This window comes from Phyllostomus discolor, chromosome 4 (assembly GCF_004126475.2).
Source record: "Phyllostomus discolor isolate MPI-MPIP mPhyDis1 chromosome 4, mPhyDis1.pri.v3, whole genome shotgun sequence".
In the NCBI taxonomy this organism is placed as follows: domain Eukaryota; kingdom Metazoa; phylum Chordata; class Mammalia; order Chiroptera; family Phyllostomidae; genus Phyllostomus; species Phyllostomus discolor.
The window spans coordinates 38768935-38841023 of NC_040906.2; the positions used below are offsets into that span (position 1 = coordinate 38768935).

The window sequence follows — 72089 nt, forward strand, 5'->3', positions numbered from 1 at the left end:
ACATATATAATTTTTGTCAGGATAATGTATAGTTAGGTGTGTGTGTGTATATATATATATATATATATATATATATATATATATATATATATAATCCTATTTACCACCCATTACAAACCAACAAAGCAGGCATTTTTGAGTTTTTAAAGATAAGTGGACAGTAAGTTCACATGTTTGAATTGGAAAAATTCATATTCAGGAGGCTAAGGGAAATGGCATTTACCTGATTCTTTTCCTAATCTTAACTAAGCAGGTCTGGAAATGCTATTTTGCTAATATACTTATATTGAATGACTCAGGGAGATTCAAGCAAAAGAGAGTGATTTCATCAACATGAAATCTTGACCAGCCTGACCTGTGGAAGCTACCTAACTTAAAGACAGGTGTTTCATAAGTCTGGAATGAGAGCAGGAATAATCAATTACATTGTTTTAATGTATAATAACCTTATGTTTCAATATCCTAATACCTCTATTCCCATAATAGGAATAAAGGTGCCATAGAATAGAATATTTTATTGATTTTGATGGGCTTTGCCAGGCCTTGGTAAGTCTCTGTTGTTGAGATTCTTTTTCCATAGTTATATTGATACTTGCGATCTTGCTATTTTAGACATCTATGTATTGCATTATAATTTGTCCCTTAAAATCAACCTTGGTACATTTATTTCAGAGTCCTTTATGTGAGAAGTATGATATTTTCTCCTACCTATTAAGGATATAAATTCTTCCATTTACACATGCCCTCCTCAAAGACTCAGAGAGTATGAGCAGGGAGAATGGTCACAGATGTTATGTGTATCTGTGTGTGTGTATATGCTTACTGTCACTCTGCTGAGAGTGACGAATTGAGGGATCTGGTGGGAGTTGTCAAGAGCTTATTGTACAACCTGTTTATAGATCAAGTGTTAGAGACTCGGGTACTGCATCTATGATTCTTATATTCTTTATTTACTTTTGTTCTGAATTCAATTTTTTTTCTTAGCTTATGCTTAATGAATAAAGTAAATTAATGACTGGGATTCATTTTACTATTTTCTGTATTTCTGGGGGTTGGATGCCCTTTTAGCTAGCCAAGCCAAAGTTAAAATGCTGGTCCTAGAAATTTCAAAACCCGTACTGATTCACTTGATGGCAGCAAATGTGGAAATCATGAGGTCCACAGAAGACCTAATAAAAGTGTTCATAGGTTTTTACCAATTTTTAAACTATTTATATAGCCTGTAATATGACATTTTATATACAGTTGTGAATATGTGAAACAGAGTTTATAAGACTGAAGAATTAGTAAGAATGGTTGAACCTATGCCATCACCAGAGGCCTCATTCAATCAGGATTTGGGCTTCAAGGTTACGAGAATGGGGTGATCAGGTATCCATGGCAAGAGCAGTCAAAAAGACCTCTGTGGAGTGGCAGATAAAGTTTGAGTTGTCAAAGTTGTCTAAAACTGAAGGTTATTTAGTGCTTTCCTAAATTATTCCAATCAATTTGAAGCCAAAAGTGGCATTGGAGGATAATCAGAGGGATTTGATACTTAGGCAAAGAGGTAGTCGCAGATGGCACATGCACTTTTTCTTTCAACAACGCCTCTGTTAAAAGGCGCAAACTTTCAGCTACAAAATAAATGTTGTAGAGATGTACAGCATGATGATTATAGTTAATGCTGTCATATATATTTGAAAGTTGCTAAGAGGGTAGATATTAAATATTCTTGTCACAAGAAAAAATTGTAAATATGTGTGGTGATGAATGTTAACTAGGCTTATTGTGGTAATCATTTTTCAATATAAACAAATATCAAATCATTCTACTGAACACATGAAACTAATATAATGTTACAATCAGTTATACTTCAATAATAAAAGAAAGCCCACCTTTATTACTCTCCAGACAGCATCTTGGGAGAAAGAATCATCCAGAGAAACAGGCATTTTAGATTTCTGGTAGGGATCCAAGCCAATGAAATAATGATATATTTAAAAAATTTAAAAACCAATTCAGGGGAAGTGAGTGAAGAAATTACTATACATATACATTATTAAAGTGATTTTTTAAAAAAGTGCTCCCTACTCCTACTCCAAGCATTTAAGATATGCTTTAATACTAATTAATATCATACATTTTCCTTGATATAGAAACCATTGGCAGACCCCTAACTGTTTGAACACAGCTTCTACACTTTCTTCTTAGTGCTTTCTTTTTAGTATTTGTCAGTGATGCCTTTAGATGTGATGTATTACATCTATTTAGTGATGTATTTGTCAGATCTGAGTGGAATATAAAGTAAAGAAAAAGGCCATCGATGTTTAATCCCACCTGATTCTCTATCCTGTTTTAGATTCAGACATCTTCCTTATACCTGTATCAGCTCTTTGCAGATGCTTCCATCTAGTAAAGTGAAGCATTGCATTGTTTTCTGATAAAAATATAAATCCTTAATGTAAAATATAAAGGTGTACATTTTACATAACATCAAAAATGGTTAAGTAGAAAATATTTTAATAAATTTTCTCAACTCTCTAACTTCTAAAATGCCCTAGGATAGCGTGTGTGTTTATATGTTTTTGAACTTTATCCCTCGCATTTACTTCTTAGAGTAGACTATTGTCATGGCTAAGATGTCTCGGAAGAAATTTGACCGAAGAGTTTTCTCTGAAGTTTTCTTTCAACTCTGCCAATCAGTGATCAGATTTGCAGGTCACTCTGTGAAAGACAACTTTATCCATCACTCCCTTGCCTGTTTGTCCTGCTGGAATTACAAATAGGTTTAAATAGAGAAGGTGACCACTATTTTAGGCTAGTTATATCACCTTTATTTCATCATTACTTAGTACATGAATTTTTAAAAGCTTTAGGTCCTCTCATTTACTTTGAACTGCTATTCCTATGGTTCACATATATTTTTTACAACTGAACACTAATGTTGTTAAATGTCTTCATGTTTTTAAAGTGTCAATTTTTCAAATCTTTAAATAAATTTAAACATGACCAGTCAGGCAAAATGAACTGAAACACTTTTAATAGGTTATGTCCCACAAGTTGCTTTTCAGTCAAGGAAAAAAACCCAAGATACAAGATTAATAAAGATGCACCTCTATATACTACTTTCTAATTTGAAAATAAATATTTTTTTCTACATGTTATTCCTTAGTTATTGAATTAAATCTGTTTTTTAATAAATGTTCTTCCTGTGGCTTCAATAATTTTATCCTAAGATGTGGCAACCTAATAAAATAGAATGAATGCTATATTAAAATCTTACAGACCAAGATTTATTCTCCACAGTAGTTTTGAAGTGATTATTATCTTCCAAGAAAGTAGTGCTACAGAAATATTGGTAAACAAATCACAGTTCCCGTCATACAAAAACATGCTGGGGAGGGTGGGGACTGGACAAGGGAACAGGCTGTAACAACCCTCGGCAATAAGCATCGTGGGAGATGAAGGCGCAGCAGGAATAGAACATGTGGAGAAGGAACTGAGTGTAACTATTAAAGCTTTCCTAGGAGTTATTTCTAAGTTTACATCAAAGAACGATGATATTAAAGTTACTTGTAAAGTTGGTTATATATTTTCCTATTCGGGACAATATCATGTGTAAAAGCCTGGAGGCAAGAGAAAGAATTTTGGAAGCTGATTGATGAAAAAGAGTGGACGTATTTAAGATTTTTAAGGAACTAGATGACCAATCTTATGTGAGGGGTAAAGAACAGAAAGGGGTTAAGAATCATATCAGGATTTCTAGCTGGATAAGGTAAGGGATGGGCCATTCACTGAGATTTATTTCAGCGAAGAGGGAGTTTGAAAACCTAGAAAGTGAGAAGAGGATTTTTTGTGGGTGAAAGTTACCAGATTTGAGGAGTCCATGGACATTCAGGTGGAATGTCCAGTGGTCAGATGGATACATGGGTTTGGGCTTACAGGCAGAGCTCTGGTTGATCTGGACAGCATTGTTCTAAGCAGATATATCCTTCCGTTTAAAGCCATGGGAGTGAGGGACATTGTCCCAGGAAACTACGAAGAAAAGAAAGGTAAGCTTAACCTAAAAATTAATGGACTCCCAGGAAAAAATAAATTCGTGAGGCACAGGATGAAAGATGGCCAGAAGAATAGAAAGAAAAATCTAGGCCTGGCTGTGCTGCTAGCAAGTCGTGTAACCTGAGCTCTTTCCATAACTGATTCATCTCGGGTTTTGCTCCTTTAAAAACCAGAGATGTCCACATGTTACATTTTATTAATTACACAGCACTTTTTATAAACAGTAGTGCATATTATGGGCTGAATTGTGTCCCCTGCCCTCTTATTCATATGCTGAAGTCTTAATGCCCAGTACTTCAGAATGTAATCATATTTGGATATAGGATCTGTAAAGAAGTGATTAATTTAAAGGGAGGCTCTTAGGGTGGGCCCCATCTCATGCAACTGGTGTCTTAAGTAGAAGAGGAAATTTGGACACACAGAAAGAGAAACACCAGACATGTGTATCCACAGAGAGACGGCCATGTGAAAGCACAGGGAGAAAGCGAAGCCAAAGAGAAAGGTTTCAGAATGGAGTCAACCAGGCTGATACCTTGATGCTGGCTTCTAGCCTTTAGAACTGTGAGTAAGTAAATTTCTGTTGTTAACCACCCAGTCTATAGTATTTGTAAAGGAAGACCTAGCAAACTAATTCAAATTTTAGTTTTGAGAATGGGGTGCTTCTATAATAAATAAAAATGTGGACATGATTTGGAACTGGGTAATAATAGGTGGAAACTGGAAGTGTTTTTGAGGTTCACATTAGAAAAATTCTAGAATGCCTTGAAGAGATTGTTGGTAGAAAAATGAATAGTAAAATTGCTTCTGATGGACTCTCAGACAGAAATAAAGAACATGTTATTGAAAACTGGAGGAAAGGAGATCCTTGTTATAAAATGCAAAATTGCATTCTGCTGTTTTGTGGATATTTAGCTGAGGAGATTTATAAGCAAAGTATTGAAGCTCCTGCCTGATTTCTCCTTGCTGCTTATAATAAAATATGAGAGGAAAGAAATAAATTTAAGAAGAAATTGTTAAGCAAAAAAGGAACCAGAACTTAAAGATTTGGGAAATTCTTAACCCATTCATATTGCAAAAAATAAGAAAGTGTGTTCTAGAAAGAACATCAAGGGTGTGGCTGGACCATCCTTTACTAAAAGGAGATTATGGATTGATCAATCAACCACCTTGATTCTGCCAGCTTGGACTGAAGCAGAAAGAGACAGGGCAAAATGAAAGACAGCTAAGGCAGTTGAGAGGTTGGCCAGGCTGCCACTATGAACCAAGAGTATAGGTGCTGGGGCAGTGGCTGCCTGCTGCCAAGGGTCTCTGCCAAAGGCCACAGATGTGGGGCTACCACTCTGCTTGGCTTTGAGGACAGAGCATCAAGTGAAAGAGTAGTAGTCTTGAGCCTTAAAATCTAACAAAATTGGTCTAGCTAGAGATTTCAGTCCTCCTTGGGACTAGCAATGCCTTTTTTCTTTTTTATTTCTCTCTTTTGGAATGGGAATATTTATTCTATATCTGTCCAACTGTTGTATTTTGGAGGGAGATAACTATCTGGTTTCATAGATTCACAGCTGTAGAAAATTGTTGCCTTAGGATGAATCATCCACTCACATTTGATTTAGATGATATTTAGACAATATTTTGGACTTAGGAGTTGTTGATGGAGTGTGTTAAGACTTTTGGGCTATTGAAATGGGAGCAAATATATTTTTCATGTGAAAAGAAGGTACCCAGAGGGTAGTGGGACTGAGAGCATCTTCCAAAATTGGACTGAGAGCATCTTCCAAAATTTATATATTGACATTATAACCCCCTGTACCTCAAAATATAACAGTATTTAGGATTAATAAGTTTAAAAATGTGATTAAGTTAATGTGGGGTCCTTAGGTGGAACCTAACCCAATGACTGTTACCTTGGTAAGAAAGAAAATTTTGAGAGAGAGAGAGAGAGAGAGAGAGAGACCGAGACCAGTTGTGTGCACACATAGAGAAACAACCTAGTGATGACAGAGGGAGAAGACAACCATCAGCTGTTATTTGCCAGACTTTGTAAGGTAAAGAAATGATGAAACACTGAATCTAGAAAATAAATAAATAAGGTCCTCAATATAAGTGAAATACTCTGATTTTCCATATCTAGTTTCTTCAGAATTTTTTCTTTTATATTAGTGAAGGAGAGACTGAAGAAAATTAGATCAGGTTGATATTTAAGGTTTTCTAGAATAAAATGCTACCAGTCCAGCTCTTTGCTCTCTCTGGTATATTCTTTACTATCTCCTCAATTTCAATTGACAATGTTTTCAATTCACACGGAAACTCTTCCCTTAACATCTAAGACAAAGTCTGTTTCACTTTCTACCTCTTTGAACTTACTTTCTTAATAACCTTCCAAGATCTCTCCTTCTATTAAACCAGGGTGTGTCCTAAAGACTTACATAATTTTACCAAACTTTTACACATATCTCCTTCCCCTCATCACTGTGGCCATGTCAACTCAAATTTATGCCTCCCATTAAGTGTTTGTTTGGTTAAAGTAATAGTTACAGAACTATAAATCTCTGATTTGTCAAAATTTTAATAAGTTAACCTTTATAGCAAATTTTATTACCATGGTTTTTACATAGAAAAATAATTGATGATTTCTAAAAATTACTGTTTTTCTTCTTGGTAGGCTATAAACTATCCACTGTTAATTGATTCTGTATCCATCTATGCATGATAATTAAACATTTAAATATCTATCCTGCCTTCTTAAATCTATAGTTTCATTAACAAAATTCTGTTTATTTAAAAATTTAAATGTTCTTATTCACATATGAAAGTGTAAAGCACAGTCCAAACATTGCCCACGAGATTTAAAGTTTGGACATTACCCACTTAAATATGAATTTGGATTGCCTGTGCAGACCCTAAAAAAGAGTTGCTATTACCCTACTTAAGGAAATTTGTTCTATAGGAACAAATACCCCAGTGACTAGTGAGATACTGTAATAGTTTGCAAAACAAGGTCTAGACCTTGGACAAGTTATTGCAAAAATGGTTATGGTTTAGGGGTAAAAAGCACAGATTCATGGGACAAATGATTTTGGTTCATATGAACCAAACCATGTGACTTTGAGAAAGTTTCTTTAAAAAAAAGAAAGTTCCTTAACCTCTGTTGCTCATCTGAAACAGAGATAATGGTATAAATATTTCATAGAAAGTATTAGGATAACAAAGTATTAACACTACCAGTATATACCATGCACTCAGCTATCACTCCTGCTTGAGCAGTCAGCCAAGAAAAAATCCTCTCTCTATTTTTTTACTTTTTATAAATGAATAAAATAAGCAATAATTTCAGAGGCCATTTGAACCTTCTTAAATGTAATGTTTCTTTACTTATATATTTTTAATTATGAAGAATAAAATATTAAACCTAATGGAATTTTATGTATATTTAAATATGAGGATATGGATATTTAATCAAATAGCAAAAACTGCTATTGTCAGAAGGCTGTTCTACATACACACATTGACTTTTATCAAAAGCTAACATCAGGAACAGGCACTCTGGCATGCTGGAAAGAACTGACCCTTTTATAAAACCAAGGATTAAGTCGTTTTTTTTTCCTGCCATCTACTCTTTGATCTTGATTAAGTAGTAACATTTCACAAAACCTCAGTTGTTTCATCTTTAAAGTGGAGAAAGTAAAATCTCTATCAGAGTGTTATTAGAAATGAAATAACATGAAAGAAGGCTACCAAGATGAACACCAGAGACTGGGTGCTTCAGATGCAGAAATGTATTTCCTCACAGCTCCAAAAGCTAGATAACCGCAGTCAATGTGTCAGCAGGCTAAGTTTAACCCCGTGGTATTAATTACATAGGTTTTATTATTTATCATCTTTTTTGCATATTAGATTAATATGTAAAACTGATTATAAATTGAGTTTGGAGATGCATGACATATAAATGAGAATAGTATTGGAGAGAAGATAAAAGAAAAAAACCTTACATTTAATTTTGGGTGAACAACCACTCCAGTTTGCCCAGGTCTGTCCCAGCATTAGCACTGAAAGTCCTGCATCTTGAAAGATCCCTCCATCTTGGGGCAAAATTGAACAGTTAGTTATCTTAACTCTTGATCAGCAAGTTTTCAAAATTAAAGTTCATCCTCTGAAGATCTAGCTAATATGCCTTTCCTCTAAGTTGCTTTCTCTGATCTCCCTAGGCAGAACTGTGTGATTCCTCCTATATATGCTTCTGCAGGATTGCATTTGTATCTCATACATGATGTGCACACAGGCACACACATTCACATACACAATCTTGAATTAGACATTTGTATAAAATGTCTGATTCCCCATTTAGCTTGTAAGGCACATATTACGATGAACCATGTGTCATGCTGTTATTTCACCTGCAGCATCTCATACTCTGCCTGTTGCTTAAAAATATTCCATTCAGTGTGACAAATAAATGAATATATAGAAATACAGGCACACTAAAAACTCTTGCAATGACAGGCGCACTAAAAACTCTTGCAATGGAGGAGGGTCTTTTAATTAAAGAAACAAAAGCTGTTGTATGTTTGGAGCTCATCATCTTGTCACTTCACTATAGGATTTACTGTTAGGCTCCAACCATTGTCCTTACACAGTGTGAACTAAGACCCTGGGGACACCAGAGAGAATCTGTTCGTTGCTGTTGGGGAGACTAAAATAATAATGAATACTTTTGTACAAGCGTCCTTTAGCAATTTCCTCTGTCTGTTATCATGAGAATGAAGCTAAATTTATTTCTCTGCTCTAGCAGACTTCTATGTAAAGGATATTTTGCAAATAAAAATAATGTACAGAAGTAATATGTCATTTTTAATTAAGTGAGGTAATGAGTACAAAAGAAGTGAACAAAACAAACCTAGTAGAGTATTCAATGATGTCTTAAGCTTCTAGCATTTTGGTCCAGGAGACTTAAATATGGGATGGTACTTCAATTATAAACTGACATATAATCATCAAGAACTGTGACATTTGTGTGAAAAGTTGATCACAAAATAATCTTCCAAAAGAAACTGAGAGCTGTGAATTTTCATATTTTTTTCTGAAATGCATTTTGCCAATACAATTTACTTTAAATAAACTTCCCTAGTGGAGCTCAGATTATTGTTAAATATTTGAGTTTGTATAATGTTATTTCCACTGACCATCCATTAAAATTAGGCTAAATTAGTACTGAGCTCTGCCATTTAATATTTAACAGTTATTTGCTAAACCTTCTTGTTTTTTCTCATTCCCAAAAGAGACCATGAATGAGAGATGAGCTTTACTACTCAGTCTTTCTTGTAGCATTAGAACATACCAACATCTTATTTCTCAGGCAAGGTCTTAAATGTTCATAGTTATAGGAAATTTTTACTGATGTCTTGTCTAGTAGTACAATATTTTAAAGCCTGTTCTAACTCCTGGATAGAAATTAATTCCAAAAATATATAAATTGTTTGTTTGTATATCAGGCAAAATAGTTATAATATGTTAATAATTTTCCCCATTGTCAGAAAGATTCCTACAATATGATGAACCATATTTAGTAAGATTTTTAAAATTTTATTCATCAATGTACTGAAATCTGAAGGCCTAGAAGACTCCACTGCACTGTCACCTGAGCTATTAAAGTAGGCCAGCACTACTCAAACTCCACTTCCTAGGTTAATAAAAAATAGCTTTCATTCTTAATGTCAATGGCTTCACAATTAAAGAATTCATAGCACACAGGGGAACTTATGTGGCCCATGGATGAGATGAGCATATGATTTTTCATCCAATTCTACCCATAACTAACTCATTCAAGAGGATTTAGGATATAAAAAGCTTCTTAGCAGAAGAGAAATATTTTGAAATAAAATGTTTTGTAAAATATTTTATACTTTCCTCTGCATTGTGAGTACATCTACAATGGAAAAGGTAGCTTATTTTTTGTATTTGCTTTGCTGCAAGGGAATGAATAAAAAGTGTCAAACTCATTTCTGTCATTAGGAGATAGTCATTTTGACTTAGGAACTTAGAAAAGAATGAAACTGTTGTACTATTTCCAGAAGATTTCTGTTTTAGAAAAAAATAGATCCTGGTCATGATAGGACAGAGACCCCACACTGGTTTGAAGGAAGTGTGGAGGGTAAGGGGTGAGCTTTGATCAACTTCTCTTCCTGTGGCAGAGGCACTTGCTCCAAGTCTTAGATGACAGACCCTCTGACTGGATGGCAGGAGAAGGGAGGTGTTTGTGAACACACAGAGGGGGTTGTGTAGGCCAGACCCTGAATGCACCGAGAGCATAGTAAGGCATCTTTGTGCTCAAGTTTGCCATCAGAGCAACAGAAACATACAACTTCAAGAAGTCACATGGGCTTTGACAAGTGTTGTTCAATATTAAGCCAAGATGACATCTTCTAGATCACCTAAAACCTAAGAGGAAACCCCATAAAATATGATTTGACTGCATTTACCAATAAAGTGAACAGTGGCATTGAGTAGATGTGATTTAGAGACATCAAGAGTCTAATGAATGTTATGCTTGCTACACACTCCTTATAAAAATATAAGAAGATTTTATAAGGCTCTGACTTATTTTGATTATTCACATTTATTAAATTGGTTCGTGTCTACATTGCTCAGTTTGAGGTTTTCTGTTTTCATTGTAAAATCAATTTCAATATCCAATATTGATGGCTCACCATAAATGGATGATCAGGTCCTACACTATTATTTTTCCCTATTCTCAGAGAATAATCTACTGACCTTGGTTTAAATGGATTTGGCCTTGGAAGACATCATGATACCCTAGGATTTTGGAATATTGATAGTACAACTAGCATACTACAGGCAAAATCACAGCTGTTGGAGCTGCTTCTGATGCCAGGGATTACTTATCTCCAAGTACCAGGGAACAAATAGAACAGATGGTTTAATGTATCTCCAACAAAAACTTTCAGAAGCACTGCTAAATTTTGCTTATGGTCATCAGAAATAAGATACCTAGGTTAAGGTTAAAAACACTTTTATTTCATCCTCAGCATTTAAACAGAAAGAAAACTGTTTTACATGCAAGCTTTTGAAAGGCTTGTGCCATGTTTATGTAATCCTAAAACAATTACCAGGTGCAATTGTCCTTGATGAGAATGTTATTATCAAACATTAACTTTTGACCAAAACAGTAAAAAATGAAATCATGCCAATTTTCAGTAGCTAAAAATGCTCAGACCCTGAATTTCTATGCTTCAGAACTTTTACAGCTGCTCTTTTTTTGGAGTTCCATGATGGTGATGGGCAGTGTATGTGGGTTCTGGCCATCTCTCAGGAGCATTTTCTCCCTATACTTATGGTACACCTCACTAACTTTATTGTGCCATACGATCTTCCAGTCTTTAAAACCTTGAATTCTTGAAAAGAATAATATGAACACAAGTTTCCTAAAGTGTTAAGAAAAAAAGAGGAGTGCTTCCAATCTGGGCCAGTGTTTGTTTACTCCTTTAGCAATTTTAAGAAATTTTTTGGATCCTTACTGTCTGTCACTGAAATAGAAACTTCAGTTTGGGTGTGTGTATCTGTGTGCTTTTCATGACTTTTATTGATGGCCATACAATATACAGGTGTTAATATTAGTCTATTAATTAATTTTTGGCAGTTTAAATTAGAAATATGATTATTATGATAGAAATAGAATGCTGAAAGGGGCTAAACAGAAATTTTGACAACATATCATGGATGTATGTCTGCACTTATTTTTTTCTATGATATCTTTATTGGATATCTATTGTTTCTAGCTGCCTCTGTCTGTCTGTCTATCTATCTGTCTACTCATTTACTTATCATTCCACCTTTTGAAAACAGCTCCTATTTTTCTTAGAAAATCTCTCCCTAGACATGCTAAGCTGATGTGTATTGATGGGGGTGGATATGTGACTATCAAACCATCCCATCACTTTGGCTGCAGATTGAATATGTCAGTCAAGCCTAGTCTTACAGTCAAGAGGGTTGGGTTGGCCAGAAGAATAAGTGTAAGTCTAGATTCCTGGCATCTATCTAGGTTCCATGAAGGAAGATATACCTGGAAATAGAGTCAGTAGAAAAAAAAACTGACCTGAAAAAAGAAGAAAATAAAAGCATATTTCAATGACATCATTTGAATATCCTAATTTGGCCAAGTCTGAAGACTTTTCCACACTGGACTTATTTGTTACTATGATCCAATATGTTAAGATTCAATTTATATAAGGTTTAAGATCCATGTGTCACAATATGAGTTTGTGTTATAGACTGTGTCATTAAATGGTTGTACAATGTTCACTAAATACTATGCCTCAGTCCAGCATCTATAAAATAGAAATATTAGCTACCTAGCATAAATCTAACTCTCATTTCCCCTTTGTAAGTTGTTCATTTTGAAAACCTCTATTTCAGTAAGTGATGATAACTTTAGAAAGTGAAACCTCTATTTCAATAAAGTAAGCCTTTTAGCTGTTGTAGAAAAAACTCAGAGTTAAAGTGCTTTAACTCATATTTGAGTCTTCTTTTTCTCTTCTTCACATGCAATTCACCAAAAAAGTCTGCCCATCTTTGTTTATTGATATATGTATATGTTTATGCATATGTATATGGTCCATGGATATGTGTGTGTGTGTGTATATATATATATATATATATATATATATATATATAACACAGTTACTTCTCAGTTCTTTTATTTCTAAAGGTCTGATCCAAGACATCTTTATTTTCACTTGTGTCACTGCAGTAGACCTAGAACTGGTCTTTTTGGCTCCTTCTTCTCTTTCGATTCTCCCCAGAGTAGTCACAGAAATTATTTTAAGATCTATCAGGTCAGACTAAAATACACATGGTCCTCTTCAAGAGCCTAGACCTTTGGCATTGCTTTCTAAAAGGAATTCTGGAAGAGTATTGGTATTTTACTATCACAGTGAGGGGGAATAGAGGTTTTCCACTTGCTTCTACTGAGCCAGATTTAAGGATCCTTGAAGTCCTGCATCATGTGGAGTATTCCTGAATAGCCCTGTTCCTTCTTCTGTTTTGAAAGGGAATAGCAATTTCATAAAAACTAAAAGCCTATTTGTATTTTTGAGGTTAGAAACTAGTTCTATTTGACATATAACAAAATTGTTTTCTAACTATTTTAATATACTAAATTTTTCAGGAATACCATTATCAAGCTGTTTGATAACTAATAATGTTCAAAACTTTAACATTTCACACCTTGGTAGTATTTCAGTTGCCAGTGCAATTCTATTTGTATCTGTAGCTATTATAAAGAGAGAGGTTCTGAATCTGAGAGGGATGAGGTGTGCTGCCTTACACGATTTCAATCTCTTCCAAGCTTCACCTCCTGTTATCACCTTAGCATAAATTTCTGCTTCCCTCTCCCTCATTCACTCTGTGTAGTTCCAGCTGAACAATCTTCCTTAAAAATGGCAGACACAGTCCTTTTGCCAAGCATGCTGTTCCCTTATTAGCCAATGTCTTACTCCCTCATCTCCTTCAGGTCTTTACTTACATATCACCTCCTCACTGATCACCCTTATAAAATCACACTGCCCATCCCATTTCAGAATTCCATATTCTTTGCCAGCATTAATTTTCTCTGCAGCACATTTAAACATCTGATCTGCCATGTATTTATTTGTCTTTTGACCAGTTTCATTACATAAAATGTAAACTTAATGAAGGTACAAAATTGTTGTCTATTTTGTTCACCTCTATATTTCAAGCACATGAAATTACACAATCTTCCCTCCAAATGTTAGACTTTAACAGATATGTATTGAGTGAATAAGTAAATTGGTGATTTGTATGGCATGGAAAACAATTAGAGCAGTACCTAGCACATAGTAAGGTCTAAAATGATAAATCATTGTTAACACCAAATTCTATTTGTTTAAGGTCAGATTGTATCAAGTATTGACACTGCTATTGACATAGTCCTAATCCATAAAAAAGCCCAAAAGACAATATACCTAATTAAAAATTAATAATCTTATGACAACAGAGGAACCATTAAGAAAACGAATTCAGAGTGCTAGAGAATTGTGGGCTTCATTAAGTGTGTAACTTAAATGTATACAAAAATCTGGGATACTACCTGTTATTAAAAATATTCTTAATAAGAATCAACATAGAACTCAGATGTTCTAATCAATAGATGAGTTGTATGATATTGTTTCACAATTGGTAGTATATGAATGGGCTATGAAACAACAGAAACAGTCATTCAGGAGTAAAAACATTTTATTTTTCTTATGATGAAGAGTTATTGCAGGGATCTATCTCTGTACCTACCCATTGTTTTATATTTTGAAAGAAAGCATAGTAAAAAAGAATGAAAGATGTTCAAGGAGAAAGCAATTTCAGTACATCAGATGACGCAGTTAGGAGTGTAGCAAAATAATTTCAGGTCAAAAACTGTAGCAAAATAATTAGCAGGTCAAAAACTTAGAAAAACTTCAAATGTGTTGGGGACTGCTCTGTGTGGTTTCAGACTGTAGCCTCATCACAGCAGCCTGTGAAAGGGGCTAGTAAGTCTCCCTGGAGAACCAGGTAATGCAGGTGATAGGCATGCCCTTACTCCAATACCTGGGGTTTCTGTGGGAGTCAGACCTGAAATGTACATTTTATCCTTTGAAGCTTGCTTTGCTTAGCAATAGCCCTGTTGATATAAATCAGATGTTTAAGTTCAAGGCATTAGGAGTAAAGTCCTTATCTCATGAAACATGTCTTAAAGACCATCTGGTGTCAGCATGACTAACAGACTCTGACCTATGACAAATCTCTGTGTTCCTTCACTTGTTATCTATAGATAATACCTGTTTTTGTATTACTACAACCTTTTGACATTGATTGATGAGCTATGCATGTATGCTGTATACCCCCTACATATAACACTAACAATAGAAGTTGTTTGGGAGAAGGGGTTGGGACATTCCACACTAGAGGGAATAACTACCCTATTTCCTGCCAGAACAACAAGACTGTGTCTGGGATGACTTATTTTTCATCCACAGTGCCTGGGAGAGCTCTGTGGGATGGAGTTCATTCCACACAAATAAATGTGAAATGTTGTGCAAGGAAGAAGGGAAGTGTTCCATAAAAAGTCAAAGCAATATATTAAAGACCTACAAAAAATACATTAGAATGGGTCATTCATTCTTAGATCAGGTATAGTATGATAAAAGAATGATCATAGAAAAAAAATTACAATTATGTAGCTTGCAAGAAAAAAGAAAAAGCAAGAATATTTATAAATGACAGAAATGATCATGATACATTTGAGGTATTGGATTTGAGGAAAAAGTGTCTTGTATGTCCATCATATGTCAATAAAGTTGTTTAAAAAAGAACTATACATAGCCTTGGCTGGTGTAGCTCAGTGGATTGAGCATGGGCTGCAAACCAAAGGGTTGCTGGTTCAACTCCCAGTCAGGGCACATGCCTGGGTTGCAGGCCAGGTCCCCAGTGGGGTCCAAATGAGAAGCAACCACACATTGATGTTTCTCCCCCCCTCTTTCTCCCTCCCTTCCCCTCTCTCTAAAACTAAATAAATGAAATCTTTAAAAAAAAAGAAATATACATAAGCTCCAACTGCGTGCATCAAATTAAATATTCCATAAATTTACTGTATTGTAGATTTGAATATTGGAACTATACCAAATATTGGATAAATTAATCCATAACACACATGCTTGCTTAGCAAAATTTAATGAGTAACTTAATTATTAGGAATGCAATTTGCAAAGAAACTTAAAACTTAGAAAAACATTTAGGAAGTTCTAAATAAATAAAAAATATTTATTAGTTGGGAAAAAATATATCAAAGATAAAAATCTTCTTAAATTCATGCATAGATCCAATGCAATTATTATCAAAATTTTACAGGATTTTTCATGGATACTTAGAAGTAGTTCCTTAAACGTACAAGATGAGCCAACATTCTGGAAAAGGAAGAACTGATGAGAAGATGGTTCCTCTCAGACAAATAAACACTTTTAAGTTGGGAAAAATATATGGTTGTCCATATCAGCCTTGTTTTAATACAAAGAAAAATAATTGATATCCAGTTTCCAGGTCCCACTTCCTTAGTAGTCACATCGATGAGTGCCTCTGTTTGAGGATGTTTGGCAACTTTAGTACTCCCGCAAATTCCTGATAATCAAGTATCAGTTTAACTATTACAGATAAAAGGGCTTCTGGAGTGTCATATTAACTTTTGTTGTTGTTGTGTGTGTGTGTATGTGTGTGTGTGTGTGTGTGTTCATAATTTGAATTACATAATTGTGCTTCTCTTGACATCCTCCCCTCATGGGATGAAACTATCTATTTTTTGTTATGTCCCCATGCATATTTTTATCATTTGGCATCTATAATACTTTGTCACTAAGTATTTGGAATTATTTAGAGGCATTGTGAGTATGTTTAGCTCTTGCTATGTTTTCAAATAGCAAACTGTATTGCATCAAGGTCTATCTTGGTGGGTTAAATGTGGAACTGAGTTAATTATGTTATGGAATGTCACATGAATGACAGCCCAGATTTTCAGGGACTGATGTGTTGAATAAGAGTAAAAGGTGAAGATAGAAACTATAGTGTAATTTTCAGGGACCTGTGATGGAGATTAGGGTATTTTTTCACTTTGATCATCACTGTGAGGAATTTGATACCTTCAACAACTGAACCAGGTAGCTCAGGAGTAGGGACAAGGTCAAATGTGACAAATACACCAAGGCAGTTCTTAGTGCAGTAGATTTTATAAAATGCTCATTTTGATAGGCATTCCCCATTGTAGGAGACCGTTCTGTCTGGTGTGGGTCCAGCTCCCACTTGGAGATACACAGGACCCAGGTCCATGAATAGGTTCTCCCATGGGGAATCAGGCCTGCAACGTGCCTAGGCTGCTTTGAGTCTTGCTTTTTGCTAAAAAAACTTCCTCACCCTGAATTGAGGACATTTACTGCAAAGCAGCTTCCTAAAATCCATGCTAAACCTTCCAAGGATAAGTGTAAATGGTTCAACTACTTTTGCAATTTCATTTGCAAATATCCCTCTTCTGTGATGTGATTAGCCACATTGGCTCCTTTGTTTTCTGTAAAATGTAACCACCTAAAGTAAACCTGTGAATACTAAATGAGGACCATCACGCAATGTGCTGAGAAACCCAATAAAGGCCTGTCATGGCAGAGGCTGCGGCTTTTGCTCCCCTTGAGAGAAAAGCCATGCTGTCCCTTTTCCTCCACTGGACTCTGTAATCTGTGTGAATGTCTCATTTCATCCATAATGACTCGGACACTGCAGGCTGGTGTCTGCATCACCCCATAATTAATGATAAATAGAGTGACTCCTGGGAAAAGAAACATAATAGATAGCAAATGCAAGAAACTGCATGATTTCTTGATGTCCATTAAAAAGAGTACAAAATTTTAAACATTGGAGCCCATAACTTGTAAATATTTAAACAGCATGCTAAAGTGCCTTGTTGGAGATTTACTCTTCTAACTTGAGTACACTTAAGGACAATGGAAACAAAGATTGTTTCTCGTCTCCCAGTGGCCACAGGAAAACAACTTTGAAATTCAGAAATGGCATCATAAAATGACATTGAAAAAGGGATGGCAATAGAAACATGACAATATTTAGAAATATGGCTAAGATGGGGAAAAATAAAAACTATCTGATAGTAATGTGAAAAATTGTCTACTAAAGAAACATTTAAGTCCAATGATGTCAACTTCTAGATATCCTCTAGCAATGGAGGGTAACTTATCCAAACATGGTAGACATTTTTATATTTTGGGGAGGAGAGGCAGGATAACCACCTAAAATTCTCAGTTGCATCAGGATCTTGCGTGTGCATAGTTCTGTTTTCATGAACATATGAGCAACAGTTTATTTAATCCATTTGATAATAACTTATGTCCAAGTATTATTGTATTATCCTCTCAATATTATAAAATCATATTATAGCTAAATATGTATGCTAATTTATCTGTGAATATTCCAAGTAATTACAGATTTTAAATTACTTAGAGGAATTTTCATTTCTTGCATTTTTAATTTTATTTATTTATTCTGAAGTTCACCTCAGTTCTAGAAAATGGGCTTTCTTTAGGAATTAATTTAGTATTTATTATAGTGAATGAATAACAATAATTGTTTAAGCCAGGTGCTGTAGAAAGATACTGGAAATTAATCCAACAAAGAGGTCTACCAAGATCTATATACTCCTTAGGGTTCAATTTCAGACAGTTTCGATTTCATCCCAGCTTTCTGTCCACTAGTGTCTAAAATTTGTGCCAAGTTCTCAAAGGCAAGCTCTTAACTGTGATCATTTTAATATGAAGTAAGAAGCAAGATCATTTTAATTCCTCCTTTAAGACAATAAACAATCTTCATATTATTTTAACAAAGTTCTCATTATGGAATATTTTGGACTTTTCTATTTTGGTTTCTTTCAACTTATAACTATTATTACTTTTTATAGTTTACATGATAGAAAACATTGAAAACTAATGATGGCACTGATCTATTATGTACTAATTACTACTTGTCAAGAATGGGACATTTGTCAAATTATTTTAAATACTGGGTCACACTATTGTTTTTTCAACATTTTATTGCCATTTATGTGACTTCACACTAATTAGTATTTTTTTTTTAAAAAATTGAGATGCATGCATTAGCTCTGAGGCTGTCTCTCATAAAGTTATTGCAATGTGAACATTGTTTCTAAGCAACTGAAAACTTTGTGTATCCTTGGTGATAAAATTACCTGCTCTTTTTTATAAAGACATTAATAAGTATTTGGAATTTTAACAGGAACTATGTCAGGTTTTAATTATTTAGACCTTTTAAATTAACTTTATGTGGTTTCCCTAATTATTTTCCATTGACTTATTAAAATATTTCTTGAGATTCCAGTATGTATTAACACATTTCAACACAATTAGCTACAATAGTTTCTGTTATGACTTGTTTCTTCTGTCTTTTGACAAAGATTCTCTCCTTTAACAAAATATGAGTCAGGCTCCTCTGAGTCTTCTTTCTGACTAGTCCCTGACCTTTGGTTCTGTTCTTGTTCCATTTGCTCCAGTTTTAGCAAGAATCCTGCTGGACCCATTTACTGAAAATCCTTCACCCTTGATAGTTTATCTCCCTGGCCTGCCTTCATCAGGAACCTTGTTAGGCCTGATGTTGTCTCTTGATGAACCCCCCTAGCCTTGATGTTTCCTCTTAGTGATTTTTCACCCACTGACCCCCACCCTGCTTCTTCCTTAGAAATCTCTTATACTTGTATTTGTAGTGCAGCCCAATCCCTCTCGTCTACTACAAAACTCATTGTAGTTCTCTTAAATGAAGTCTGCCTTAATGACTTTAACAAATGTCATGTACAATTTTTAACATTTTCCAAGGGACTCTTTTGGAATTATAATTTGAGTATTTGTTTAATGCACAATACCAACAATTATTATCTAGATTTATTTCCTACCTCAATTTTCATCTACTTCACTTCATCAACCTCATATGAATCCAAACACAAACTTCATTACTTCAAAGTGCTGTTTAAGAAGGGCACTAAAATCATGTGGTGCCCCACCAATTCACAGTCTCAGCTGTGCTGTGTCCACGTCTCTCTCTACTAGCAATCTTTCCAGTTGACTTACTGAGATCATACTTCTATTCTATTAGGAATTATTCTAAGCTTCTACCTTTTCTTCAGGCTGAAAATTCTATAAGCTCTCCTCTCTTATCTCACATAAACATTATTTTGTTCTTGAGTCACAGAACTAACAAGGGTCATCAAGGGAAAATTCCTTCAGTATCTGCATACCCTGGAATAAATATTAATTGGCATCTGCTATTCCTCCTCTGTAACTGTGGATTTCCACCCATTTGATGACAATACTTTCTCCAGTGTTCTCAATATCACCCCTCCTAACACATCTCATATTTCAAGACCTTTAACTTTTTCATTCTGGCTTTACTGACTAAACCCAGAAACTTTAGACTAATGATTCTCTTCTGGGAGTATTACATGAGGCAAATGTTAAAATTATACATACTTTTTCTGTAACTGAATAAAAATCTTTTTACTATTTATTGTGTTTTCCTTAGCAATATAATACTTTCTTAGGTGTGGTGTTTCAGTTAAGCTTCATTTAAAAAGTAACTTACAAGTGACTCTGCTTATGACCAACACATTTCGGTCTAGGGTCATAGCTTCAAAATTATCTACTGAGTTAGAACTTGTATTTTAATAGCTCCCCCCTGGGATTCATATGTACTTTAAGCTCAAGAACTACTGATCCAGGACATTGGTTCTCAATGCTGGCTATACATTTGAATGTCTTAAAAATTTCTTTAAAATTAGTACCAATTCCTAGAATATTTTTGAACCTACTTAGATCAGAATCTTGGAAAATGGTAAGACCCACATTTCTTGCTCTCCTTTTTCTCTCTTTCTCCCTCTTTTCATTATTTCTTTCCTCCCTCTCTCTCACTCCCTCCCTTCTTTCCTTCCTCCCATCCTTTCTTCATTCCTTCCTTCCTTTTCTTATTTCTTTCCTTCTTATCTCTTCCTCCTTTCATCCTGTACCCATTCATTCTTATTCTCCCTTCCAAAGCTTCTCAGGTGGAATTCTAATATGCCTCCAGAGTAGAAAACAATCAGACTATTAATGATGGAACTATACAGTGTTTCTATTCTGCTATTTATTACCTATGCCACCTACACAAATTAGTTAATTTTTTCTGTTTTTTTTACTGTATCATCTGTTAAACTATAATGATAATATCTACCTCAAATAGTTGTTCTATAAGCACAGTGCTTAAGACAGTGTCTCATAGAAATGACTTCCACAAAGTGGTAGCTATAATTGTGATTGGTGAAAGTGGAGTTCTTATGATATTGTGAGGAAAATAATTTCCTGAGACCTACACAAGAAGATGGAGTTCTGTGGCAAATTTTATTGATGATACATAAAATTAAGGAGTTTCCCACCTGACTTCCCAACGTCTCACTTCCATTTATCTCACCATAGAAAAGGTACAACCTTGTCTTCAGTAGAGCCAACTAAAAGCCACTAGCCAGAGACCCTGTATCATGTTAGAGGTCAGTCCAGTCCGGCATCCAGCTTGCCTAGCATGTGTTTCCAGCTGTAGTCCATTGTTGGTACTTCGGTATCCAAGCTTCTTTCTGGGTCCTGTGTGTGGGGTCCATTTGACCATGGGCTACATGGCTGCTAAGGCCACATGACTATAGAGAGAGGACATGCATTGCATGTCCAGAGAGAGACACAGAGATAGAGAGAGATCTTTGTTGCACTGGATTATATTAACTTGGACTTGTAAAAGACCAGCAGCTTTTTCAAAAGAACCAATTTCTCAGGCTTCTGTGAACTTTGGATGGCGTATACCCTCTAGTTAGACTGACAAGCCTGTATGGCCCAGCACCCTCTGTGCCCCCAAACAATCCAGTACCAGAGGGAGGTAGGGAAGAGTGTTAATCCCCTTGGCAGAGCACAATGCTGTGGTCCCCTGAGGTGTGAAAAGCTGTAGCTTCCTGGTAAAGCAAACAGGCTCACACTCCCGAGTTTATTAAGCTCAATGTCTAGTACCTTTTGTTCCTCTTTCTTCTATTAATAATTAAATACTTAAAGTAATACAATTATTGAAATTATATCATGTTTATTTATTACATAAATTTGGTTTATTAAATAAAAAGACTTCTGGTTTTTCTTAAACTTCAAGACTTTCCATCAATTTAATCTGATTCTAAGACTTTAAGACTTGACAAAACAGTGGTACTTATTCTTATAGACTTAAAGATCCATCTCACAGCCTACTATATTGCTGCAGTATGTGATTTTTTTTTAGGTCAAAGAGCATAATAACATGTTCTCTGGTAATCTCAGGAAAAGGCCATCTCTTGCCATTTAAAGGCTTGTCAACAACTCCTGCTCACTTTTATGAGCCTTATTTGTCTCTCTATTTCCATTTTGGTGAAATAATTAGAGCTGTGTATTTCATATCTTTGGCAGATACAGGGACAAAGTAGATTTTATGATTATTTTTGAGGAAGAAACCGATTTTAACATCCTGAAAAGGGAAAAAGAGCTTTCCTGCAATAGGAATAATACAAGCACATTATAAAACCACCATGTAAAATTAGTTAATCTCAGTAAATCTCTGTAAGCTGGATCCATTATTAATTTGTTCCAGATAATAAATTATTCTAAGAAATAGTTTGAAGGATTATTGAGAATATAAGTAACCTAGTCTTCGAAAGTCATACTGACTGACCAACATGTATCATTTTGGTTTTGCCTCTTATCTTGGAATAAAGGTGGAAAAAGAAAAAAACATGAAAATAAACTTATGTAGCTTAAAGATTGAGGAGGATGAGCAACAAATGACAAGCAAATGCAGAGGAATTAAGGATGCAAGAATGCTGATGGAGCATGTTGGGAGATGAAATGGACCTAGAGGCCTGCATCCCAAATTCCGTTATAAAGGACCTGCCATAGGGGTGGGAACTCACATCCCCACAGTAAAACCCCAGCAGCTCTGAACTCAGAAGCAGTGAGTAAGATGGGAGTGGCAAGTGAGTTCTAAACAGGAGAATAACTGAGGGGTGGGGGGGCTGTGTAAAGCTCTCCTTTATTAGTCAGTGTTCCCTTCCATTCCTAACCACAGAGTGTCAGCAATTAACACTTGAGATGGGGGAAGGTTAGACAGAAACAAGTCTTTCCTCAAAAACAGAAGTTAAACCATATAGGATCTTAGTTAGAAGGCCAGTTTCCATACCTTGGGCTGCTTTGTTCCTTACTGCAAAGATGTAACAATGAAAATGCCTCTTCAGAGAGAGAGAAGTTGTGAAACAAAACTTAATACAACAGAAGAAGCCTATAAGAGTTATACAGTTCTTCTTTTTGAAATTTTTACCAGACCATCAAAAATCACTAGATGTATTTACAGATCCATAGTATAAAAGGCAATGGCAACCCAATAAAAAATAATCAAGCTCATAGAAGCAGAGGATGGAATAGTTTTGGAAGGAGGGAAAATGAAGAGATGTGTATCAAAGGGAACAGAGTTTTAACTATGCAAGAGGAATGTGTTCCAGAAGGCAAATGATTAGCATGGTGATCATAGTTAAGGTAGTATAGTACACTTGAAACTTGCTAAAAGAACAGATCTTAAGTTAAATCTTCTCAACAGACACATACACCACATTGGTAACTACACAGAGGTGATGGATGTGTTATATAGCTTGATTTTTATGGTCTTTCACTATATATAAACATCAAGTGTTATAACTTAAATTTGTACAATTTTTATATGTCAAAGATATCTCAGTAAAAATAGTTCAACTGAATAAAGAAAAGATAAAAAAAATGGACTCCCAATCTAACTGGTTATTGAGAAAACAGATAATTTTTTTTAAAAAGGACAATGATTATCCTTCAAGAAAGGTGGGGATGTTGTTTATACACAGTGTGAAACTATAGTAACTAGAAAAAGGACTAAAAAAAAATAACAGCGAGTTTATATTTAAAAATAAGAGTATTGATATTGAAAATAAAAATCAAAGGGATAGAAAGTAAGTTAAGTGGACATCTCAGAATTCAAATAGATGAACAAAGAAAGGTTACATATGAGTTTATTTATTAATGGCAGAAAATTACATATCCAGGAATCACAGAAAAAAGAGAACTGAGGTAATAGAGGTTAGAAAATTATCAAGAGATAATATAATTTCCCACTTACAGAGAAATGACTTTTCACATGAAAAAGCCCAGCTGAACATCCAGCTCAATGAATGAAAAGTCATCTATCTCCAAATGAGTACATTATCCTGAAATGTAGAATACTAAGGACAAAGAGACAAACTTAAAAACTTCCAGAGGGGAGAAAAGGAAAATATGACTTTCAAAAGAACAAGAACTAAAATATTCTTAGGCATCTTCTCATTGAGACTAGGTGTTAGAAGATAATTTCTATTTCTGAGGAAAGTTGGATTAAAACTTAGAATTTTTACCCAATCAATAAGTATGAAAGCAAAATAAAAATGATTTCAAGCATGAATATTTTAAATGAAGGAGCTACTGAGCTCCAGGAAACAGTAGCTCAAAGAGGGCAGGAAAGGGAAAACTGGTTTGAGTCACTGGGAGTGACCCATTCAGATCAGAGCAGCAGGCCACTGGGAAAAAGTAGAAAAATCGGTAAAATAGATAATGTAGGAAAAATGGCTAAAACCTAAGGGGCATGGTAAAGGCCACGGAACATCAGAAAAGAAATAAACCAGAAACTTAAAGAGGATCAAAGAAAGCTCTTTTCATCAGAGAGTCATAGTTCAAATATGAAGCATAGTGAGATGTGGTATGGTTTTAAGCAATTGACTGAGTGAAAGAGAAAAGATTACTGAACCTTAATGTTGGAAATACTCAGTTTTAGGTACCATCATGTTGTGTGTTACATTAGCTTCATGGGGAAGAAAATGTGTTCCTAAAACAGTCATATTTATATAATAGTGTATTATAAATGTCAACTATTGGTTTTTAACTTACAAATTATTGTTAAAGCATAGATATAATTGGACAGAATGTAGAATAGGAAACAGAGGGTGGGGTAGAGAAGAAGAGATGATGCTATTCTTCTACTACAATATGTGACATCGAGCAAACAACAGAAGTCTGAAAAGAGAATACAACATTCAAAAATAATAAATACACATCTAAAATATAAAATAACTGTATAGTGGGACTAGGTGGTAGGAGAGGTCCCATGTATGGGAGCTAAGTCTTCGCACAAGGACAAGTCATGTATCTACAAATCAACAAAGTAGAACAATATTAGTATATTATTTAAAGTTTTAGATAGAACTACAAAAATAATGACAAATGTTAAAAGAAAATGTGTTTACAAAGTGGGAATAAGATTGATGACAAATGAGGTTTCTTGTTCTATATCCTAAGACCCTGTGTACTGTTTGATTGGTTGCTCTATGCATGAATTTATTCTGATAATGAAACATTTTTTAAATATTAATGTGAGTATTTTAATAAGAATTTCTTTGTTGTATAAATGACTTCTTGCTAAACCCTTTATTTTTGGCAGTCATTCTTTCCCTAGTTTGTTCCTATATCTTCTTACCTTTCTAACCATATTCATCCATTTAACATTCTGCCCCATATTGCTACTCATTTGCACTCTTGTTTTCCTTATTGTATGTATTTATTACAGGCTAAAAGTGGCACTTTAATCCATCAGTCAGTACCCTATAAAATGAATAATCATTAAACTAAGCAGTTTCTTATGAAGTTTATTATGTTCTAAAACTATAAAAAATTAGAACGGCAACCCTACCATGCATTATTTGAATTTTAGTTTCAACTCAAATGAGCAAAATTTTAATATAAAATAACTGCATCTTTAATAAGACTTTAGATTTATTTTAGGTACCTTTTTAAATCATCTGTGGCAAGAAATTATAAATAGTATTTAATAATCTGATTTACTCTGTATTTTGAAAATCAATAGAAGAAAAATGATAATTAGACCTGTCATCTTAGCACTAGTGCCATTAATTAAAATTCTTTGCCTTATAATACATCTTCATATTGATCTTTTATGTTAATGTTATATATTAATCATCAATGTGGAAAGGTTTTCCTAGAAAAACGTTATTTAGTGAAGTCTATAAATTGAATCGTGAAAATGAAAAGTGGGAGAACATTAAGTTTAGTTATAAGTGTTTGGCATTTGACCTATCAGCTGCACTTATCTACCTCCTTTTAGGTTAATGTTTCTGCCAACAAGAAGATATGGAGGACACTCTTGGCTGCCCAAGCTGCAATAGACCTCCTCTTCTTTGCCTTCTTAACAGAATTTTGTTTTTATTTTATTTTTTCTTTCCACATATCCACCTTCACACCCACTCTGTAGAGTCATCCTGATTAATAAATAATCCAAGACCTTGTATTTTCCTGGTGACCAGGATATTATGTCCCAAATTAAGGAAATTGCAGGAAGGACTGAAAGTTCACTGCTGTAGACAAAATTTTCTCTCCTGCTGAAATGGACAGCAGAGCATGGAGGCTCCACTGTCACTGGTGGCACCTGCAACAGTAGTAAACTACTCTGAGCATGAAGCTGAGTGCACTGATGGAAGGATAGAAAGGACTGATTGACAGGGAGACACATAGCAAGGCTGGGATAAGAGTAAAGCCTGTGAGGATGCTGGTGCACAAAATTTAAGGAGATATTCCATACTTGTGTGACCCTCATACAGGCCCTGACCCAAGACCCCAAATAACAATGCTCACAAATCTACACTTTTATTGCAGGAAAAGATACAATACAGCAACAGCATTAAAGTAAGGATCTGTATCACAGCCAAAGCTTCTTCACAGCAAGAGGTCAAAAGAGGCTAGATTCAAACTCAAATTCTCTTCCCTCTGTAAAGGCCATACTGAAATACTTTCTCTCTTGGATTGGAACCATCTGACATGTGCATGGAACCTCTCAGAAGCACAGTGCCCAAATAATCTCCAGCCTGGGTTACTTATACTCTCTTGATCACCAAAACATGTCTTTGCTACATAAGCAGCCCAGAGGAAGAACCTTCCAGGAATCTCTGGGCACATTGTCAGTTTCAAGCCAAGTGTGCAACATCAATCTCACTGCTATCTATAAAGAATACTGACAAGCTGGTACAAACCACCTGAAAGTCCCCAGACTCATGATTACAAAGCTACGTACTCTCTTAGTCAATGTGTTTCATGCCTTGACCAGAGTTTGGTGCTGTGCAGGTACAATTCTTACTTCAGTAAAACAACTCTGGTCAACACCAGGCTATGTCCCACTGGGTATAGGCAGACAGACACCTGATTCTGGGATGACATCACTAAGATGCTAACAAACTATTTCTGGAGGAGCTTCTCTTTCTGATTTTCTTATTAAATGAGACAATAGATTTCTTTACTGTTTAAACTGGTTGATTTGAAATTTCTATTTCTGTAGCTGAAAGAATCCCAACTTATAAAAAAGATAAAACACTCTTTGGTTTACCATTATTTGGGGGGGAAATGGAGAAGAAAGGCAAAATATTAACCAAGAGAAAGGCTATATTTGAGAAATCACTGACTCAAGTTCTATCAAAGACTTCTTGTCACTCTTTTACCCAGGAGAAAAACCTTTCTTTTAGAGGCAGAGGGATGTGCTCCAGAAACAATCCTACCATATATAAAATGTGTTAGTATAGTAAAGTATTTAGCTTCATGAGTGGGTCTCGAGGAAGGATAAACTTTAATTCTGATGATCTTAAATCTTTTATTTCTACTTATTTTACTTTTTCATACATCTATTATTATACTATTCTACTTGGTTTACATTTACTAATTTTATAATTGCCTAGTCAAATTTAGATTTTCCTATGCAAACTGATAACTAAACAATAGTTTAAATAGTACTCTGCATTCAACAGAGTCTACACATAGGCATCCATGTCTTTAAGTAACAGTTTGGTTGAAGATATACATACATACTTATGACCTCCTCTGAAATCAAACTGTCCTTTGATTTTAGCTTTTAGTCAATCAAACCAGTTTAAAAATTAAATTTTTTGCCTATTTCGCTATAACTGAAATTTTTACACATTACATATGTGAACTATTTTAAATGTTATAGTAAATAAGAAGAAACCAAGAAATAGCTTAAAAAGTGAAACCAACTCCTCAAATTCTAAAAAGAAACATTTCATCAGAAGGCAATTTGGTCAGCTATGACCGAATTTAGAACTGAGCTGCTGATGGACAGAACCTGTGTGTACTTGGAAAGCAGAGAGGTTTGTAACGATTCCATTGCCAGGGAATTTTAATTTCTCTTGTGACAGTGTTTTTGGCTAAGAAGAGGTTCTGTCAAATTCCATTTAATGGCTCCAGAGTAGAAGATGGTATATGGAGATGCAAAAAATGTTGGCACTAAAATGTATGATATACAGGTTATACTGCCTCATGAATTTTGCACTTCATAACTTGCCTGAAAATTTTGGTCCCCCCAAAAATCATGAATTAAGTTTTACTTGGAGTTGTTTATTATCAATCTGATCTGATGCCACTGTTATAAAAGAACCAAATGTTTCTCTTCAAACACCGAGTGCTAATAAAACAAACATATTTGAAAAAATAGTGATAGAATGTTAATGTATACCAGTAATACATAGGAAAATATATTATTAAAGTGTTCAAATTATAGCAACAATTGAGGTAAAATTTCAAGATAGGTAAATATCCTACATATTCTCTACTTCTTATTCAAGTATTAAAACTAGAATTTGATTATCTTTAACGGTGCTGTTTATGTATGATCTATGAAACTCTTAAAACTTCTCTACTTCGTTCTAAAAACTTTGAAACATAATAAGGTGTGGGTTCATTTTAAGTAGGGAAATAAAAAACTGAAGATTCTCAAATCAGGCTGAAAACTAAAATGGATGAAGATTTACTTGGAAAGCATAATGGCATCATAAAATGTACCAAATTACACCTCAAAGACCTGGCTTTTAGCCTAGCTTTTCCAGTGGCCAGGTGACCTTTGGTAAATTATATTACTTCCCTTGAATTCATGTTTCTCATATTTTCCAAAGATGAATTGGACCACATGTCTAAATGGTCCAATTCAAGAAACCAAATCTCTTTCAGCTTTCTTTTTATCTTAGCTTTTATTATCTGTAAATAGCCAAGGTAATAGATTTTGCCAGGGCTTCTACCATCAAATGATCCTCATGAATGTAATCACTTTATAAGTACCAATTTCTCAGTTCTCCTTTTAGATGCATATCAAATGCTATAGAATTATCCTGATCTTGGGAGCCTAATGCCTTTACCCATGCTCCAGCTGCCACAGCAGAGGCTGCCCCTACTACTCTTGCTAATGCTGCTTCAACACTGATACTGTGATTTCTGCAAATATTTGAGTCTATTCTGATGTCCTCGTCTCATTAGATTAATTTTAAATTTTAATTTTAATTAATTTCTGTGGTAGGAGATGCATGGTGGTAGTGCACTTTTTGCCAAACCCCATGCACTGTGGTGAAAGAAAAATTCCCCATAGAGCTCTTGGAAAAGGGGTCAAATATGAGGTGTCCAAAACCCGATTAACATTTCCTCAAGAACAGACCCCATTATGTTGAAAGAGAAGGCCCTGTGATGTTAATATAGACGCATAGATTTTTGCTGTGTATTTTGTGAAGATTAAATATGAAAGTAGATTTGAATTTCACACTTATTTTCTAAATGCATCCCCTAGCATTACAAACGTCTAACATGTGACTCCGCCACAGTGCAGCAGCTCCCGAGGCAATGAGGAAGACAGGCACAGAAAAGGAAACCACAAAATTCTGTAAGAGCACAGAAGTGATGACTGCTGCTTTGGCAAGTCTGGGAAGTTGTCCCAGAGAAAGCGACACTGGAGTTGGGATTTTGATGAAATTGAGCAGTTCAACAGAAAGACTAGCATTGGGTAGAACATTTAACAGGCGGTGGGAATAGCATGAGCGGAGACTGGGAAATTTGACATTGCTTGGTGAGCTTCAGAAAAAGGAAATCCAGAGTGTGCAGAAGCTCCAAAAGGTACAATGGTCAGAAAGAGTGCTTGGGAGTTAAAACGGGACTGGGCTGTAGTTTGGCTTTTTATGCTACACTGAGGGATCTGCACTTCATCTTTTAAGGCATGAATGTCACTGAAGCATTTTTAAATGAAAGAAATCATAATTTGATTTTAATTTCCTTAAGAGTATACAAGTGTATACCAATGAAATTCTTCATAATGCTCAGACCATTCTTTAACCCTTACACAAAATAAATGAAAGTGAAGTTGTGGATACCTTGTTGACATAAATGATATCAATATTAAGAGGCATACAATTTAATCAGCAGGATTTGGTTCATTTAGTTATATGGTTGATTGTTATATTCACAGTGGTTACACTTTATAAACTTGCTGGGAACGTGGAATTAGTGAACACAGACATGCTGCTCCTAGGGGAAATGCAGAGTTAGGCCTCCTGCAAGCCGTTGGTTCCAATATTTTTGTCAACCAGTCAGTTCATTACTTTGCTTTATATGTGTTTCTGTCTGAAGACACCTTATTTGATATATATTGTTGATTCAGTAACATTGAACTCATGGCCTACAGCATTATAACTCATATCTGAACAAGGCTTATCTAACCCACATATCTTGCCTGTAAGTCACAGCAAAGCCTGTCAAGTTTAGGAACACTAGACAGCACTATGCTTGAGGGGCATTTTCAGTAGTGAAATCATCAACGAAAAGCACAAAAATGTAGAAAACACAGCACTTGTTTACTGTTTGGGAGTTTAAAAAAAATCCACAGAGATTTGTCTTGCTTGACCTCAGCTGTGAAGGTGCGTATTGCTGCTGCGCACATACCTGTATTGGAAATACTGCAAAACTGTGGTGTATTGCTGCTGCGCACATACCTGTATTGGAAATACTGCAAAACTGTGGTAATTATTGATTTTTGTATCATAATACCTTTTAGCAAGTAGACAACTCTCAAATACAGAATCTTCAAATAATGGGGATATACTGTATATTTACAATGGCTAATATTAAGTAGACTCAATTTAAGAAAAGTATCTTTAAACTCAATAGTCAGGCTATTAAAGGACAGTAATAGAGCACTTGCTAGGCAAAAATTACTAAGTCTGCTTTCTTCCAAAATAATGTAGAAAATATTGTGTTTGTATGGTATTCATTCAGAGGGAAAGGTATTTCTGATATGAATAATCTTTTGAAAGAAATGAAAGATGAGCTTTCACTTTCAAATGCTATATAATAGAATTTTGGTCTAGAAAATAAAATTATTCTCAAAATTTTGTTACATGTGATATTTAAATAGACATAAGGGAATTATCACAGCATTATCATATTTCTGAACTTGACAAAAAAGAAGAAACAATTAGCTAAAGTTTTGACTAAATGATTACTATATGCCACAATAAATTGATTAAACCAATTCTCAGAAGAAGGTTCGATTAAAATTAAGCAATGGGTTTTGTTAATTATATTCTAGCCCTTTTTTGTGCTTGCAGTACCCAGATTTGAGAACTAAGATAATAGGTAATATTCAGGGATATAGGCTAGGCAGAGGCTTTCATAGTTTGGGGGGACAAAAATCCCATTTATCCATGAAATAAGGTTTGGGTTCAAAGTTGGGAGTCAGCAGATAAATGAGCATCACCAGAGTTCACGATGGCTAGTTAAGCACTGCAGTTTTTTGTCTTTGCTGGTGCCTGTGAGTGCCTGTCTGTCTGCACTGAGCTAGATCAGCAGCAGTGGTTACCAAAAAGGAACCGTAGCCTGTCACAGGCCATGATGGAAAGCAAGCCTATTTTCCCTTTCTCTTGTTTCTCCTCCAGCATCAGGAGACAAGGCTAAATGAACAGGAAATAAGACAGCAGACCCAGCTGTCCTCGTCTCTACCCAATGCACACTAGTCACCAGACTAGCTTTCTCTGAGTAGGAGACACTTAAGATTAGTTGCACCTTAAAATGAACAGAATTAATATTTAACTGAAAAAAGACTTTCCCCAGAAAATGACTGTAAAGTTTTAGAATTGGACAGAATTTTTAAAGGAACCAGATATCTGGTTAAACAGAGCACATTTGGTAGCAATCACTATAAAAACAAAATGTTCATATTACTCTTAAAATGAGATGAAATTCCTAACTAAAGTGGTCAGAGAAATAATAAAATGTAAAAATTCTCTTTTGTCTTGTCTTCTCTTTTTCTTCTCTAGTGGTTGCAGAGGTGTGATACTCACTTGATATACTTCTGCACTGAGATGAAGGGAATGAAAAAGCAAATTTTCTCAGAGCTCCTACACTCAAAACGTTTAGGGAGAAAAGAGGCTCTTTATGTTCCTATGCAATGCAGCAGATATATGAAAAGAGCATTTCTGGGGCAGTGTGCCTCTTCCTAGGGACTTAAAGCAAGTTGGCTTATAACTGAATGCACTATGGATAGGAATCCTGTAGGAAGCTCATTTCCCATCTGATCACAACTAGCACAATGCAATTTATAAGATGTTATTTTGAATACTAATGTCCTAGATCTAAATTATACCTCTATGTATTACTTTGTCTTTCTATAATTAGAACAAGGTCATTTTGGAAAATCACCAACAATACTATGCAATTACCTAAGAGCTATAAATTCTTTTTTCGTTCACGTTAGACTTAAATTCCTTCTCTGACATAATTTTAGATTGTCTCTTCTATTTCTAGCAAGATTTCTTCAGCCTGTGCCTGAACTGACCTTCTCTGAATCAAATACCAGATTAACTTCAAAGTAAGTTGAATTGCTGACACGATTACTATGTCACAGCATTGAACATTTACTTGGAATTGGAAACAGGATGCAATGCAGTCTGCTTTCAGTAATTTAACTCTGTGTAGAGTCGAAATTGAAGCAAACAGCCTGTGCAGTTTAAATCTCTCTCATTGGAAATAAGGGACTGTTTATCATAACTACATCAACTAATAAGAAATAGACAAGAACATCATGGAAATTGTAATGATAATTTTTTAATTTCACAGCTTTTAATTATTTGGAGTCACTAACATTGAGTGAGCAGAAAATATATGTTGCTTTTATTAGGGTAGTTCAATCACAAGTGACACTATGACTAACTTGAAGAAATGAGTCACCCATACTGCAAAAGAACCGATTTCCATTTGCTAATGTGTTGTCAGGAGAGTCCACTGCCCAGCCTGAGTGCTGTCATACTTAGAGCCAGTTGTCAGGATGAATTAGCACAACCATTTTTCTTTCCTGGTATGAACTGTTTATAGCTCACCAGAAGGAAGAACAGCATTTAGCTGTATTGTCTTTTAATGGAAAGAGTAAAGGTCACGGAACCAGAAGTTTTGAATATGTAGGACTTTTCCCTTTTTTATACTGAAACATAAAAATGATGTGTATTATAAAAATAATATAGGTGTTATGATAAAAATAATAAACATACCCATGTAAGAGTAATATATGTATAAACATGAGCACATGTATACAAAGCCTATCCAGAAGGTATCCAGCCACATAATACAACAAATAGAGACATTTATTGAAGAAGATACAAGATACAAGAAATATACATAGGACAATGACACTTTAGTCCCCTTCAAAGTAAGCACCCATAATTCATCTCTGGTGATGACCTTTTTGAGGAAATCTGGTTCATTGGTGGCAGTTTGACTCAAGTCATTAGCAACTGCTGCACAATGTTTCTTCTGCTCTGGTAGCAGGGTCTGCAGAACGAATTTTGCCAGGACAGATTTCATGCCAAGATCCTGCATCAAAATCTCAGACAAAGTAGTTTTTGGAATCCTCAGATTAGTTTGTAGTTTTCACACTGTCAGTTGCTCATCTTTGTTGGTTGCAGCCTGTACAGTTTCAACATTCGCAGATGTTCTGTTTGTTGCAGACCTTCCAGAATGTGGATCACTTTCAACAGATTCTCGACCATCTTTGAAGCATTTGTGCCACACTTTTATTTGCTCTGCACTCATTTCATCATCCCTGAAAGCCCTCTAAATCATCCGAATAGTTTCAAGGGAGGAATGTTCCAGCTTAATGCAAAATGTGATGTAGATTTGTTGCTCTACTCACTCAGTCAGTTTCAATGTGATGGCCACACAGTACACATACTCATCAGCATCTGCTGCCCTGACTGACTAGTACAGTGAAGTTGTCATTGTTCATACATGCACATTCCAGTCCATTCTCCTTGGCTGGCAGGTTACATCAATGTCACACAAACTGTTTTTATTCTGTTAATAATGGCTGGACTTTTTCAGGACAGACCTCATAAGTTCCTCTTTTCTGGTAATTTCCAGGTTGGCCCAACACTGTTCCTAGAAATAATTAATGTTATCAACATATTGCATTATATTCCTGTCATTTTTTGTGTCCATTTTCATTTTAACATTTGTATAGTCCTTCATTCTATTAATGTTGTATAGCAATTTACTTACCCCATCCCTCACAATCATTTAAGTTATTTTTAGTTTCCACCATCCTTGCTCCTACCCCTATTAGAAAATGCTACAAAGAATATGTTACTGATGTAGAATAATTGTTGGTTATGCAATTCCCTTGTTATGTGACTTTGGGTAAGTTATTTAGTCTTTCAAAGTCTCAATTTTCTTACTTGCAGGTATATAGAAGACAATACTAATCAATATTGGGGTAAGAACTAAAAGAGATGATATAACTACAATAACTCAGCTTGATATGAGTGTTAATATTACTATGTAAAAGTGCACACATACAAATAAAACCTTCAGCCCTATATTCACATTTTTGACTTTCTAAAAATAATGGAAACATACATTTTATGAAGAACAAAAAATAATAGCATCAACTTCACAGAAGAGGAGAATGATGAACACAAGTTACAACATGCATTGATAACTTTTTTACCATTTTGCAAATGGATTTTTGATATGAATATTAAAGTATCTGAGCAGGGAGAGATAGATGGCTATCCTCACGTATTTCTGACAGAATGCAATAGTCATGTTGTTATTTCGAAATGTATGAAGAGACAAGTTTGAAAAAAAAAGACAAAAACAGTTTCCAAAATTAAGCTTCATAGTGGGACACCACAGAAAAATATACTCTGCAGTGTCAGTTTTCAGCTGACAGAGATGGAAGACACTTCAGAGAAAATACATGTAATCATCAGAATATTATTTATAAAGCATATTTCTCACACTTTGAAAATGAAAATAACTTAAACATACCTACTATAAAATGCATATATAATATCTGATTTTAATTTTTATAACATATAACCATTATACATATATAATATATACATAAAATATAACATAATATGAATAGTATAATATATAGTAACATAATATTTTAATTTTAGTCGAAATAATGGTAAATAAATGAAATGCTTGTCAAATTCACAGATTCGTAGTAATATATTATACTGAAAAATAGTTATAGTGGTGATTTGAGAAACATGGAGAATATTATTTTGTGTGTTCATTAGGCTGAACTATATGTAGTAATTATTTATATGAAATATTCTGAAAATTTACATTTTAGGGTTACTGCTACTGTATGTGACAAAATTCAATTTCAGGAATGAGCCTTTGATTAAAATCTTGCGGTAAAACATTATTTGCATAGAAGGCAAATGATTATTATGCAGACACAATTGTCCTTTTCTATAATACAATAACCAAAATATCTTCTTAAGAAGAACTTGGACTCTGATTGCAAGAGGTGCGAATGATGTCCGCCCTCTCTTAGATGGAGAAACAATGAGTTGCACGGTGTGTTCACTCCCTCACTCCTTGGTGGCACTCAGCACACCTTTCTGATGCATGTAGCATTTTTGCTTCTCTTGCTCTTCTGCTGAATATCTTGCCCCTTTTCCATAGGATCTCACTCAGAACTTCATTTCTCTTCCTCACATCATTTTTCCAAGAGATTTTTGGTTTCCTCTCCTCATAGTGAGCCAAGCTTTTTGTAATTTTGACCAGGAAGCAGTTTGGACACGTGTGCATGTTTGAGACAGAAATATAAGATGAAGGAAGTTGATGTATCCCTAGAAAAGACTTCCAATTGATTTATTTCAAAAGTCTTACACATCTCCTGGTTATCTCCTAAGACACTTAGCTTGTGTTAGTGTTTTATCTGAGAAAATCATTTATCATCAGGACTTCAACACATTTAGAGGGCAAGAAGGTGCCTGAACACATGGAACACTGGGGGAGTGAGTGTAAACCAGGACTGTCTGAGAAAACTAGGATGTATGTTCACACTATTTTTAACCTTACATCTGCTTTTGAACATATACATAAAGGAATAACTTTCAAGTTCATAGGAAATAATTACAGTTAGTGGTTAAGTTATTCTGTGTAACATCAGTTTGCCTTACTAGAAAATAAAACCTCGTAATTATTCAATTTCCTATAAAAGAGACCAAATCATCTCTCTATTAACATCAATAATGCAAAAGACATATTAGTAAGTTAGTATCTTAGGGAAATCGTAAGTAATGTCAAAGCATTAAGAGGCAAATTATAATGCATTTCTTGATTTTGATTTAAATAAAATTAAACTAAATGTAATTTCTTATGGTGCATTATTTTAAAGTCAAAATCTGTGGGGCTACTGTCATAATTAATGTCTTAGCTTCTGCATATGTATTAAAAATTCCATGTTTTGACATCACCATATTTTGCTATATCCTTTTGTGGATACCAGAATATTTTAGTCAACTAAAGGAGAAATAAGAAAGTGTTTAATAATAAGTTGTGTACAAACATTGCACTTTTGTTTGAAATACACAGTAAAATATGATTATTTCTAAAGTTAATCTTCAAAATAAGATTATGTTTGCCAGCTTGTTACGTTGATTATTTTTCTTTCTTTACATTTTTATTTTTTAAATGTTTAATGACTAGTTTAATTTGGAACCAAACATACCATTTTGTGACCCAAGAATGAGTACTTAAAAATAATTCTTGTTCATTCTGGAGATGTTCATTGCCATAATTAGGCCACTCTACAACCCTAACTGCATATAGCGTAATGGCATCAGGAGACCATGCAGATGGTCTTGGATCTAGCCCTAACCTTTCTATGTCTCTCCTCTAAGACGTCTGATCACCTATTCACCACAGAAATGGTATACTTGTGGTGCTCTGTATTCTGAAACAACCTCTTACTCTGTGATCTCTACCAAATCCTTCTATAATACCCTTCAAAACCACTGTTCAATGATCGGCCAACTTCCTTCTATATTCAACTTACACATATTTCATATTTCATATTTCATTCCCCATGTAACTCAAGATCTGGAAATATGATTTGTATCTTCTAGCTCCCCTCCTACAGAAGGGCTGTTGTTCTTCCTATCTCTGAGGATAATGTCTCTTCCTCTTTCAGGCTAAGATCATGCTCATGACTGTTTCCACTCATTATTAAAGTCTATTGAACTCTCAACTAGTATGGTGGTTATATAATGTTATCACATGCTGGATTCAAAATGCATGCCCCCAAATCTTAACAAAGTACTATTTTATGTGCATAGTGGCAATATGTACACATTCTCTTGTGAAGTGTTTGTGCATATTATTTACCCATCTTTAGTTGGTTGGTTTGTCTTTTTATTATTGATTGGGGAGTTCCTATGATCATGAACTCACTTTCTTCTTAAATCTATGTATTACATGTACTTTCTTCCTTAATGTACTCCCTCCATGTACTTTTTTCTTAATGATGTCTTTTGAGGAGCAGATGATTTTAATTTTAGTGAAGTCTAATGTAGATTTTTGTGTGAGTATTACTTTCTGGGATCCACATCATCAAAACAGTTTATTATGTTTTCTTCTAAAACCTTTATATTTTTAACAGTGATATTTAAATCTATGATCTTTCCTAATTTTGTTTGTATTGTGCAAGATATGGGGAAAGATTTTTCTATGTTGATATATAATATAATTTGTTGAATAGGATTTTATGTTCTCATTGGAATATTTTGGGCACTTTTTTGACAATCAATAACTGTAGAAGTCTGTTTCTGGTTTCTCTGTTCCATCCCACTGATCTATCTTTTGATCATTATACCATACCATGTTGTTTAGACTACTGTAGTTTTATGTGGTCTCCTAGTCAGGTAGTGTTAAGTCTTGTTCTATCTTATTAAGGCTAATTTAGATATTTTAGGCTTTTTTTTGTATTTACACATAGTTTTAGAATCAAGTTCTCAAATTTTATTTTTTAAAAAAGTACCTGGGACTTTGGGCTTATAGTCAATCTACAGACCAATTTATAGAGAATTTTTATTTTAAAAACAATTTTTTTCTTACACATGAACAAAAGACATCCCTCCATTTATTTTGATTGTCTTGAGCTTCTCATTGCTTTCTTGACATCAAATAGATGTTTTATTTATTTTGCTGATCTTTACAAAAACCAAATATTTTCACTGTTAATCACTTTTATGTTTTATCTGTTATATAATTCATTGATATGTGATTTTTATTATTCTGTCCTTTCTTTTTTCAGCTTCTTTTGGTGGTCATTGATTTTAGATCCTTGTTTTTCCTAATTTTTTCCCTAAAGAAAAAATCATTTCCCTTAGCTGCATCTAACAACTGAAGATGTTGAGAGATTTTTGAAGCCTATAACATGCTCAGTGATGTTTTCAAGGTGGAGAGACATACAAAGTTGGTAAGTAGGTGGTTGTATTTGAAGAAATAATAGAGCCCTGTGGAATCCATATCAGTGGATGTGTTCAATTAAAATTATTCTGTTCATTTCTGGAGACATATTATCCATATATACTTTCAATGCTCTTTGTCTCTTAAAATGGTGGCAACATATAAAAAGTATTTACTAGTAAATAACAAATATTTTGACACATTTTTTTAAAAGACCATCTTTGAGAAAATGTAGATAACATGATAAAAATCAAAGTGGGATAATAAAGAATTAGAATAAATTATATTAAACCTCACAGGTATTGTTTGGTTTAGAGACATATAGGTTCATTACTGATTAGGTATTATTTTGTGTAAATTTTAAAAATGTTCCAAGTTGACATAATGGCTAGGTTTTAGTATTTCTTAATTGGTTTCCTTTTCTTTTAATCAGATAATTAAAATTTTTACCCTGTTATAAAACCTTTAAAGTTGATTTGGAAATTTTATCATTGGGTCAATGAATTAGTTCAGAGCAAGTGACCTTGTTAATTGTCAATCCTTGGAATTCTTTAGATCAGTGAATTTCAAGGCTCATTTTGCTTGGAATGAGTTTGGTATGTAATTAGAGTGCAATTAAGATGCATGTGGTTTCCCTTTCTTGTGTCACTGCTGTAAAAACGAATTGGTTTTTGCACTCCTATTGCCTAATGAGATGTAATTCAGGAACAAATTGGAGGAAGAGTAGCTCCTGAACAATTTGGGGGTGGCGTTGATGCTCCCTGGTTCCTGAGATAACGAAAGGGTGCGAAGCCTACCTAAACAATAATCATACTCCTTAAGAAGAAGCCACGAAGTTCTACTAAGGATTGCTTCTTCAGATGCCAGAAAGTTGACAAAATCTTCCAAACCAATAGGCACATATGAAGCCCATAATCCTCCCTCTAGATATTCTTTGAGATTATTTGAACTACAGACTTGCAGACTAGCAAACAGAGAAGCCCTGTGGTCTAGTACCTTCCTACCAGAAGAGACAGGGAAGGGAGTGCCCAGACCTTGCACAAATGCCTAAAGGTGTTTTTAGAGTGCTAAAAAAACATCAGACGTGCCATGAGAAAGCTATGTCGATTAACTAAAATGGTCATTAAAGTTCCAGATAATCTAGAAAGTATAGACTTAAAATCATCATCAGAAATCCACTTTAAGCTTTAAAAAGTTCAGTAAATTTTTTGGTAGAGGGTAGTAAAAATAATATTGTAGGAATACAATCATCAAAATAAAGAAAGTAGATGCCCTGATTTCAAAGTCAACTAAATTGCATAATTTACTGGCTTTTTCTCATACAAACACTATTCTCATTTTTTTCTCAGGTTTTTTTTTTTCTCTGAAGCTAGTCTGGATAAGTTCTGTGGGCATAGACTAATGCTTTCCCTAACTCACCAAAATTCATCTGCTTGTACTAACTTTTCTCTGTGCTACTATCTGGTACCAAGATCACACAAGATAACACCAGTTAAGGCAGCTGGGCTTCACCCAATTTTTCTTTTTTAGGCAACAAGTGTTTTATATAGAGAAAATCAGCTATTAAATATCCAAGAAGTGATCTGTATATAAATGTATGTTTTTTATTAGCAAATGTTTTTAAATCATAAAATAATATTGCTGAAATTCATATATTGATAGAAATACATTACAAAGTACTTTCTCATTCTATAATTTGTTCTGAACAACAATAACAACAACAACAAAACCCCATAAATTAGCCCATTTACATGATGGCAAACACTTTTATTCTGAAAACTCAAGGTAGTTAAAAGTTTGACCTATATTGTGGAAGGAACTTACACTGGAGTTGGAATAAAAACCAAGAATACTGGATTTCATAGTTGATATACTTGTTTTCTAGCAGTCCAACTTTTAATTCTCTTCCTAATATCTCCTTGTCCTCATCTCAGGGGTCACATTTCCTGTTATTACAGAGTTGAACTGGCCAGTTCTCCCTCCTGGAGGCTGCTTTTTTCAATGTTGGAAGTATCACAGACCATTACGGTGGTAGTGGAGGCAAAGTGGTCAGGCTACGTACCTAGGTTATGTGAGTATATGAGTGTGTGAGTGTTTCCAAGTTTCCTGCTCCATAATCCTATGGAGGTTCCCTGGGATTCCTCCATTCTTCTAACTAGTTCTTCAGATTTCTTATTGGTTATGTAAACTGTCTCATACTTCACTTCTCTATATGCTCTAGTAAATTTCTTTCTACTTAACATAACAAAAAGTGCTTCTAACTGCCATATTCAAGAACTGGACTTACAATGAAAGAAATTACAGTAAGAATGACAATGAAGTAGACCGACATGAAAGATGGATGATGTAATTCTTGTGAGTCACACTACACATCTGAGGTAGTAATAACACTGGTGCTGAGAGAATTAGCTCTGTAATCTATATGCAAATCAAATGCTAGGTGAGAAACTGTATCACTAAATGCATAAAGTCTGTCCCTAATAATTTAAATTGTGTTTCTTTTGGCTAGTACTTATAAAAGTATTAGGTTAGGGTGAAGGAAAATAGTTAAAACATTTTAATGGAATTTGATTCTCACTCTAAAATGTTAGTTAAGCTGTCTTGCTATCAATATGTGAGTGAAATCTTATACTGAAACAGAAATTTATAGCTTGGCTAAGAACACACAATATATATTCATTTTTAGATTAAAGTAAAAATTATCATAGAATAGCTAAAAACACTACTCAAATGCAAAAAGGAAGGCTATTCTTTTTCTGTGTTTTTCTATTTTAATCTTTGATAACCCTAAAAGGCAGTGCCCAAAATATGGTAGTCATTAAGCAGAACAACTCATCACTTTGGTGATGAGAAAACTGTGACTCACTCCCTGTGTCTTTCACGGTGTTGTGCAGACATTCTGAAGACCTCCCATTTCTATAACTGTCTGAATTATATCCTTAGAGAAGAGTCTATCTCTTTTTTTGGTGTTGTTTATGTACATTCTTAACTCTTCAGAACTATTAAGAACTTTATAAAAGAATCTTTGTACAATATTCTAAAGCACCTTTATATTATATAAAGCACCTTGAGTTTGGGCCACTTCTCAATAATATCTATAATTAATTATTTAATAAACTTGCAACTTCTCTCTAAAGACTTTAAGAAATCCCAGGACTGTTATCTCAGTTATGATAACTTACATATGTTATGTTAAATTATACCAAGAAGATAGATCCATCTTAAGGTAACCTGAATAGGAAGTAACAATATTTTCATCAAAATATCACTCATGGGTGACATCTACTGCATTTAACTTCCTTGATTGTTTTAGAAAAAAATCAATTTGTCACAATAATCTCAAAGAAATAGTATTAAAGTGTCTCAGAATTCCCTCAAAATATAGAAAATAAATCATATACACCCTTCTCACTGATCAAATCAGGCCCATTATTTTTCCTCATTGATTGAGAACTCATATAATTTATTTTTAATGCAGAGACATTTTAGATTGTGTCAAAGTATTAATTATTCCTGATATGAATCCTGCTTACCTAAGTAACTAAAAGCATTATAAACATTGTCTTGCTTGTTCTGATCTAAGGAAATCACACTTATAAAAAAGAATCTGATTTTAATTAATAGTTGTTGCTTTACAAAGACTAAGTATTCAATTCTGAAATCGTGCCAGATAGAAAATGAGGCCCAGTTTCCCAGTTACTTCACGACAGGGCCGGTACATCAGGGGGACAGGCTCACTACCCTTTCCATCACACTACGACGTCTCTGTTCCCATCACACAACTGGTGGTGTCCATGGAGGGCGGTTGCCTGGAAAAGTATTATGAAATTGTGTTATGGCATAGTTGAAATTTGTTAAATGTCTCTGTCACTCACAAAAAATGGCTAACACGCTGAAAAGATGACTCTTTTCTGTGTGTGCATGAAAAGTTGGCTGGTTAGTGGTTTGAATTACTTTTTCTTCAATTTCAATCAATTTTTATTTAAATTTTAAGATGGAGAGTGTCCAAAGGACACAATTATATTATTTAATTGAACTGTTCCAAGATTATTTCGCTTTCAAAATAATCCAAGAATATTTGGTTACTAGAGGTTTAAATTAGCCTTTAAGCTTTAAATTAAGCTATGCGGATATTCCCAGAATATACTATTATAATATAGTAATATTACTAATAGTTTGCTGTTAGTAATAGAATATATTTGGAATGAATGTATTTAAGTCAAAATAAAAGAAGATTTTAGTATAAGGGTCTTTCTTTTTTCTTTTGCTTTCTTCTTGTTTGGCTGAAATTTGGAGCAAAATCAAGTAAAACTTCCTAAGTGATGGAAAATTGACTTGACAAATAAGAATACTGATGTTCATTTCAGTTTTTCACTATTTCAGATGCATGAATGAGGTTGTATAATTCAAAGTGTCATTGGTAATGTTACTGGGGAGACCCGAGTCAGGGGGCTGCCTCTCCTTGTCTTGCTCATAAGAGAAGAATTCAGGCAAGAGACAACATGTACAGTAGAAATGAGATAGCAGGTTTATTGACGAAATACATAAAAACACGAAGCTGCAAGCAGGCACCCAGCTAGTCTGAATGCCCCACATATGGTGGAAATAAAGTTGTCAGTAAGTTTGTTTGTTTTACACACTTGAGCACCTGGCTACAAGTGTGCACTCAGCTAATCTGAGTGTCACAATTATTGGGATTCTGGGGTTATATACCTTAGTCAGCTTTTAGGTTCCTCCCCCTTCTCCCCTTTCAGACCTTGGGATCAATACACAGTTTTAGTTTTCTTTCCCAGCTAGTGGAAATGATAAAGCAGAATTTCAAGGGCTTTCCTTCTCCTGTGCCAGCATAGTTTTGGCTATCATAGTTTTGCTTGTGATGTCCGTAACACCTGGCAATCTTAATGGACTGGGCTCAAGATCGCTGACTCAATGGGTGAGACAGGTCTCCCTTTTGTTTCTGGCCTCCTGTTTTAAGTTTTATATTAGACATAATGATGGAGACCCTGTGTTATTTCCCCTCCCAGCTGCTCATTCCTAGCTACTACCTAACAGTTACATTAGGTATACAAATGTAAACAGGACATGATCCCTGGAATCACAATATTAGAAGTCAAGTAGGTAAAATAGATATATACAATGAGAAGTATCATAAAAGATAATTTGTTAGAAGTATGAGTATTATATAATAGCTATAAAACAAAAGTGATATGTCTTAAGAAAGAGAAAAGGCAAGTGAAGGAAAAAATGTACAAAATGGTAAAAAAATTGTAACAGTAAGTATATTCAATGGAGAAGAAAGATACTATTAGATAACATCAAAGTATCAGGCTCCTAGAGCTTATAGAGACCTTTGTTATTTAAGCCACATTCTTACTCAACACAGTGACCCAGCCACCCAAATTTTTCAAAAAGCGGTGAAGCAGGGATGAATGGTGATAGGAGACTAGACTTTGGGTGGTGGGCACACAATACAATACACAGATGATGTACTTTAGCATTATACTTGAAATCCAGATAAATAACCAATGTAACATCAATATGTTCAATACAAATATATAAAAATAAAATCTTTAAACAGATGCTTGAAAAAACTCTACCATGAGTAGTCCAGTTATCTCAAGTCACTTTCTCAAGATTATGGATTCTGCCTTAACTGTTTTCTTTACCACTCTCTCCAACACATAGCCAATTCTACTTATAATTTGTATCTGTTTCTGTTAAAAAGTATTTGGGAATAAACTATATTGTTCAATTGTCAGTTTCAGTAATTCTTCTAATCCATTCTATGGATTGTTTCTAGATTAATTATTTGAAAGTAAGAGTCAAGCTTAAGTTTAAACTTTTTCACCAGAAGGTTTAGATATATGTAAATTTATCTGAATGATTCCATAACAAATTATGAAAATGACTAAGGGGCGATAGCCTTGGCCCAGCATGTTGTCTTGTACCTTAATTGGTTCCTTCCAGCCTTCTCATTTTCAAGGTTAGTTTCAGTATTGAGATGGCCTTAACAGTTTATGTAAACCACAGGAGTATCTGCATTAAAATTTGTGTCAGAACTTGGTGCATAGTACTCATTAATCTTGTACTTTGTTTCACATTTACCTTATTAACTTAAACAGCTAATAAGCAAGACATAAAAATGTAATTCTTTTAAAAATATTAAACATTAATTACAAGCCTATTTAAATGCATCTTAGTAATTTAAATAACAACTATATATTTATATGACTGACTCATTTAAACACTTCACGCATAAAATAAAACAAATAGAATAAATATATATTAAAATCCTATTAGAATTTGTACAATTGGTTTATTTTATTTACTATAGACTCATTTTATACTTTCTAAGAGCTACAATAATTCTTATTTTGATCAATGAGTAATTTTATTCGACTGCAAATAAAGTAGAATATTGTCATGATTAACATAAATGGAAAGGTATCAGGGATGTCAAACTCATTTTCACTGGGGGGCCACATCAGGCTCACAGTTGCCTTCAAAGGGCCAAGTGTAATTTTAGGACTGTATAAGTGTAACTGCTTCTTAACTAGGGGCAAGGAGCTCGGTGCTGCCACTGGGTAGAAACAAAGTGCCAGGCCGGATAAAACAAGGTGGAGGGCCAGATTTGGCCCTCCGGCCTTGTGTTTGCCACCTGTGGTAGATATTTGACCAATTACTTTTTGGTAATAGTATTATAATTAGTGGTATTTTATGGTATGATTCAAACTTGAGCCTTTGAGCACTAGGCTAATCTCATTTTTGTTGGCAAGAGTAATTGTTATATCTATGGAGGTTGGTATAGTAGCCAGGTGAGTAAAGAGAAGAACTTCAGAAGTCAAGGGGTCAAAACTATATGGCAGATTTCTAACAAAGAAATGATACAATCCTGTCTCTGTTTTTATAGATTCATTTTAGCTACTGGGTGCAGAAGGAGAACAAATGAGAATCACTTAACTTTGAAAAGAATAAAATTAGCAGTGGAATAAAAGGAGTTGTAGGCTGAAACCAAATGAGCCCACATAGACTGGAGTGGAAAAAGATTTTTTAAGTTTTTAGAAAAAGTAAAGAAAGATGTAAGGGTAAGGAAAATTGAGAATAATTTGGAAGAAAAATATAGTAATCTATAACAGAATTTCACTGTAATTATGACCATTCATATCACCTTTTAGTGTTCTTTGAGAATTTTCTACAAAGATTTAAACTGCTTTTAAAATACTTTTGCATTTTGAAAGGTATTTGTTATAGTGACTTCATACCAATTCAAGTTACATGCATTTTTAAACCTTTGTTACTTGGTGGTAATTGGCATAGACTGAAATATATCTTTCCTAAATAAATATTTTGGAAGACTATTTTTAAATCTCTAGTGCATATAAGTTCTGCTTTCACTTTAATGTAGAAATAAAATTCTTAATGTTGAACTACCATATCATTTTCTATGACTTCATTGTTTATGACTAGACTAGATAGTGATTATTAGACATTTTTGCTACTGAAATAGCTTATAATAAATATTTGAAAAATATATTTATTTCAAGTTTCATTATAAATTTTATTGTGACAGTGTCAACTGGTAAGAAAAAAAAGCATAAAATCCAGTCAGCATTAAGCTGGTTGACTAAAGAATGTTTTCAAAGGAAATGACAGCATAAAAGCTGTGGAAGTCAAAATAAGTCAGAATAACTTAAAGTATATAGCATGCATACTATTAAACTGTTTTGTGAATGTATTGTCATTGTTTAAAAAGAAACTTCTAGTACATGAACACATGAGAAAAACCTTTCTATTTTGTTGCTGCCTTTTTACATATCCCTCATTCAGATCCATTCACCAGTGATAACCTCTGTCAACAATTTACTATGACTGTTTTTGTCCTTTTTTGTATATATTTTTATAGAAATGTATGTTCATGTATCTATATTTTACATAAATTATGCTACAGTGTGTAGTGGTCTGTGATGAGCTGTTTTACATTCATAGGTCTTTCAGGTTTTTCCATACCAGCTAGTGAAAACACATATGGCCAGAAAAGAATATATACACAGACAGATGAGTATCTGTCTCTCTGTCTGTCTAGAGAAAGCATTAACCCTGGCCAAGAAATTTCTGAACTCCATTAATTGTTTTTATCTTTATCCTCTGGTTGATTTTCTTAGAGTTTCTAGGAAAACAATAACTTGAAAAAAATGGCCGTTCAATCTCTTACCATTATTTATCTAATTCAGTTTTTAATAATCACATGATATTGCCTAGAATTTATATTATCACTGTGATTACAGGCTATTTCAATAGCCATCCTCAATATTGTGTGATTTTATAATGATTTGTTTGTTATTTTTTTACTAAGAATAATGTATATGTTAAGTTTTTATAGACACATCAAGTTAAGGATGTTGTTTTCATCACATCTCATATATGTAGATGTAAATATGTACATAGAATCCTTCTTTGCCTCTTTATTGCTGGGTGGACGACAGTCTCTGGTGTTTCTTGGCTTGCAGCAGCTGCACTCTGTGTACCTGCCTCTGCTGTCACATGGTGCTCTCCCATCATGTGTCTGTGTCTTCATGTGGCATCTCCCCTTGTGTTTTATTCCTCATCTTTCAAGTACACGAGACACACTGGATGAAGGGCCTGGTCTACCACCGTATGAACTCATCCGCACTATTGCATCTGCAAAGATCCAATTTCCAAGGCAGGTTACATTCATAGGTACTGGAGCTCAGGAATTTAAGATATTTTGGGAGCACAAAATTCAATCCATAATACCTGTTATTAATTTTCTTATTTTTAGCAGTTTTTCATTTAATGCATTTAATATTTTGCTGTTGGGGGGAGAGTAATTGGGGAAAATGAGGACAATTGTATCTGAACAACAATATAAAATAAAATAAAATAAAATAGTTTTGCTGTAAACAACAAAATTTTCTGCATAAAGTATTGCATCTCCTTTCTGTATTTCTTCTCAACTCATTAATATGGCTGGCACTGTAAAAACTTTATTTTAATGGTGACAGTTTCTATTTGTAATTTAACTTTATAATTCTTTCTTAATTGTTAAAATATAAAAATTGAGATAGATTTGCAGAAGCAAAGAAAAATATCAATGCTTGTTGAATGCACATGATGTACAGTATTGTCCGCTTTTGTTCAGATCCACACATTCCCACTTACTAATGGATCACTTCATCATGTAACTTTTACTACAAAGGGATAATTATAGCTTAGGAAAAAATGAAGTGTCTTGCCCAAAAGAGACTCAGTGACAAAATGTTGAAGTTTGAATTTAAACTCAGGCACTAACTATTATACTATTATGAAGGAGCACTTCAGTATTTTATTAATATTACATGCATGTAAATTTTGTATAATTCAAAAATATAGTTTGTATCTCTGTAGAAGAAGAAATTAAAACTTGAGAAGCCCCAAAGCTTGGCATGGCTTCCAGTCTTTGGGAAGTAGCACCCATGAGTAGTACTATGTTTTGTTTTGTTTTTTACAATTTAACATAGTTCTATTTACTTAGTTGTTCCTATGTCTTCTCCTTAACTTTCCTCAAATATATAAATTATTATGGTTGAAGGAAAAAAATAAGCTGAAGAATGAGCTTGTATATTTTTTCCTGGAAAATTTTCAGAGGTTTATTTTTCATTTCAATGTGTCACCAAACCAAAGCAGTTTTTGACTGCCTACCTCCACCGCCTAGAGGCAGAGACTGGTGACAATGGAAAGATGTTTTTATTCCAATGCTCCACAGTCTTGGAGATTGGCAGACTCTTGTCTCAAAGTGTGTGTTCTCTGGGAATCTTGGATAAAACTGAGGTGTCATCAGCCAGACCTAAATGAAAGGCAGAGATCCTTCTCCCACTTCAAGTAGCATCCTGTGGGATCTTCAGGCAGCTGCTGAGTGGTCATCCAGGCAGCTCAGCTTTTCTCTTGGCCACTGTCAGGCCTCGGGCTCCCTCCTGGAACCCATGCGTGGGGGTGGCACCACTGGCCTTGTGGCTTCCAGAGACAGACGTCCCCACGAATACACTAACCAGTACCTTAGCAAGGTGAGTAAGAGCATGTCCCTTCTTTCCCTCAGGTTTACATTGGTTTCAGGTGTGGTATGAACCAGGTGCTTTCTCGAAATGCGCAAATAATTTCCTAAGCTTCCACACACTCCAGGAGGGTCTGTCCCTCAACCAATCCTTTCTTTTCCCCAGGCTAGACTCACAGGCCTCTTTGGTTCCGCATTTCCCCCAGCTGCCATTCTGACCACTGTGGGGCATTTGCCTTCCTTCTCCTGTCCCCACCCCCAGTCAGGCACCAGAAGGGGGAAGGAGAGCTTTTCCCTCATCTAATTATCTTGCTAGCCTTGTGCACGCTCAGTGCAATACTTCCTCCCTCCACCAACTTGCCCAGGGGTAGGGGATCTGTCAAAAGGAGCAGGGCATTCTGCATGCGGGACAGAGTATTTGTAAGACACAAGCTCAATTGCCCAGACACCACAGCCCCACCTGTTGCATCTGTGTGTCTCTTCAGTTCCCTGTCCTCTGCCTGCTCCCAGCAGCCTGGCCAGGCTATTGGTATCAGATGGGGGCACTAAGATGAGTGCAGCTTCCTGTTTCATTAACAAATGTTTCCTAATTAGATTTAAAAAATACTCTAAGAAATATTATTTATTAGGTGAGGGGGGAGAATTAGCTATTCCAAAGCAATATAAGAAAAGACAACATGTGTTTTTGAATGCACATGAAAAACAATAAATGCAATTTATCTAATTAGGAAACTCTTCTGTAATGGCATGTTGTTTCATAATCTCTCCTCTGTGCTAAATGGTCTGAGGTGAATAATTTTAGGATATTTTTAAATAGAGATCTATTTGGCATTTATTTGTTTTTTCTATGTAAACATTATTACTGATTGCAGCTATTGTAGGGATACTCTATTAATGCTACTTAGTTGTCTGTATTTTAAATTGTATTAATTCACACATTAGTTTTCTATGGTTGATATAACAAATCACCACAAACGTGGTAGTTTACAACAGAAATTTACTCTTTCATAGGTCTGCAGACTCTAATTCCAAAATCAAGGTGTCCACAGGGCCACACCCTCTCTGATAGCTCTAAGGGAGGATGCTTTCTTGTCCCTTCCTGCTTCTGGTGGGACTAGGTTTCCTTGGTTTGTGGCCATGTAACTCTAATCTCTATCCTCTCTTCCCTGTGCCGTCCTCACCTGTGCATCTCTGCATCCATTTCCATATCTTACAAAGATAGTCTCACTGGATTTATGGCCATCCTTAATCCCATTAGATTTAATGACAGCCTTCAATTATATTTGCAAAGGCCCTACTTCCTAATGAGAGTCACATTCTAAGGTTCTGAATGGGCGTGGAATTTCAAATGGGACCATGGGTGACATGGTTGTAGGAAAAGACTATTCAAGCCATGAGAGCTGGGGAGAATGAACATCGTAGTACCATTACAGATAACTTTTATTCCTATTTTCAAAATTAATATTTCTGAAAGAAAAAAGAAATGCTAGTGGTAATGCCATTACCAAAATTTACTCCTTCTTCAATCTTAAAATACAAATATAAAACATCCAGCCCATTACCTCATATGTGGTGTTCCAGAAAGTTAGATTTTGTTCCCTTACTACCTTACTTCCAGGTAGTACTACTTACTTCCTTTTGTACTACCTTACTTCCAGTGTTATCTGTTCCCTTTTGTGGGTTGCGACTTGTCTTACATTTGAGTTTCTGACATTTTTTAATTTGTTGATTGATTTGAGAGAAAGAGAAAGGAAGGGGAGAGAAAGAGAGAGTGAGAAAGAGAGAAATTGGTCAATTGTCTTGTACGTACCCTGACTGGGGATCAAACCTGCAACCTTTGCATATAGGGACGATGTTCTCACCAACTGAGCTACCCAGACAGGCTGCTGCTGATCTTCTAAAAAACTTTAAAAGTGAAGTTTTCTGAGAATAACTCTGTTATCTCGAGTCACTGAACTTCTAAGAACCCTGGTTTTCCATTTTAGAATAAAGCAACATTATCTCAAAGGATAATTTTGATTATCTGATGAGATAAAATATATGATTATTAATTATATCAAAAGAATTCTAAAAGATTTCAGCACACTTATCAGTAAATAAAATATAATGTCAGAAGTAACTCTTAATATTAAGAGGTAATAATTTTATCTTTCTTTTGTTAGCATGACGACAGATTTTCCATGTCCTTCTTTCATTTAGCAAATCAGTAATGTCATTTATATTCAACTTAGACATTTAGAATGATTAATTTGCATAGAATTGTAATGAGTAAAAAAAAGAATAGATTTGTCCCTATTGTCCCTAATTAATTTATTGCTCAAAACTAATTTTTGTTCTTGCTAATTTTTTCTTTGCTCTTATGATTACCATTACTTTTACATTGTCCCCATTTTACACACAAGAGGGTTGATGAAACTCTCCATCTGCGATACATGATAATAATACAAACATGCTGTTCATCAAATTGAAGTTCTCAAGAGACACTGGAAAAATTGATGATTTCATAGCCAAGTTTGTGACACCCTGAAGCACACATAGTACAAAAGGAGACACAGTTGGAATTTCACATAAGAGGTATTTGAATCAGTTCACTTGGGAAACCAATATCCCTCCTTAATTAACTGGGTGAGACCTGAAAGGCTGTTAAGTAACATGTTCAGGGAGGGAAGAGACAGAGAGCCTGGGGGAATTGAGTAGGTATACAGGAAAAAGAAAAAAAAGTGTGAGACCATGTTAGGTTTAACCACCAAAAAAGAGTAGTAGATCATGTTAGCATGTTTTTTTTTTTAAACTACCAAGAAAGGATTAGACCATGTTAGCATTAATGGTTTAAAGAAAATACTGGTTATAGGTAGCTTGGTATGTGTACCTATATGAGGTATATTCTCTCTCTCTGCATACACACGTTTATTTCTATGTAGGTCCAGAATAACTATCTTGGCTACACATGCTCTCTCCATGGGATTAGTTTGTTTTATTGAGAACAAAATCTCTGGGCTACTAAAGTATTTGTGTAAAAAAACTGAGGCATGACCAGGGCAAAATGTAAATGTAGAATGCATTTCCCCTCCACTAATCAAAAGGGCAAACTACTCTTTTTATGCAAACAATTTCTTGGAGCATGTCTTAGTTGGGGTTCTCCAGAGAAATGGAACGACAGGGTGAATGGATATAGAGAGAACACAGGTATGTACTTCAGATCTAGGCCTTGTCAGCCTGCATAATTACATGAAAGAGATCTTTTATAAGGCACTGGCTCATGCAGTTATGGAGGCTAAGAAGTGCCAAGACCTTCAGTAGGTAAGCTGAAGACCAAATTGCTGATGGTGTAGTTCTAGTTCAAAACCCAGCAGGCTTGAGACCCCCGCAATTCACAATGTTTCAGTCTGAGTCCAGAGGCAGGAAAAGAATGACATCCCAGCCCAAGGCATTCAGGAAGGAGAAGCTTCCAGTTACTCGTGGGAGGGTTGAGGGGAAGGCTTTTTTTTCTTATTCAGAGTTTCAACTGATTGAAGGAGGTCAGCTCACATTAGGTAGTACAATTTGCTTTACACAAATACCAATTTGAATGTATACCTGTATTTAACCAGTGATGTATTTTGTAAAGGCTTGGTACAAGTGTACACACATCTGTCCCTCAAAATCTCTTTCAAGGCAGGTCATAAAGGAGAGAAATAAAACATGTTTTATAAGTTTTTTTAGAATTTGTGTTTATATGTAGTATTTGATGTTGTTTACAATTGATATCTTTTGGACCTAAAACCATTAAATAGCAAAACCTCAGCAAAGCCTCCCCTAACTGAAAATGGATACGCTTCCACTGGTAGCTCAGATGGATGATATTTGAAAATGGAAGGTTAGGTCAGCTAAGTAGCAGAGACTGTTAAGTGATGTGGAGAGTTTTATGGCAACAGACAGATATAGGTATTACTTTTCCACATCAAAGCCTGAACGGTCTTTAAATTCCCATTTCCCCAAACGGAAGCAATAGGAGACATTTTGTAGTAAGTATTTCACTGGCAGTGTGCACAGGCTTTGGCAAGGAACAAACCAAGTAGGATGTCTAATCATTCTGTCCCTGTACAGAGTGCACAGTGCCCTCTGTGTGCATAGGACAGACACACCAATACCATCAGTTAAACACTTCAGTCAAAAAGTTCAGAAAGCCCGTGAACTTTTAAGGCTTATGTGAGAATTACTGAAGATAAAGATACTACAAATTCTCTGCATTAGCAGATCAAGACTAAAGCAAAGAGACAACAAGGACACATGGATTAGCATGGATACGGTAAAGAAGAATAATGAAACTATGGTGGCAAAATAAAATAAAAATTAGTGCAAGGGCATAAGCATTATTAAAGCCAGTTTTCATGATATAATATTTACAGTAGTCCTCTTAATAAATTCTTCTTTTACATAATAGTATATAGATGACTGTTTAGAAGAGTTTTAATTTTTCTTCACCTTTTGATAGATTTTTTACAAAATTTTTGAGCTGGATAGCCCACCTTAAGTTTCGGTAAAGAGAAGTAATTCTATTTAGTCATAAAAGTTAGTAACTATACCAGGAGGATACAGCTTACTTTATAGTCACCATTTCGATTCTCAGCATTTTCAGAATGGTAGGCACTTTTCCTTAGAGATTCATATGCATTCAGGGAGTTTTGATGTTCAGTTGAGTTTGCCCTTAACCCCATTAATGTAAAACATTACATTACATTACATTAATGTAAAACAATGTAAAACATTCCTAGAATTTATAGCCCTTCTTACCTCAGTTACCCTGAGATTTAAATTAATTAATGACACTTTGTTTAAAAATTTTTTTTGAAGATTTTATTTATTTGTTTTTAGAGAGAGAGAAAGAGAGGGAGAGAAACATCACTGTGTGGTTGCCTCTCAGTCGCCCCCTACTGGGGACCTAGCCTGCAACTCAGGCATGTGCCCTGACTGAGAATCAAACCAACCACCCTTTGGTTGACAATACAGTGCTCAATCCACTGAACCACACCAACCAGGGCATAATGACACTTTTTCTTGATCCTTAGATTATTTTTAAAATTTCTTTAGTATAAGTCCTTTCAAAAAGAGAGCACCTACTTAATGTTTCATCATTCAGTGGGATTTTTCAGTTGTTGCATACATTTTCTTATTTAACATAATGATATTCTGAAGTGCTTCAAAAACTGAGATTTATGAACTGGAGGAAATTCTCAAGTGTTTTTTCCAGGGGTCTACATATTTTGAATGTTAAGAAACACAGATCGTACTGCATGTGCTAAAAATTTGAAAAGTTGATCATACTTCCATTGAATAACCTATTAAATATCCTCATTGTATTCATTTTAATGGAATCTTAAGTTGAGATGGTATGCTACACAACAGTAACAAAAAATAACAGATTTTTAAAAAAGAAATGTTGATTACTGAATCTATTATTCTTTTTTTGTAGCTCTGTCTCCCTGACACAGGTTTTGAAATGCCACAATAATTTCATAAAGATAATGTGGAATGAGAGAATATAATTGTTAGGGAAAATGAGTACATAGGATTTGCTTAATCATGTGAGAATATGCGGTATTGTTTCTTGAAATTACAAATGGATTTAAAGAAGAAAACAGATGAAGCTTAGAATATATCCTTAATGCAGTATTTTTTTTATACACAGGTACAGAAAAATGTCTTATTATTTGATGTGTTATTCATTTACCAGGTATATATCAGCTCACCACAAATGTTCTGACTGGCTGGCCAAGCTGTAAATCATTAACACTAATCCTGATGAATCACGATGTTTTCATTTGTGCGTGTTTATAAGGCAAACAAATGACAGTGGTGGATAACCGTGTAGAAGTTGAAGAGTCACACATTTTGGCTCCAGTGCGCACAAGGTGCTGGTGAGGGAACACTTCTCTAATGACAACTGTCTCGAAGTAGGACAAAAACTTGAGCATGCAAAAAGTTATCCGGAGGAGCTGAGTTGCTTAAACACTAAAAGATCATTAAAAAAGTAACATTCACAATTCAGAGAAAAGCAAGAAAACTTCAAATTGGACTGAGAAAAAATTTCTTCAGTTAAATAGTGCTTAAAAAAAAAAAACTACAGTTATTTAGAGCAGAGCTATTAAGCTGGTGGCCAGAAGCTAAGTTTAAGTAACACACATGTTTATTTTTTAGAAGAGTATTAAACAGAAGAGTATTAAAATCTAAAAACAAAACAAAATTTAAAAGTCTCATGGTAGAATGAACAAATGGTTGCAGAATTTGAAATTATTTCCATCAAAAGTTGTAATCTACTTGCTTTAGGCAATGGGACATTAGCAAACATTAGGCTACTTATGGAAGGAGCTTAATGTGAAGAAGCTAAGATTAGCCTAATGTTTAGTGTGGAGACTTGACCTGTGTTTGCCATAGTGAGCAGCTGTATATGTATGTGTATGGTCATCTGGGAACAATTAGTTCCCAGCTACCTTCCAGGAGACAACAGCTACATGTGTGAGCCTAGAACATGCCAACAGAAGAACCACCCAGCTGAGCATGGTCAAACTGATGTCTGACAGACTCATTATTTATTAAAGTAATGGTGGTTTAACCTACTACGTTTGGGGGCAGTTTGTGATATAGAAATAGATGTGACATGCCCTCTTTAAGTTGACACTAGTTCTTGTATCCCATTTTTGTATTATAATACATTACATGGATTCATGCATTTATACTATCTACCTGCCTCCCAAAACATTTCACTTCTGTCTTTCTGAAAATCTATTCTTCAAAGAAAGAAGTACTAAATATCTATTATATGTTTACAAATATAATGAGACTCTTGGAGTGCAAATATGAACAAGACTTAGCAACCTTCCTCAAGTAAGGACTAATTATCTAAAGATAATTATGTATGCAAGTAGCATGGGCCAGGCACATGATACATAAGAGTATAAAGCTAATCACTTCAGATTACAAATTTCAGATCCCATTTGTGATTTCAGTAGGTTATTCAGTCTTTTTCTATAGTTCACTATTTTTCATATCCCCCAAATTCCACATACATGTATTCACAAAACTTTTTTGGAGTTTTTGGCTTTTTTTGTTTATAGGGATTTACATTTCGGTGCTGGGTGCCATCTCCAATGGCGTCAGCACTAGAAAGAGTGCTTCCTATCCATAGCCACCATTAATGAATCCTGAAATCGGCAGTCCCCGTCAGTGCCTGAACTATCTCGACAATGACCAGTGCGGTCTCTCCCAAATGCAAGAGAGTGCGCTGCTTGTGTGCCATCCTGTGTTGTGAAGTGGGGGAAAATTCCAGAAGAAGTTAGCTCTTCTGGAATTTGTAGTGCAGAAGTTGTAGTGCAAAGCAGCATTCTTCTTTGTTACTGTGGCTGACGAGGCCCAAAGCCCTGAAGTCCAATGAAGTGAAGGTGGAATCAAACCATCTGCATGTGCTGAGGGCAGTGAGGAGTGGGAGCTTTGTGGCCTTGGCTGATGCTGGTGTGAGGGTCATGACAGGCAGGCAGGTAAAAGCTGCATACTTCTCTTGCCAGATGTCACTCTTAGCTGTGTTGAACCACAGACCAAGTGATTCCTTGTGTTTTCTGCTTGATTAACTATTGCTATAATTACTTCTGTGTAACTCTTTTCAATTTTTTGAGATCATGATGGCTTCTTGTGAGTAAATTGAGATATTTTTTTCTCTTTGAGTGTTTAACATTTAAATGGCCCAGTATGTCCAATTGTTACAGTTCATTTAAATCAATCTGCCTTTTTCTCAATCTATCTCTTATACGTACATGTACACACACACACACATTACTCCCTCATATATGTACAAAATATCCAAGAAAAGTTTTTCTTAATTTAACACATTAATGTTATAATTTTCTTTTTATTGAAAGAATGGCTGGGTGAACATTAACTTTCTATTCTCCTCTATGATTCAGAATTAAGATATCTTTTAATTCTTAGCTCTTCATTCAATGAACTAATATATACCCCTTCTACCTTTTGCTTACATGCACAAACTTTATTATCTATGCCTTTAATCTTTCCACTTGGTAGAACATAGACAAGCCTGCTATGTTCAATGCTATCTAAGCCTTGTATTTGAAAGAGAAAACTAACAGCATATATTGACTAACACACATTTTTGCATAGTGAAATTATATTGGTTAAGTATGACTTAACTGTGTCCAAAAAAGCAATATTTTATTAACTTATAATTATGCGATCCTTTAGACAATAGTATTAAAATATAAGGAAAAATGTTAAATGATTGTTACTGAATTTAATTTTTATTTAGCTGATACTCCATAGAGAAAATTCTCTATTATAGTCCTTAAATTTTGCTCTAGGATTATTCCATTAATATTTTCAAAGAATTAGTTATATGGACTTTGAGCCTTGCAGTTTCCTTAGACAATGCATACATGTACAAATAATGTGCATTAAGGATGAACATAAGTCTTTTAAAAAAATAAACTGTTATTCCACCACATTTCTTTAGCCTAAGAATAAACTATAAAATCTTGTTGTGAGGCGGCTTTGCTATTTGTACCCATGGCTTTGTAGCTCTCTTGAAAGTGATATTTTCTCTTCCTTTGACAGAAGTGCTGAAAGTTTGACATTTCATTGTAATGCCTCACAGCCAAGCCTAGCAGTAATTATTCAAAGGAGTTAAGGGTTAGTCATTTCATATCTGTAAGCTTTGAAATGAGCATTACTGAGTAATGAAACTGCTCAAAACTCAGGGAGTGGATGCAAATCAGCAATTTCAATGTAGATATAAGTTCCATATTTATTAATTATTTTAATTAGATAGCAACAGAAAGCTGTCTTTTAAACATGTTAAGATTTTGAGTAAGAAAAAAGCCTCAATAAAATATTCAGTTTGCTTCTTAGAGAATGAAGAGATAGAAAAAATATAGTTAAAATCAAGACTGACAAACACAGCTCACAAATCTACAGGGCCAGTAAGCAAGCAGGAGAAGCAGTGTATAAGAAAAAAACAAGAAAGCTTACAAAATTACAGATGCTATGCCTTCTTTTCTATGGTTTTCTGAAAAATGATCACTATGCAGTTTACCAGCCCCACTGACATCCACTGATAGAGAGTTCTGAGAATCAGGATTTGTCACAGCTCTCTGGGAATCAGGGTTTCTGTGCTCTTTAGCTTATTCTTTCAGTCAGACTTAGCCTGGTCATGAGAGTTTGGTGTTAGCATAAACTACTTGCTTATTTAACAACTTATCATGTAAAAAACTTGCTGCATAAATATGTATAGAATGACATGTATCTAGTTTTTGAGAGGGTACTATCATTGTATTGTACTAGTGAATGTCTGAAAGCTAATATCATTGAAGACAAAGTCTGAGCTTGACCTCCAAGTCACATAAATTCTTATATAAATTCTTATGGCTAGTAATTATAAATGTGGGAAGTCATCTGATTGTCAAAGTTCATGAACTCTTAAGGGAGTAGGGTTTTGTTCTTCCTTCTGTGACGCTACTTAATTTTCATTGCACATCTCTCATACAAGGAGGCCTTTTCTTAATATAACATTAAAAAATAAAAAGGCTAACTTTTCATTACAACTTCTCTCAATTTGAAGGGCTTTCCTCTGATCTACAAAGAAAAGACAAGCTCCTTCAAAGCATCTCTTCTTGTTAGTGATCAAAGAGAATGCTTCTAAAAGAAAACGTAGAGGGATGAAATGAAACTTATTGGTAGACTTCTGCCCCAGTCTTTTAACATCCTAGAATCACTATTCTTTTCATGGTAATTTCTAAAGCTTGACTCTCTTCAAAAATGAAAGAGACTATTTTTTAAAGTAGAGTCTAGAGATGACAGACAGAATGCTGTGTAAGGAACTCCAGCTCTGGGGAAGTTTGAATCACGTTGGTGGATGTGACACATATCTGTGTTCTCTGCCTTTCACCAGACCAGGAGTTATGGAATCTTTAGACCAAAAGCAAGGAACACTGGACTTATGGAAGACCAGAAAAGAAAAAAATATCATCCCAGATATGTTAAGATGGGTTTTTGAGGATAGTCTGCCTATCTTCTCAAGATGTTAGCACACAAAGAAATCATTTTTCCACTTACCCACCCTTGCCTCACAAGGTTGGTTTTCCTTGCAACAGGCAGCTGAACCCGGGTTTGGTTGCACCATGAGTGTTCTGGGCAGGAGTGAGGTGACATCCCCATAACCTAAACTTACCACACTCCACATACCCATACATCTCAGCTTTTCTCTATGACCCAATGCAAGGGTCATAGAAATAATATTGGTTTTAACAATGGAAGGAAAATTTTTATTTTACACTGTTCATCTAAGACCTCTACAAGACACACAGACAACAATGAATTACAAATATTTGTGTTAAACATTCATATTGTGAAATGGAGGTACCAAAGTTAATTAACAAAATGAAATCCTTAAGAAACAGAATTAGGAGGAGGAAGTAATATAATTTAATGTAATAATTAGTTATTGTAGAATAAAAAAGATGTGTATTTTAGAAAATGCGAGTTACAGAAATAACATTCAAAATTATTGATGTGTGAGGTGGACCCAGAAAAATCTGGAATTTATTTATAAAAATTATATATTTATTCTTACCTTTAAACTTCAGTCACTTCAAAGTACTCCCCATTTCATGCCATACAGCTACTAAGACATTTTTCCACTCCTTAAAACAGTGTTTGAACTGGTTAGTTTTGATGCCTTTTAGTGCTTTTGATGTTTTTTTTTTTTCACCTTTTCTGCATGGGTAAAATGTTTCCCTTTGAGGATGTTTTTCATCTGGGGAAACAAAAAAAGTTGCTCATGCTGAGATCAGGTGCATAGAGAAGGTGCAGCATGGAGGTCAGGCCATTAATGGTCCAAAACTGCAGAACATTCAGCGTGGTGTGGGCAGATGTGCTCATAAACCACCCATCATGAAATGGGCAAACGGGTTGAAAGAGCCTTCAAAAAAAATCACTGAAGCCAAACACAGCCTCTCACAACAACACCAGCTAGTACACTGATACAGATGGGCCCTAAAATACTCACCTAGTGGGGGGAAGCCTATACTACAAGGACCTGCCCTCTAAAAGATAATTCTGGGTTTTTTGGGGTCCCTCTTCATACAAAGTCTATCCAGAATGTATCCAGTCATGTAATATGAAAAATGGAGACATTTTTTGAAGAAGATACAGTTACAAGAAACAGTGTACCCAGGACCATGATGTCTCAGTTCCCTCCAAACTAGGCACCCTGAGACCTCACACAGTTCTCCCAATCACCATCAGCTACCCCATTATATTTTCTAGGTTCTCATTGTCAGTCTGAAATCTCATCTCTTTCAAAGGTGATTTTAGTTTTGGGAAAAGCCAGAAGTTGCAAGGCACGAAATCTGGGCTGTAAGGGAGTTGAGTTACCTGGGCAATTTGAAGTTTCACCAAAAACTCTGCATGAGATGTGATGCATGAGTGGGCACATTGTCATAATGAAGGTGCCAATCATCAGATGTCCATAGCTGGGGCCTTCTGAGTCATCAAATAGTTTTTACAAAAGAATGTTCAAGCTTAATGCAAAATTTGATGCAGATTTGTTGTTCTACTTGCTCAGTCATTTCAAATGTGATGGCCACACAGTACACATATTCACTCAATGGTGTCTACCACCCCCACTGACTATGACAATGAAGTGTTCATTGTTCATGCATGTGCATTCCAGTCCACTCTCCTTGGCTGCTAGGCTACATCTATGTCATGTTCTGTAAACTGTTCTCATTGTATTAACAATGACTTGGCTTTTTCCAGACACATACTATTATGTAGGTGTGCTAAAAACTAAATAAACACAGTTAAAGGTAGCACATTAAAGATTGATAAAGGAAGATATCCAGAAATTAGAGGAAAAAATAAATAAAAGTGAGAGTATATAATGGTATATATATTATATCTATCTATTTATCTATCTATCTGTCTCCCTAGAAAAAATATTCCAGAACTACTCATAGCCATTAACTTCTAATAGGTGTCCTAGATTCCAAACAGAAAGAAACAGAGAGCATTATGCCAAGTGAAATAAGCCAGGCAATACCATATGATCTCACCATTAACAGGAACCTAATGAACAAAACAAACAAGCAAAGTCTAGCCAAAGACATTGAAATTGAGAACAGGCTGGCAGTGATCAGAAGGGAGTGGGGGGATAATGAGGGGAAAGGGTGGGGGGGTTACAGGAACAATTGTAAAGAACATATGGACAACAACAAGGGGGGGTGGAAATGGGAGGGAGGCAGGGATGGCTGGGGTGGTGGGGAGGGGTGGGGGGGAAAGCAGAAAACTGTACTTGAACAACAATTAAAAAATAAAAAATAATAAAATGTACTTTTTAAAAAGAAAAAGACAGAGAAATGAGTGGAATAAGTAAACACTCAAATAGATGAGTCTAAAGTTTGAAATAAATAGCAAAGACCTGAACTAGATAAATGAAAAGACTAAAAACCATATGTAACTTTTAAGGACTGCATAAATGAAAACAATTGTTGCTATTTTCAGAAAGCAAATTGTATTACATGCAAAGAAAAGAATCAAATGAACATCAAGTGTCAGCTTCACCAAAGAAATACTTAAAGGTAATCACGAAAAGACTCCAAAGTTCTGAGGGAAAAGTGATGTTATATCTAGAATTTTGTCACTATCAAGGAACATTCTAATATGAAAGAAAAATAAATTTATTTTGGATATGCAACGGCTCAAAATCTGTGGGGATTTTCTAACTTGAAAGGTAGAGAATAAGAAAAGAGGAAAGTAATGGTAATTAACTGAGTTTAAAAACTGATTAATTTAAGAGAATTCAAGAAATGAATAAAACAAAAAACAAGAATGAAATAAAGGACATCAAAATGGTAGAAATCAATAATCATTAGGATAATGCATGAATTAGTGACCTATATAAAGAGATTTTTAGACATTTTATTGTTGGAACATGTATGAAATGATTTCAAGAAATTCAAATAATTTTAGAAATGTTTTCAAATAAGGGAGAGACACATACACTTGAGAGATACTGTTCAAAAGAAAGCAAATGAGGCAATATCACTATCAGTAAAAGAAGAAATTATAATAAATTAAAGTAAAATATGTAATTGACAAAGAAGACTAAAAAATGATAAAGGAATTAATCATTGAAACAGATAAACAGAATTTATTAGGTAGCCAAGAACATCATTTTGAAGCAAATAGAAAAACAATGGTTTAAGATTTTCAAAGAAATTTTGACAAATCTAAAACCATTTGTGGAGATTTCAATATCATTTTCTTAAAAATAAACAAATTGAATTATTTGAAAAAAGGGATCCAAGATTTAAAGGATGTGAATAATTATGTATCTATCCATCCATTTATATGCATACTTATATAGACACAATTGTGTGTATGTTTTATATGTGTAAATATATGCACATTTATGTGTATATATATAAATGTAAATTTTTACCCAGAAACAAAATATTTAAGTTGTTTTTGTTGAAATTGACATGAAATACTTTAAATATTGATTCTATTTGAGGGGTTCAGAAAATTCTCAAAATTTCCAAAGTAAAAATTCAAAAGCCATATTATTTGTCCCAAGGTAGAAATAAATTTAGTAATTAACAAGAAAAATAGCTAAAATTAAGTGTTACTTCACATTTTGCTATATTGTAGAAAGGTAATAATCAGCAGTTAATGGCAATGACCCATTCACTGGACATGGGTCTGTTCTCAGACTTACTTGGGAACCAGGCAGTGTAATCTCTAAATCCCTTATAATTTAGGACAAAAGTTTGAATATACTAGGAGATGCTCTTTTTGTCCTTCCTACCAATGGTTTTGGTAAAAACAAATGAGAGATAGATCATTTCTTTAGATAGATTTTCATATGACTCTTCTAATACCAGTGAGACCGAATTTCACTACATAAAACAACAGAACATTCATTTGAGTCCAATTTAATAGTCACTTCTAATTGTTATCATCCCTCACCTTACTTTCTAAGAGTCACATCTTTATCTCTCATAGAAATATTAAATTACAAGCAAGAATAATTTCTGAGCCAAAGAGGGCTTCTCTGAGGGTTCTTATACATGATATTCTCTCCTTGTTGCAAAAAACACAAACACACTTACACACACATTCCTAGCAAGGCTTCGTGGTCAAAAGTCATGTTTCTCATTCATAAGGATATAACAATGGCAAATACTCATTGGCAAATAATGGTAAGTTTAAATAAATGAAACATGCAGACTTTTGACTGCCAGTTTATATTTTTTTAGAAACCCTGAAAACAAAGGAAGGAGAACAGCAGTGTCATAAAAAGAAAGGCATTGGGAGGGATGGGGTGGGTGGGAGACAAAAAAAGAAAAAGAAAAGAAAAGAAACATGGAACCTTGACCAACAAAGCAAAAAAAATTGAGATTTATAAGAAAAACATCATCAAGAAAAACAGATTTCTTTGATTTCTGGCTGTTTGGGGGACATACAATTTCATGGTTAGCTAGTTAATAAGCAAAGACATCACTTGGGCCTCTGCCATGTTCAAGACAGTACGTCTGATAACTTGGAAGGTGTGATTAAGAAAAAAAAAACATTCAACAAAGGAGGGGCAAGTATATGAAACTAGAATAACATAAGCCATATGTTGAAAATAAAAAAAAAATCAGGAAGTATATGTCTCCCTTTAAAAGGTGTCAGCAATAATAACATAAAAATTAAGAAACAACATATTTAAATGTCTAATTGTCAATTTTAGTGCAATGCAGGAAATTGTTATTGCCTCAGTATATTTACAATAGTTTGTGGTTTACAATGTTTATCTACTGAAGTACTTAGGTGCAAATGAAAGTACATGTTCAGGTTGCATTTTGCTATGCTTTTTTCTTCATGGTTTTCACCTCTTCTAAGTTTCCTGAATATACATGATCCATGAAAATAAGAACCTCCTTATACTTGTCTAAACCCAGTCTATGTCTCTTCTACATGTACAAATACTAAACGTATCTGTGTGGATTTGGGGTTTATGAAACATATTTTAATATATGTGTAAAGTCAAAATACATGGCCTGGTTTAGAAGAAAATAATCACTGATACTTTTTACCTGCTATTAATTACTTATGATTATGTAAACTCTTAGCCAATACATTACTGTTGACCCTTGAACTACACAAGTTTGAACTCTACAGGCCCACTTATAAATGATTTTTAAATAATTACTGTAAACATATTTTCTCTTGTTACGATTTTCTTAATTTTTAACAGTTTTCTCTTTTCTAGCTTACTTCATTACAAGATACAGTGCATATAATGTACAGATGTGTTAACTGACTGTTTTTGTTAGGCTTCCAGTCAACAGCAGGCTACAGCAGTTATATTTGGGGGAGTCAAAATCACATGTGAACTTCCACTGCACTGGAGTTGGCATCCCTAACCCCATGGAGTTCAAGATTTATTTTTACTTTTCATTTTTTTAAGTGTCTAACTGGAATTTTTATTTGACAGTGAAGTTTCAATGAAGTATATCATTTATTTCATGTTTTAAAAAATTTAAAAATAATTAGATACATGTATAGTAAAAGTATAAAAATGTACACAGCAATGACAAATACTTAATTCTGAGTAGCTAACTCTGGTGAAAGAAGGAAAAAAGTGAGGGACTTAGAGAAGCTCAAAAGTACTCCAACTAATATTTTATTGCTTTTAAAATAATATATTAAATAAATATAATAAAATGATTAAATAAGCAAAGCTAAGTTACATGTAGCTGTGTTAATTCTATTATTCTTTATCTGTATGTTTCAAATATTTCACTAAAGAATAAGATATTCCTTGCTTAGCAGCATATCCATTAAAAAATTCTGATTTTACTTACAAAGAATGCAAAAGATATTTATAGAGAAATTTTATAATTGTATTGAATGACATAATAAAGGTCTGAATAAGAAGAAAAAATAACAAATTTTTGGATAACATATTTTTAAGTATATTGATTCTCCCCAATGTAGCTATAAAATTAACCCATTTCCCAAATAAATCTAATCATGTGACAAAAATCTAATCACAATACTATGAAAATTAAATATATAATAAAGCTGTTAAGGACAAATCATTCAGAAAATTATGATAAGGGAAACGGCTCATCTAACAGAGAAATATAAACTGAAATCCTTTCATAAATTTATATACAAACAAATTCTAAATGAAGCCTTGATTTACCTCATCTATGAATGACAAAACATGTAATAATAGAAAGTTTCCGCACCTCTGTGGGGAAGCACACTCTCGCTCTGCTGGCTGGAGAGTAAGCTGTTACTGCCATACCTGAATTTAATCTGATAACGTTGTTGAAGTGTTGATGTGCCTCCTGGCCCAGCAGACACACTCTTGAGTACACACCTCTTCTGCCATGTAGGTCACTATGGAAACATGGTGATTTAGCTGTTTCTATCAATGCGAATGACTGAATGTTTAATTTAGCTGTTCCTATTTCCATGTGAATGAAAATGTAATATATAGGGATTCATACAATGGAAGTTGCTTTAACACTCAGAAGCAATCAGTGAACTAATTGCTGTTCTATACTGCAACATTGATTTATCCTAAACATAGTGTTGAAGGAAAATTGTAAGAAAATGCACAAAATATTTCATCTCAGGGAAATATTTTTCAAGGAAACACATACATATATAAGAACATAAATGTTTAGCTAAAGTACTTGTACGAATATATGAGCATACATGTGTATATGAAATATATATACATGCCAAATTTGTTTGTTTATTGAAATGTAAATAATTTAAGCCTCAGAATAAGCTAGGAAGTAGGTATTATTATTATACCCATGTTGCAGAACAAAAACTGGTGTGAAATACAAGTAACATGAAAGGTCACGTGTTTCTGAAAGGTCATCTATATAATTAGTTACTGTTGAAGCCAGGATTCAAACCTTGAGTATCTAGCTTCAGAATTCACAAGCTTAAGTACTTGCTGTACTTATTTGCAAATTGCCAAATACATTAACATATACTTAGGGGAAGGAATTAGACATGGGAGGAATAAATGATGATGGCAGAGCAATATGTAAAACCATTTTAGAGTCTTAAATGTACAGATGAGGATATTGTGATTAATTCGACTCTGAATCTAATGAGGGGAGGAAGAGAAGAAAAAGAAAAGAAAAAATAGTCCAAGGAATTGAAGAGTCTAAGTGGTCAGCATAAGCACTGTCAGTGAAAAGACCCAAATCCAACTTTTCTGGCCTTTATTCATGTCATCTACAGGTGAAATACATAAAAGTGTTAATAAATCAAGTGCTTTAAGTTCAAGTTTTGGGGATCCATTTGTTTAAACATTACGGAACATCTATTACTATTACTATGCAGTATAAGAAAGAGATTAAGCAAAAGTTTTGTCTCTTATTTCAATGTGATATTGGTGAAAATATTTAACTTATCTTTGTTTAAATTCTCATACCTAAATTGTACTGTTTTAAGAGTTCTTTATTAGAATAGAAACCACACAGGAATGGTTCAATTCCTGAAATATGCAATAGCTTTAGTAAAGGAATTTTTCATTAGTTGTTCATTGGTATTGAATGCTTAATTTAGCTTTTTTTTTTTTTCAACAAAGTACTCAGGCTCAGGAGTAAAGTGCACAGAAGTGTGAAGGAGAAATTAAGGAGAACCAGTATAGGTATAAATAAGCCAATGAAAACTGTCTGGGGATCAATGGCAAGACAGATTTCCTTATCGTGTCTAATTTATGTCATTTAAAGAATTATTATTTTACTCTTTATAACATGCACCCAGGTAGTTAATTCTAAAAACAATCACCTACCCAATTTCTACTTAATAATAACAGATTATAAAACATATAGGTAGTGAACTTTGACACTCGAATAGCAAAGTTAAGCTAAATAATGGTAGAAAAATAAAAAGCAGTCTCAATTCCCTACTTCACAGGAAAGAGACTTAAACAATGTATTCAATATTTGCAAAAAAATCAATAGAAATATATAAGGGTAAGAGTTTGATATAAATATTTTAGCCTAATACAGACAGTTATTAGACACAGAGCTTGAGATAGTGGTGTTGATTTTATTTTTGCGGTGCTAGGTTTTACATGCTTCTGGGGGTTTAAAATTGAAATGTGAAAAATTGTGTACTTTAAAACAGCTTGGTATTTCCTCTCTGGTCTTGTGGCTCTATGCCATACTTATATATTGAAATCACTAAGCTATAGGCTTTTTCTAAACAAATAAAATCCAAAATATTATCTACTACAGGAACTAGTCAGTGTTGGTCTGGTAGTATTAAATGCCCAAGGGAAATAATTTTCTATCCCAGAGACTAAGTAGAGATTGATGTTTGCCATTTTGTAGCTCATTATTCTGAAAAAATCCCCTTAAAAGCCATGAAATGTCCAGAGTTTCATATGAATACTTTTAAAATAAGGTGCTGTTCCCAGAAATGATTTGTTCTGCTTTACTTTCTCTGAAGGCCCCTGGATTTAAAAATATATGTTGCTTTATGAAAATAAAAGACAGTTGGAAGTTATTTCCCCATAATATTAAATCATCTCTTTTATAAAGAACAATAGATCCAATTAATTTCACAATATCAACCATAAAGATTTATGTAGAGGATGAGCCATTTTGCATGAATTAAATTTTTTGAAAATGGAAGCTTGTATTCTGAGCACAAATAAAATTTTATTTTTTGGTTCTGCTAGAAATGCATACAAAATATATTTTACACAATACTCTTTAAGTGGTATATATTCAGTTCATAACTTCAGGGAATAAGCAAATGTTCTGAGTAATTAACTTCCAAAGTAAATAATCATATTGTGCTTCATACATTTTTGAGGTTTATTTTCATGGTCCTCTCGTCATCTGAACACTAGCTACTAGAAAGAGAACTAATGCACCTAATTCTAACAACTACACTACACTTTCCAAATACATTTCTGCTCTTGAATTGTAAAAACAAAAGTGACAGAATTTTATCCAAAATAGTGAAAAATGGGGTTTTGGGAGGTTCTGCTATTAGTATATTACATACTTATTTGTTTTTCAATAAAGTTGGTGAACTGCCCCAAGTTCTTTTTGCTTGTTTTATTGATGGTGTGCTGGATGGTTGATGTTTTTGCATAAGTAAATTCTGGGTATTAGTTGCCTGATTGACTCTTCTGTTGAGAGTGTTGATTTGCTACTGTGAAAACAGGTATTTTTGTCTGTAGATGTAAAACAATATCTGACATGTCATTTTATTGATGTTTTATTCAAGATTCTCTTGGGAAAAATAAAACAGCAACAACAACCTGAGTATGCACATAGTCTGCGATGATTAAGGGACTAAAATTTAAATCTCTGAAACTGAATCAGGTATGATTCCAGTGCTAAGATTATACCAACAGGAGAGATTAATGGGAAAAGAAATTCAAAATATAATATACTAAGGGCTATGAGAAGCATGCATGTGGCTTAGCATGAAAGCTTTAAGGAGAGATCATTGAAGTGCCTGAAAGAGCTTTCAGTGATAAAGGAGCATTTCGGTAGGATCTACACTATTAAAAGAAAGCCATTCCAGGCAGAGATCATGATATGAACAAAAGCAAGCCCATCTAAAGGCAGTGCACTTATTTGAGAAGCAATGTTATTGAAAAGGCTCATTGGGCAATCCACAGTACATATTTTAATGTAGTCAATTGTCACAACTGTGATCTCTCCAGCCCTTTCTCCCCCCCAATTTAGGATCATCTATTGCATTTAGTTGTCATATCTCTTTACTCTCCTTTAATTTAGAATAGTTCTACAGATTTTTATTGTCCTCAACCTTGTCGTTTTTTAGAGTGTAGGCCAGTCATTTTATAAAATATCCCGAGTTTGGATTTATCTGCTGTTAGTTCATAATTAGATTCAAATTATACATTATTTTCAAGAATACCTTGCAGATGTGACGTGTCCCCACTTCAGTGCACCATATTAAAAAAACACATGATTTTGCTTTGCCCCAATATTTTTTATATTAACTCTAATTCACAAAATAGTCTCCCTCATTTTTCCTGACTGCAAAGTTTCTATTTCCCCCCTTAAATCAATCATTTGTGGGGAGATTCTTTGAAGCTATGTAAATACCCCATTACCATGAAGAATTTTACCACTAAGTTGAACAATGTGTGATTTTCTAACTCCATCGTTCTACATTTATTAGTTCATATTCTACTACGTAAGGAAGATATTTTGCTTCATTCCTTCATTTGTATCAGTACGAAATTGTGAATTCCTATTTTATTCAATAAGTTATAATGTATGACTAGCATTATTTAATTTTATAGTCAAAATGTCTCATATTTGCCACTGGGAACTATTTCAAGATGGTTCATGTACCTTTCCTGATAACATCATTATTCTTCAGACACTTTCTGGTTCAAGCTGTCCCAGGCTCATCTTAAATTTTGTCTGACCCAGGCCCAGATCAGACCTCTTCTACAAGTTTCTCTGATTGCTCTTAGTGAAGAACATTATTAAAAAGTACAATTTTGCCTCTAGTCAAGTGTTGGCAAGATTTTCCTGTAAAGGACCAAGTAATAGATATATTAAGTTATGCCAGCCATATGGTCTCTGACATATTTATCAACTTGGCCACTATATTAAACGTCAATATGTAAATAAATATGGCTGTGGTTCAATAAAAACTTCAGATAATAAAATTTGAAATATTCTTCCTTTCATATTTTCCAACCCTTTTAAAATGCAAAAACCTTACTTAGCTTATAGGCCACACAAAAACAGTTAGTGGGTCACATCCGGTTTCGGGTTTTCGGTCCCCCACCTCTGCTATAGGTTGTACCCTGCTAGTGGTCTCCCTTTGCTTCTCAGCCCTTTTAATTTTCTGTTCAGTGTATCTGTTTTTATATTTTCATGTCATAATCACACTGTCTTCATTAAGAAAGCTTTACAATAATTCTTAAATTTAGTTGTTTTCCAATCCTTTTTTTCACAATTGTTTTAGGTACTTCAGGTTGTTTTGATTTCCATACATATTTTAAAAACACTTTTTCAATTTTCTTTAAAGTTTACCAGGACCATGACTGGAATTTCACTATATTTCTATGCAAATTTTTTTATTTTGAAATTTACATCTTGACAATATTGAATCTTCAATCCTTGACTATCACTTACATCTTATTTATTTAGCTATGTTATAAAGTCTTTCATTACCTTTTTAAAACCTTTTTAACTTTATGACCTTCTATCATATTTTAACTGCATATTTTTATTTTTATTTCCCAATTATTTGCTGCTAGAATGAAGAAATAAAGTTTGGTTTTGCATGTTGACTTTGTACCTTGTAAACTTGGTAAAATCACTTTTTTTCTACTTTTTTTAGATTACTTAGCATTTTCTGCATAAATAATAATAGTAGCTACAAAGAGAGTTTTGATTGTTGCTTCATGGTCTTTGTTATTTTACTTTACCTTATTTTCTTATTGCACTGGTTAGGACCTCAAGAAAAATGTTGAATAGAAGAGATAAAAATGGACTTTACTGCCTTGTTGCCTTTCTGACGGAAATACTTTTCGGTCATTCACACTTATAAATCATGTTATTTATTTGAATATTTTAGGCTGAGAAAGTTTCTTTTTATCCTTAGTTTTCAAAAAATTTTAATCCTAAATAAGCATTGAGGTTTTTCAGATGCTTTTCCTGCATTTATTGAGATGCCCATATGGTTTTTATCTTTTAATATGTTAATATAGTTTGTTGCATTGGTTGCTTTTTCAAATGTTAAACCAACCTTGCATTTCTGCAATAAACCCACTTGGTCACAATAAATTGTCCCTTTAACATGTTATTGGATTCCATTTGCCAATGTTTTGCTAAGGAGTTTTACACCTATGCTGATAAAGGAAGTTTTTTTCTGCATTTTTCTTTTCTTGCAATGTCTTTGTCCACTATTGATTTGAGATATATCATCCCCATTAAATGAAGGGAAATGTTTACTCCTCTGTTTTCAGAAAATAGTTATGTAAAATTGGCATTTTTTCCTAAATAAATGCTTGATATATTTCATCTTCAACACATTTTGGGACCAAAATTTGCTTTGGAAACATTTATGATAGTACATTTAGTTTATTTAATAAAGTTATTCAGGTTTTGAATTCAACTTGCATCAGTTTTAATAATCTGAACTTCAAAAACATTTTAAAAATTTAATATTTTAATATTTTAACAATTTATTTCATTTTTTCCGATTACCAATTAGTCTGCTTATACTCCCCTCCGCCCAGCAATCAGCACACTGTTGCCCATGCCCATGAGTCCTTTGGATTTTTTTAAAGTCATCGAATATGTTATCTTAGTTATTTAAGATGAATCATTATTATTCTTCCGATATTTGCAGGATTTATAATTTTACCTACTCTTTCATTACTGATACTGATAATTAGTATTTTCCCTTTCTTCCTTGATATGTTCTATTACTGATTATTAATTTTATTAATCATTTTAAAAGGCACTACTAATTTTGTATTTTTTTGTATTTTTGTTCACTTTTTATTTTATTGATTTGTATTCCTCATTGCTTTTCTACTTTTACTTGTTTTATATTTATTTGGTCATCTTTTTCAAACTTCTTAGGGTAGAACTTAGACCCTATATTAATATTTTTTTCAAATGTAAGTAATTACAGGTATAACTTTCCCTTTCAGCACTTCAGCTTTCATTTCTAGCTACCCTGTGCTAAAAGGAGTACCTTCAAGAGGACATGTACATGTGACTATTATATAATGTAGTTCCCTTCTTTCCCTTGAAAGGGATTAGGTTGACTTCTGATTTTCTCTCTACTTTTGGCCACTCTACAGTGTCTTCAGATAGTTGAGTAGAACAGTAACATGTAATTTATGTATTAGAAGACTTACATAGTCTCTTTTGTCTAAATTTCACTAGGGTTAAAAATGAAAGTAAAAAGATTATTTAGGAGCCAACTGCTATAGTTCAGGCAAGTAATGACTGAATGAGGTAATAGCAAAGGAATTGTTTAGAAGTTTTCAGACAGAGGATGTCTTTTGACTATAGAACTGAAATTGATATTCTGAACTTGTTAATTGGATATAGATTATTAGATATTTTCAGAATAAAAGATGACTCAATTTTATGTTTGTTTTTCTTTTTGTTTAATTGGTTTTGTTCTAACCTTCATATTTTAATGAAGTGTGATGGATTTTGGAGACTTGATAGTTCAGTGTCCCTATAGATTGAGACGCCTATTAAACAGTTTAGCCTTGAGTAGAATAATTTTTGGCACTGCTATATAAATGCATGTCTCATGTTTTTAATAGGCACTGTTTAATATATATGGCTCTAAGATCATCTGGGGATTAACTATAGGAGATGATGAGGAGTGATCCATTGATATAGTTTAGGAAAGGGTGGATGATTTGGTTAATGAGACTGCTGCTGAGGGAGAAGGAAAACAGAAAGAACTGATTCTTTGAAATCAAGAAAAAAATTTTTCCCAGAAAGCAGGGACTGATTGAGTCTACTAATGTTTAGAATTAGTTTATATATAGAATAAAAAATATATAGATTAAACATATTTAGAGGAGCTATGTTCATTATAAACATTAACACATTTCCTTGCAGTCCAATGGATAAAGTATATTGTAGTGCCCA

At 34.2% G+C, this 72089-nt stretch overlaps 1 long non-coding RNA gene across 1 annotated transcript; it reads right to left on the reverse strand.

Annotated features, from left to right (window-relative positions):
• Positions 1-10198: 10198 nt before the first annotated feature.
• On the reverse strand, positions 10199-33695 carry LOC118499867. The gene is made up of 3 exons (XR_004902413.1): positions 33502-33695; positions 22984-22990; positions 10199-10210 (listed from the first exon to the last, which is right to left on the reverse strand). It is a non-coding gene; the product is annotated as an uncharacterized LOC118499867 (long non-coding RNA).
• Positions 33696-72089: the final 38394 nt, after the last annotated feature.